The sequence below is a fragment of the Tachypleus tridentatus genome, chromosome 7 (genome assembly GCF_004210375.1).
Source record: "Tachypleus tridentatus isolate NWPU-2018 chromosome 7, ASM421037v1, whole genome shotgun sequence".
In the NCBI taxonomy this organism is placed as follows: domain Eukaryota; kingdom Metazoa; phylum Arthropoda; class Merostomata; order Xiphosura; family Limulidae; genus Tachypleus; species Tachypleus tridentatus.
In genome coordinates, this window is record NC_134831.1 from 42,404,263 (window position 1) to 42,476,351 (window position 72,089).

General features: G+C 34.4%; 1 protein-coding gene across 5 annotated transcripts; it reads left to right on the forward strand.

The window, feature by feature from the left end:
• The first annotated feature begins 14,084 nt into the window (after positions 1 to 14,084).
• Positions 14,085 to 51,210, forward strand: LOC143255526 (uncharacterized). Of its 5 annotated transcripts, none has more exons than XM_076511331.1 (6): positions 14,085 to 14,238; positions 26,544 to 26,624; positions 30,061 to 30,207; positions 39,600 to 39,749; positions 40,874 to 41,082; positions 49,051 to 51,210. In XM_076511331.1, the coding sequence occupies exons 2-6, from the start codon at positions 26,573 to 26,575 to the stop codon at positions 50,722 to 50,724; spliced, it is 2,232 nt and encodes a 743-aa protein (XP_076367446.1). In that variant the 5' UTR covers positions 14,085 to 14,238; positions 26,544 to 26,572; the 3' UTR covers positions 50,725 to 51,210. The 5 variants fall into 5 exon arrangements, with proteins under 5 accessions (XP_076367446.1, XP_076367447.1, XP_076367449.1 ...); XM_076511332.1 differs by having other exon boundaries at positions 30,061 to 30,141; XM_076511334.1 differs by lacking the exon at positions 26,544 to 26,624 and having other exon boundaries at positions 14,139 to 14,238; positions 30,061 to 30,141.
• Positions 51,211 to 72,089: the final 20,879 nt, after the last annotated feature.

A 72,089-nucleotide genomic window follows, 5' to 3' on the forward strand; every position in this document is an offset into this window, starting at 1 on the left:
TAACATTATAACGCCCCCACGGCTGAAAGGCCGAGCATGTTTGGTGCGACCGGGATTCGAACTCGCGACCCGCGGATTACGAGTCGAACGCCTTAACACACTTGGCTATGCCGGGCCTAATATTCTTGTAAAACTCGTAAACATGCGATAATTACTTGTATTCAAAAAGTTTAGTATTACGACGATTTTTTTAGTGAGGTTGATACTTGAGATAATCATCTATCATCGTCTCTCCTAAGGTGCTGATCGTACTCAAGCTTAGGGGTGATATAGAGATTTGTACAAGTTAGTATCAGTTGGAGGTTTGTCACCTTTGAATATGTATAATAGTACTGATTGTTAACGTAAGTAAGATTGTAAGACGCAGCACCAGGATTTTGTTCATACCTAACAGCATGGTATCATGATATTTTATTGTTTTGTTTTCATATTGTGCAATCTTCTTTGATTTAGCAGCCATTTTACAAAACATCTAAGCTGGCCAGTTAAATTTCATTAAACATTTTATTATAAATAAACATTTTGCTTATTTATGGTCACTCATAATAGAATTTTCCTTTGTTTTGACTGTATGTGTTCAGTTCTCTCTTTACAAGTGATTTCTCGAATCTGCTATTTATTGTAGATTACGCATAGCCTATGATTCAAATATTAATTTAACTGAATATTATGTGCTTTGAAATTAGCTTTTTTATGCGATATGACATTCTGATTTGATTATTTTAAAATTGATAAACCATGGTCATGAAATAATACTTTCTGAGAACACATAGAATTTACAGTGAGAAGCTGTAAGCTAGTTGTGGCTTAGAATCGTGTTTTATGTCCTCAGAACCGATAGGTGGTTGGAGAAAATGTTGACTTCATCTGAACAACTCAACTTCTATTAATAAATTCACACGTGCAAGAACATAGAAGAGTAAAGAAGGGTCGTGGTAGCAGTTGTCTGTTTGTTTGTTTTTGGAATTTCGCACAAAGCTACACGAGGGCTATCTGTGCTAGTCGTCCCTAATTTAGCAGTGTAAGACTAGAGGGAAGGCAGCTAGTCATCACCACCCACCGCCAACTCTTGGGCTACTCTTTTACCAACGGCCCGGCATGGCCAAGCGCGTAAGGCGCGCGACTCGTAATCCGAGGGTCGCGGGTTCGCGCCCGCGTCGCGCCAAACATGCTCGCCCTCCCAGCCGTGGGGGCGTTATAATGTTAGGTCAATCCCACTTTTCGTTGGTAAAAGAGTAGCCCAAGAGTTGGCGGTGGGTGGTGATGACTAGCTGCCTTCCCTCTAGTCTTACACTGCTAAATTAGGGACGGCTAGCACAGATAGCCCTCGAGTAGCTTTGTGCGAAATTCCAAAAACCAAACCAAACTTTTACCAACGAAAAGTGAGATTGACCGTCACATTATAACGCCCCCAGGGCTGGGAGGGCGGGTATGTTTAGCGCGACGCGGGCGCGAACCCGCGACTCTCGGACTACGAGTCGCGTGCCTTACGCGCTTGGCCATGCCGGGCCTAGCAGTTGTCAGCCTGGATGTATTGAAACCAACTAGGGTGGTTAATACTGAAGTGAATTGGTAAGGAGCATATGATGGATAGAGTTGATCTAAAAGATGTACTGTATCTCAGCATCTTTTCACAATTTTGGAGCTGGTAGTAATTATCTACCTAGGTCATTAATTTACAATAGCAATGATAAGAAGTATATTAATCAACCACTTTTAATGATATAGCATAGAAATACCTGGATCATTTTCACAAGATTTAGTGACTTTATCACCTGGAATGGCTTGGATTACGCACAAGCAGTTATGACTGATGTCGAGTCAGGATGTTCTAGTGTTAATAATACATGCACATTGAGACGAGTAGTAAGTTGATAGCAGGGACATAATTGTTTTCACATTCAACTGTTTAGAGAATTGAGCAGCCATAAAGCAGAGTTCAAGGCTGAAAGATCTGACACATATGAAAGCCAAGCCACTAAAGTGTATGTTCTGAGAAGGCTGAAAATAAAAGCATTCCTGATCATATATCGTATTGATTACAATGTGATTTTCATCCATATGATTACAGAAATACTGTTGAGCAAGCTTTTAATATACCATATAGGCCCTCAAGGACACTGAGTCAACATGTTTGAAATGATCATATGAAGCTGGATATTGAAGCAGAAGTTAGAAGTAGTGGTAATTTAAGATGTAAATTGGGTTTAGACGCAAAGTGTTCATGATGGCTTCTAATAGCTCCACTGCCAAAAATCCTCGAGGTGTCGTGATGCAGCTGCTGGAATTCCCCTTGTGTTAGCAAGATTTCCCAGTCCAAATTATTGAATCCATTATTCCTTGTGCATCGAACGTAGGATGGTCAAAACTTGTAGCTTTTTTTTACCTACATTAAACTAGTAAAGCCAAAGCTAGTTCCATCCACCAGCTCTGTTAGATACAACATTCATTTCGCTCTCAATGTTATAGTGATTATTATGATAACAGTGAAATGATAATCGTGAGTTTTTCTTGAATATTTGCATAATAATAATCTTACTTGACCTTGCCATGTGTCAAACACTCTTAGCAAAGTCACTACATCAGTTAGTAAGAAACATTTTATTTTGGCAAATAGTGACAAAGTATAGATTAGTGCAGAGGAAATCTTCTAATTACATCTTTGCACTGTTGCTCACTGAATGAAGTTAATTGTTCCTGATCATGGTTCAGGTATTGTTACTTAGAATATTAGGTCATTCCGAGTGCATATTTGTAACTCAACTTTGAACATTGAATACAGAGTATAATTTGAACACTTTTTCAACAGTTATTTTATTCAAATAATTAGTAGAATTGATATTTTAGCTTTATTTAATGATTATTGAGTTTATTTCATAAATAAAAGTTTAAAAAATGTTAAACTTTAATTTTTGTTCTATCGCAAGATTTCGAAACTGTAAACATCAAATCCTGAATATTTTGTTTGATTGATGTTTTTAGCTTATATTTGTTTATTCTAATCAGATTTAAACATTTCAATTTGTTTGATGTTTAAGTTATGTCTGTTCAAGTGTGAAGTTATTAGTTGAATTAATATTTATTGTACATCAATGGTTGTTGTTTAAAGTTAAGTACAAGGCTACACAATGGGTTATCTGTGCTCTGCCCACCACGGGTATACCAATCCGATTTCTTGCTTTGTAAGTTCGCAGATATACCGCTCTTTCACTGGAGTGTATACATCCAGAAAGCTCTTGGGATCGTGAGTAGTTTTTAAATTTTGAAAGCGCTACAGTGTTTGGTAGATTACCCTTAGCAAGATGATTTTGTTATTTGAAGTAAAAAAATATAGTAGTGCTATGTAGAAATTAAACACGCATATGAAATATTCGAAGTTAGTGCGAAAAAGGAACCTAAGAATAACCTTATCAGTTTAACGCCGATTTTAACAGTTTCTGGTGATATAACATTTGCACCTGACAATATTTTACTGTAGAACAGGACAGGTCTGTGATGACACAGTTCTTTTTTATGTTATATGCTTATTAGAACAAAACATTAGTTAAGGATATATTGGATCAGCGAGTATAGTAGGATAAATCTTCATGATGCAATTCGTTTTGTGTTATATTATGTTCATTAACAAGCTATAGAATAAACCGTCAGTTACGGACATGTTGGTTTATTGACTACAGTAGGGTAGTCCTCTGACAACACAATTCTCTCTTTTCATTGATTATACTGTTAAGTTTCTTTTAACGAAACAGCACACACACATTTCAAACATTTTTATCTGCAGAAAACAAACTATAACTATTATAAGTTACTTTAGACCAAAGAATATTGCTGTTAGCACATGTAGGCCGTGGGCCAGCTGGCCAAAAATGAAATCATTGATACTATGTCGGAGAAAACATTGTCATAATATTACTTGAAAAGTACACTATCATAGCTGTTAAAATTTGTATGATAGACATCTTCATTGCTCAGTGTTCACTTTTTCTGACAATTTACATTCAATGCAGTATTGAATTAAAATGAGCTTCAACCGAATTTAATGTTTCATTGTTTTCTCTTAAAACATCTAACATTAATGTATCAAATACATTTCACCTCGTCCCACTTGTCATCGTGTATTAGCTAAAAACAATTTTACACGGGTTATATCACATACGTATATTTTACAGACTAGAAAATGTAAATTACAGATCTAACTAATAATAATACAAAGTACTTTTACGTGCATATCAACAAGGTTGTAATAAGGTTGAAAAGAAAATAGCTGTGAATGCAGCTTCATATATTATTCAGAACGGAAGAATGGTGGTCAGATTGACTGACTGTGAAACCAAATAAAGTACTAACCCATTTTACTGATCCACTCTTGTTTTCGGGGGACAACCTGTTTTTAAGAAAACCTAATCCAAAAACACTTTTTCGAGTAATAATATGAAATTAAGTTTTGTATTATACACCAAACGTTGGATAGTCTTTAGAATTAGTTTAATGTGTAAAAAGAGACCAGATCATATTCTTTAATCAGTATAATACATATATATTTTACAGATCATACCATGTTTATTAAAATTGGTCTAATATACAAATTACAGACAGGTTGTGGCTTTCAAATTAGTATAATATATAAATTACAAACTGGATCACAGTTTTTAAATTAGTTTAATGTACAAGTTACAGTCCAGTTTATGTTAAATCTAATGTATAAATTACAGACGACATCAAGTTGCAGTTAGTCTAATATAAAATTACAAACCAGATCATGTTTATAAATTAATATGATATATAAATTACGGATCATGTCATAGTTTTTAAAGTAGTTTAATGTATAATTTAGAGACCAGATCATTGTTTTTGTATTAGTTTAATATATAAATTACAGACCAGATCGTGAGCTCAACGAACAGAAAAATACAATTTACAGGATATATTTGAACTTTCTTGTTAGAATAAGCCACAAGTTTCAACTCGAGAAACATGTAAGAAAATGTTGAATCGGAGGTTGTATAAATGCAAACTAACCTTTCTTGAAATATAATATATCAAGCCAAATTGTTGTCAGCCTGTTCGCACCTTTCAGCTCCAATAACAGTAGGCCTATAAAGACATGGGATCAACATACCCATATTTGATGCCAGGGCATGAGCAGGTGGGTTAAGGCGTTCGACTCGTAATCTGAGGGTCGTGAGTTCGAGTCCCCGTCGCACCAAACATGCTCGCCCTTTCAGCCTTGAGGGCGTTATAATGTGACGGTCAATCCCACTCACTATTTGTTTGTAAAAGAGTAGCCCAATAGTTGGCGGTGGGCGGTGATGACTAGCTGCCTTCTCTCTAGTTTTACACTGCTAAATTACAGACGGCTAGCGCAGATAGCCCTCGTGTAGCTTTGCGCGAAATTCAAAACAAACAAACAAACAAACAAACAAACAATTAATGCCAGTGACGTCACATTTTTAGACAGGATGTTTGGTCTAATTTAAGTAGAAATAACGTCAGAAAAAAAAACTTCTGTGTATTTTATAGAGACGTGTGCTGCCGTTGTGATGCCAGAATAAAAATTCATCAGACGTTGTCATGTCTACTGGCAAACGAGTCTAACTTTTGTATAAAATAGACAGGTTGAACCCGCAAAATTCAATAAAAATAAATTAGATTTTATTTACTTAACTTGGGAAATATGTAACTCAGAGTAAAATATAGAGAAACAGAAAAAAAAAGTTGATTGCCAGTCACAACTAGCAAAACGTATGTAACTAAAACGGCATAGTGAAACTGTACGCAAAAGGGAAACACGCCTTGGCAGCCAACGTAAAGCATAAATTGCTCATTGTCAAGCTGAGACTAAGCAAAAGCGGCAATTTTGTAGCAGCGTTGATGTCATAACGAGAGACATCAAAAACAGGAGGTTTTTGTTTGAAATTTTCTCTTTAAAAATAGCTAAACATCGACCATCTGTTCAGATAATACCCGGGCAATGCTTGGTAAAAATAGCAAGTGTTTTATAATTTTGTCTTTTCTTCCTATAGGTATGTAAAATACAAATAATCTTACCAAAATATGCAATACCAAGCTTTTCCAAGCGCGATAAAAGATATACTTAGATTACACATTGTAGAACTGACAATGTGTTACACCTAGCTGTCTTTAGTCATTGTCTGTAGCAGAAAGTTAGAATCACGTACCATTGTTGGATGTTGCAAAAATAGAAGAAGCTCAATACAGATGAAACATCTGATATACATTTTGTTTTGTTATTTTAATTTCTCGCAAAGCTACACGAAGGCTATCTGTACTAGCTGTCCCTAATTTAACAGTGTAAAACTAGAGAGAAGGCAGCTAGTCATCAGCACCCACCGCTAACTCTTTTACCAACGAATAGTAGGATTGAGCGTCATATTATAACGCCCCCACGGTTGAAAGGGCGATAATGTTTGGTTCGACGGGGATTCGAACCCGCGACCCTCAGATTACGAGTCGAACGCGTTAACCCACCTAGCCATGCCGGGTCTTTGACACACAGCTCCTTCAACAATGCCGAGATACAATTACCATGAAGAAAGGTTTAAAAATAACAATGACACTGCTGTTGACAATCAAGGTAAGTCATGTAAAATCTGTAAATAATTTATTAACTGTCTAGTTATCTGATATTTCATTTCATATTCTCTCTCTAACGATTTTGTGAAATGAATGGATTCCCAGTTACTTTGTTTTTTATAGGCCATCGCAAAAGGAAACGATTTCATGAAAAAAGTACACAACAAGTGGCCAGTTGTTTCTCTTAGACAGCATACTTATGTCGAAATTCCGATAGTGCAAATATCTTCCTCCCCATAACACGCATAAAGATGCGAATGAAAATAGGTATGAAGAATAATAACCCTATTAACTTAAGTAGACAGTTGTTATGAATGTTTATGTAATATTTTAGTTCATTTTTGTTTTGCTTTATTCAGCTGACGTTTTTACTTATCGTGTTTTTACTTTAAGAGGTTTTGTGCAGAATTTCAGTTTTTAAGTTTCTGGATATAACCGCCTATACTGTAAACGTATTTTAGTTCTAGAGTTTGTTGCAATTAAGTAGCTTTTGCCAAAATGCTTCAGCATAAAGAGGCAAAAAAAAGTTTGTTTGTTTTGGAATTACGAGCAAAGCTACACGAGGGCCATCTGGGCTAGCCGTCCCTAATTCAGCAGTGTAAGACTAGAGGGAAGGCAGCTAGTCATCACCACCCACCGCCAACTCTTGGGCTACTCTTTTACCAACGAATAGTGGGATTGACTATCACATTATAACGCCCCAATGGCTGAAAGGGCGAGCATGTTTGGTATGACGGGGATTCGAACCCGCAACCCTCAGATTACAAGTCTAGCATCTTAACAACCGGGCCATACTGGGCCCAGTAAAAAGGAATGTACCTGTTAATTCAGTTTACATGACAATACAAAATACTAAATGTACATTTATGACATTCTCTTTCTCTCTTTCTTAAGATTCTGTGGTCCTATAAAGGGTCTTTAATTATAAATCAAGTGATTATTCAAAATCAAAATCTTCGGATGAGGGATATTCATCTTCTGGAGAGATCTTCATTTTAAAACATGATTCTGTTTCTTCAGAAAACCAGCAGCCCAAAGGAGCAAAAATTGTGGAATACCAATGTGTTGAAACCTGTGATTGGTCAGATAATACAAGTTCCCATAAAGAAAATGTATAAGACATTTGCCATAGTGATGTGGTCTAGAATGTTCATTGTTCGTCTCTTCACTTGGAAAATCTCCAGAACACCTAACACACTTGAATTACACAAGTAAAGCGACAAATGTAAATTATTATTATTTATTTCATAACATAAAACAAAGGTAACCTTACTTGTTCAACGTGATTAGACAGATCGACAAGATAGTCTTACTCGTTCTACGTGACTGGAAAAATTGACCATGTGTTTACGTGACGAGTAGTTTATGACTAATAATTAAATACACGTGTATTATACTAACCAACGTATGATCCTATCACCCTGTCTCCCAACATTTACGTTCTAGATGAAAGGTTATTGATATGTTCAATGTATCCGGTGGTGTGAATGTCTTATGGCGCCAAGCTAGGACTTTCAAACTTAAGGATATAGTACACGGATCATCAAATCGTTAAAGATTATAGTAAGGGGAAAAAATATATTTCTTGAGTAAAAAATAGGGACGATTAAAACTTTTAGGGATAGATAATTGTAAGATATAACAATCAAAGAAGAAACACTTCAGAACGCATGAATTAACGAAACGTTTTATACATAAAGTGACGGATAATTGTAAAAGTATACAAATACATTATTGGCTATAATACAATATCTGCCTCGTCCAAATAATGGATAAGCTTAGATAGTATATGATACAACATTTTTATATGATATATGTAATATTGCCAGGTTGTTACAATAGTTGTCTCGTTAAATTATCGTTTTATTTGTAAAATATTCAAAACCTTTAAGGCACGTGCAAATTAATTATTTACTGAATTACGTGTTTAAATATTGATTACAATGCTGATAACGGATGTTAAAATTATCATCAATATTTAAAAATACAGATGACTTATAAACGTGAAACAGTAAATGTGATAAATATGGTAATTAAATATTGAGACACGTTTAGACACCCTATGATAAACCTATCATCCTACTAAACCTTCCGTCTATAGTAGTACTATCCGCCCTAGCAGCACTAAACATAATAATATAATCCGACTATAGAAACATTATTCTTAGTAAGACCATCTGTCTACAGCACGTTAGTAAAATCGTCCAACCTTAGCAACACGCCTTCTGGTACCACTTTGTGGAACTATGACATCACCATCTCTGTTATCTCTCTAGTGTTATCATCCTATGTATATTAGTAACCTTTATATGTAAGTAGCATTTGCATACTACGTAATAGTTATGCAACTTTCTGGCGGTATTCTCTGATTTCTAATTACCTGGTGACCCCATTGAGGCGGCAATCTTTGATCGGAGGAATGCTGGGATACTTACTATCAACACGCTCAACAGTCCGTCTGTAATTGTATTTATAACGTCCCTTAGAAGCAAGAAGGATTGTACTGTTAAGGTACAAATAAGAAAAACGACCGATGTTCTGTCGGAAAATATGGCATATTTCCTTACCATGCACTCCAGAAATAAAACATTTCATTACACTTACAAGTCGTTGTTCAATTTTTTTGTTGTTGTTATATTAGCTGCCTACTGTGCTTCCATGTACAAGGACCTTGTCTTATTTTCATTTCCTTTACTATTCGAGTTCAGTACCACACTAGTCATGGAACCTGTGTTTTCAAGACAAGTTCCAAGTTTGACTGTGTGGGTATTTGGGTATTGATGTTGTTAAATACCCAGAAGGGGTCAGGTACATTTGACCTCTTCCTCCCTCCCGAACGATTATAGCGTCTGTCTTTAGGGTTTTTTTTTGTTTTTTTTTAAGCTTTGGGCCAGAGTAAAAGTATAACATCATACTCAGGTCCATTTCAGGGCTCAGTCCATGCATGGACGAACAAGAAGTTTTTTTTTTTTCCCATTTAATTTTTTTTTTTTTTTGTATTTTCATATATATATATATTTTTTGTATTTTTTCTCCTTTTTCTCGATTGAGAGAATGCTACTACTACTTGTAGTAAGACAAACACTCACACAGAAAAGAAAGTAATAATAATAATTATTATTCAATACTTGAATAATAATTCAAAAAGAGAAGAGAAAAAAAAATAATAATAATGATTAAAAAAGAAAATAATAATTATAAAAATAAAAAGAAACAAGGACTAAGTGTCTAGTGGATAGTGGCCAGCTTGTGTTACATTTCTTAAATATATGTTAAAAGGGGAGAGGTATTTAGGACCATTTACATCATGTACGTGATATCTGTCGAGATCACACATTAAGTCATTTTTGTGCCAATTCTTATTGAAATATTTTAGAGAATTATGCAAGAGTCTTTCAGCTATTGTATCTATGTTTGCATACTTGTGCATGAATGTGGTTGAGGTGCTACGTGGTACTTTGTATGCTGAAGTTAGTACAGAATTTTGTATACGTTGAAGTTTCTGTACATGTGTGGGTGCTATGTTAATCCAGGCAGGCGATGCATATTCTATTGTTGGTCTAATGTACGTTTTGTAGATTTTAAGTATGTTGTCTGGTGATGTTCCTTGGATTTTACCTGAAAGACTTCTTGCATAGTTTGCTCTTTTCCAGATTCTTATCAGTACATTTTAATATGTGGTAGCCACGTTAATTTTGAGTCATAGGTTAGACCTAGAAATTTAGCAGAAGTAGCAGTCAGTAAAAGTGATCCATTCATATAGAGTTTTGGTGGATCTTTTTCAGCTTATTCAGTCTGCTGAATACTATGACTTGGGTTTTGGAATATTAATTTTGATTCTGTATTTCTGGCAGTATTCTTCGATGTTATTTAGGACTGGTTGTAGGTTCGTTGCTGCTATTGACGGAGTGGGGCACTTTTCCAGACTGCTACATCGTCAGCGAACTGTGATGCATAACCTAAATTTAGGTCCGACAGAGGCATATTACTCACGTACATGATAAATAATATAGGGCTAACAACCCCTCCTGCGGGACTCCTGCTTCGGGTGAAAAGGACCCTGAGTGGGCCCCATTTACATTTACTTTACACATTCTGTTATCCAGGAAGTTGGACAGCCAGCGAATAGTTTCCTGGGTAATGCCATTTCAAGCAATCTATGTCTTAAGCCGTTATGCCACACTGTGTCAAATGCTTTCTCAATGTCGAGAAAGCAAGCTACAGTGCATTCTTTTTTGTTGAAGCTGTCGGTAATTGATTCTGTAAGTCGAATCAGGTGGTCTGTAGTTTGGCGGTTTTTTCGAAATCCGTTTTGAATTTCTGGTAATTTTGAATTTTCTTCTAAGTAAACTGACAGACGATTACTAATTATCCTCTCTAATACTTTGCAAATACAACTGGTTAAGCTAATCGGGCGGTAGTTGTTTGGTTTATTCGCTGGCTTTCCTTCTTTCTGGAACATTAATACTATTGCTTCCTTCCAAGAAACGGGGATATATCCAGCTGATAGTGAGGGATTAAATAACGCTGTTAGGTGTTCATATAATCTCTGAGTGCCTTGTTTTAGGAGGATAGCTTGAATACCATCTTCTCCAGGAGCTTTGTTTTTTGTGTTTTTAATAGCAGTTACTACTTCTGTAACAGTGATATGTTTTACCAGTTGATGAGTGCTCCAGTCTTTTGTTTTTTCTTGGTGTGTAATGGTGTTGACTGGAAATTTAGGTGTAAAAATACTTCTATTTTGGTCAATAAAGTTTGTGACTGTATTATAAAAGTATCTGTTCATGTCTGGTTCATGATGTGTTTTGAACGTGTTTTCTAGGTGTTTTTTAAATATCTCGGCTTTTTCTGTGTTAGTGTATGCTGTTTCTCCATCCAGTTCCAGTGGTGGATATACTGTGTTTGTTGTTCCTGTGTTTGTAAATCTTTTCAAATGTGTCCAGAATTGTTTAGGATCAGTTTTATGATTTAGATCGGAACAGAAGGTGTCCCAGTTTTCTTGTTTCTGTTGTCTGATTAAGTTTAGTATTTTATTCCTTATTGTGTTTATCTGAGTTTTAAGTGTGGGGTTGCGATTTTGAATGTACTGTCTGCGGAGTATACGTCTGTTTTTAATTAAGTGTATTATATCTTTATGTGGTTGCCATGAATGAGTTGTTGTGAAGTGTTTTTTGTTTCGGTATTGAACTGTTGGCTGCATGTTTTAGACACTCAGAGATGATATGACAGTATGCATCTATATCTGATGCGTCCGCGGCAATATGTAGTACTTCTGGAGGTAAGGTTTCATTTAATATAGTTTGGAAAACTGGCCAATTAGCTTTTTTGTAGTTCAGTTGGTCTCTCACTATGATTTTATTTAAGTGGGGGGTGAGATTGAAGATACACCAAACTGGAAGGTGGTCACTATCTATATCGTGACCAACATGAAAATTTACGAATTTGCGACTCATATTTAACGAACACAGGCATAGGTCCAGTATTTCACTGGTGCCATGTGCGTACGAGATATGTGTCGGTGTTGCATCGTTTAATAAAGTCATGTTTGATTCGTCCAGAAATTGATAAAGTAATTTGCCATTTGCGTTTGAGCAACGACAGTTGAATGCTATATGTTTACTGTTTAGGTCGCCGATAATAATAAGATTACAGTTGCTATTATACAATATATTCAATAGATTTACATCTAACACGGTACTAGGCGAGCAGTAGATGCCCGCCACAGTAACGTCTGTCTGATTTTGCGTTTTTACATTAATAACTATAGATTCATTACTGGAAGGGATAGTAAGTTCCTGAACTATAAGTTCAGTCTTATACAATAATAAAAGACCTCTGTTTGGGTCTCTATTATCCTTCCTGTCATGTCTAATAGTAGAGTAGCCGTTTAATTTAAATCTATGGTAGTTATATAGAAGAGTTTCACTAATTATTATTACATCAGGTTTTATGGAGCTTGTTGTATCTTCAATCTCATGTTTCTTGGAAGCAAGAGCACCCTGGATATTGATGTGTAGAACTGTGAAGTTATCCATGTCTAGTAGAGTTTATGATGGAGGTTAAAATTTGCGGCAAGAACTTGTGTATGTTTTTCAATATGATTTTAACAATTATGTCTGTGAGACTGTTGGTGTTTGTGGGATTTGTATATTCTGCCATTATTTCCGAGAAGGTGGAAGTTATGGCAGATGTCAATGTTGTTTCAATTGTTGTTGGTTGTGTATTTTGAGGTGGTTTTGGTATTTCCTCGTCACTTGGTAATGGTTTTTCCTGTCGGGATGATGAATTTTTAACCACTGCAGCGTATGTGTTTGTCTGTGTAGTTGTACTTTGTGGTGCTGGAGTGGTAGGTGTGGGTTCCTTAATTGTTCGTGGTGGTGGCGGCTTGTTCATGTTGGGATTTTTTAATTTCGTATAAGTGTGTTTTTATGGATTTATATTTCTGGCAACCTTTATAATTTGCCGTGTGTTCTTCCCCACAATTGCAGCATTTGGGTTTGGGGTTCTGTTTTGTACAATGTGTAATGTGGTGATTCTCCCCACAGCCCACACAACGCGCATTTGCTTGGCATGCTTTTTCAAGACACTAATACTATACTTGGCAAACTCGAATACAGCTTTTATTCCCCGCTTTGTGCTGTTTAAAACTTACATGACTCCAGTAACACCCTGCGAGACATCAATAATATCTTGGATGACACCTAGTGACACTCGACATTACCCTAGTAACACCTTTCGACACCCCAGTACCATCGTGCGTGACTCCAGTAACATCGTCCACCCTGCATTGCCACAGTAACCCCCTAAGAAAGCCAAGGAACACTGTTGAAACGACAATAACAAACTGCACGACCCTGGTAATACCCCATGAGACTCATGCACTATCCTCTAAGACCGCAGTAACATCTTGTTTGACAACAGTAACACCATGCATATCTCCCATTAACACCCTGCGAGACCTCATTTATTCGATTTACGTAACAATAGTTAACCAATATTTGTTATAACGAATAAAGGTTGTTGGTTTTATTCAATCAATTGTGCTCTCTTGTTTTTCACTGACAGTCTGTGTTCGAGTCTGGAGCCGCTATATTCCGGATACCTAATATGTTTCTGATAAACATAAAAAGAGTCCCCAAATAACACAACGTGATCAGCAGGTTCATGCTATTTTTATATTATTTTTGATATATACTCCGTTGATGCATAACTTACCGCCCACCAGTACGAACTCACACTGCTAAAAAATCGAGTTTCGATACCCGTTGTAGGCAGAGCATAGATAGCCCATTGTGTAGCTCTGTGCTTAATTCTAAACAAACAAGCATAGCTTGTTAAGAAAACAAGAACAGAGGCAGTATAATAAAATTCGAATATGTTTAATAATTTATGACATGAAATGTAGTGTTTTACAGGACGTTATTTCCATATCAAAGTGTAGAACTTTTGCGAATAATAACACACATGCACATTCCAACACGTGAATGACCACATATAGCGCCCTCACTCGGTCTTTTCGTTCATCTCTGGACTTCCAAACGTCCCAACTACATGGAGGACACACTATTGCACTACACGCGTATTTCTTCAATTTCTTGAAATTGTAGGAATCAGAATACAGGAAAAGAAAAACAAAATTAACTGGTAAGTGCACTTTCTTTTCGTCAATTATTACAAGTTTGCAAAACTAAAATTTGTAATTTAATGAGAGTAAGTGCACGCAGTTTTGAAATTACTGAACGAAAGCATGTTAGCTTAAGTTTCTCGGAAATAATATTCCGCGATCAAGATAAGAACGTCTTTCCACGAGGACACATGCGAACATATAGAATACCATTTACTAAATTGCCCTTATTCACATTTAATAATTCTTATAACTGTCATTTTAATTGCAAAAATCATGTGATATATTTCGCATATTAAATAGTAAGTATTAAGCAGTTAGGTTTCGTTCAAATGGGAGGTATCACACATACGCGTTTGAACGAGGCTATGAAGGGCGTGTTACCCGCCATATTGAAGATTAGCGTTGCCTGCGGGACGACACGCGTGCAAAGTTACTTCAAAACATTATATTCTCGAAAGTTGTACGAACTTGTTCGCACTGTAATTAGTGTTCTTAGGTATAAGAACGTTTATCTCAGTTTTCTTTTACTAGATTCTTACATATCAGTAAGTATTGTATAAGGCCCAATTATTAACGTAGTAACTTTTAAGTGAGTTTGGGGATTAAATATTGGGTTAAAATTATAACTTTTGTGCTTGTTTTTAGTAGAAGTTACTCCACATCGCGTCAGAATTTGATGAATGTAGTGAAAACTGTAAATCAAGGTGTATATCTTTCTAATTTTCACCCCATAATAGTATAGACTTACGATTAAAACACTATAAAAATACCTGATTAATATTTGTACAGTTACGATTATAAAGCAATTTCTCAAAATACTTGAACATTTTGACGACAAAATGAATTGTGTAAAACGTAATTCTTATACTTAGCCTTCTAAAGTGGGAATGAAATGCTTGTAGAAATGATGGTAAAATATTCATAGATAATTATAAACAATGAAAATAACCAGTGATTAAAGTAATTAATTTCTTACTGGTACAGTGGCAGTGTTTGCCCTCTCCCCTTCCCACTCACATAATTTAATACTAATATATACTACAGTTAATGTAAAAAAAAAAAGAGTTAATTTAAGTTTGCTTTGAAAACATATTTTAGGTTGAAATGGACTCAAAATTAGAATTTAGAGAACGTGTTTTCGTTCGATCTGACTAGGAATACAACTTGAAGCGCTATATATATATATCCTTACAACAATATAACATGATATTTAGTAATGTCGGTAAAACAGTTATGATAAGTAGAAAAGTAAAATAATCTTGATGAAATTATCTGTCGGTACTGAAAATAATAACTTCCGATTAGAGTGACCTATATAGTTAGAGCAAAACTCAAAATCAACCTGATCATCAATATAACAAGTCAAGTAAGTTTCTACTTACTTACGAAGATTAAAATGTATTGTTTCATCAGTTGGATACCCTCGCTATCTATTAGGTTGAGGAATAATTCGTGAGCGTTTTTAAATAATTTCATTCAAGCATTACATGCAAGACTATACAATACTTCAATGCATGAATACATTACACCCAAAACATTTATTATGATACTTTATTTCATGTAATACCTAGGTATATAGTATGCATTGTTTTAAACGAAATTGCAAAAAATTAAATGCGAAAAGCAGATGGTGTCGAAAATGCTCGATTTTATCCACTTTACATTCCATTTAATGAGCTGAAAATGAAAGCAAAAATTAAAGACATATGAAAATCAAACACACCATCTATTAGAGCAAAAAATTATCTACCAAATGACATGAAATATTTTGTGAAAGCGTTTCATTTATGAATATATTTTTTAACTTGAAAAAACGCTCACGAATTATTCCTCAACCCAATACTATATTGTTTTATTTTAATTTTATGAAGTATGACCACATTATGAGATTTAGGTTAGTTCTAATTGCATATTTTAAGTGAATAATACAAAACCGCCGTTACTATAAAGATATTATAATGAACGACAGGAAAAATGAAAACTAATAAAAGTAACAATAAGTAAACAATAAAGTATACCTTACATAGGGAACACACAACACTAGCAGTTGTCTTGAACTGTCGTTGTAGAAATGAATAATCTTTGTAAATTGTAACGTTACTCTACAAGCACTGTTCTTAATCAAATAAATCTTATTACACCGAATCCTGGATAATTAGACACTTAAAAATGACGAAATAGGACATTTAGATATCACTTGTTTGTTATAAAATAGAACAATAATTACAATACTTTTTTCCCATTATACGACCTCTATATAAATCTAGGCCTACTACATTACTTCATTGTATGAATTATGTAGGTCTAGGCCTATTTATTAAAATGTTAAATTACTCCATTATTTGAACTAGATAGATCTAGGTTTATTATATTACCAGTTTAATGTACTCCATTATATTAAAGCATGTCGAGATAGTAGCAGCAACCTTTCCAAAAATCAGTGTTTATGAAGATAGAAAACAGTTAACAAAAACGAAATAATACCTGAATCGATTATAATAATATAAAAACGTTAAATGCAATAAGAATGAAACGGTGCAACGAATGTATGTAAAAACTTTCCCCACCAGTCTTATTTAACCACCCTTCTAACAAATTCGTATAGCTAGCTAGAGGAAGGAACAGTTAACATTAAATCTGCAATAAAAGCCAAAAACGAAACACAATAGAAATACGAAAGTTCTGTAAAAATAATAATGCTTGGTATGTAGGGATACGAGAAGCCTATTAACGTTAGTAGGACAAAGAAACTAATCATGAAAATTATGTTTCTAAACTAATAAATACACCTAAATAATAAAATCGGAGTAAGTTTGAAAGTGATAGTCATCAGAATATGTTAAGAGTGACTGTAATCAAGGTACCATAAGAGTCACTGAACAAATGGGTAAATTACATTAAGCCTAAAGGCCTACGAATATCTTATCAAGCTGTGACGCAATCGTTCACGTCTCTTGTCTGCTCTACAGCTCATGGACAGAAACAGATAACTTTTCAATTTGAGAGTATCCTTTGGAGTGCTTTATTCATGAAGTACAAAATTCGTTATATGTATATATATTTTCACTTATAAAGCAAAACTTATTTGTTTCAAATAGAAGCCATGAAAAATAAAAGAGTAAAGGTGAGATTGCTTTCATACAACCAGCAGAGAACGTGCTAGGGAAGCGTTTTTTTCACAAGATAAAGAATATCACATGCTAAGAAATGCTATAAAAGGCCGCGTTCAATCAACCTGTTTTCGATTTGTTCTGAAGTGCCAAGTTTTACAGTAATCAGTCAACTGCTTATAATTTAGTGTAAAGTGCGCTGACTGTATGTATCATAACCAAAACAGTGTAATATTATGAATTAATAAAGCCAGTTTATAAGAAATGAACTAGAAGCTCATAATTTCGTAAATCAAAACATAATACAAATGACAAATTTAATGATAATAGTTTGTTGAAACATTGGTTGGAGTTCTTTTTTCTCATTCACTGCCAACATTTTCGGTCGTAATTCCAATATTATCTTATAAGGCTCATCCAGCTTATGAACTTTGTGTCAATTTTAGATCTATATATTAAAATAAAAGTGTAAAACAATGACATTAAAATTGTTTATTAATAAATATTATAACCAACAATGTTACTCAAATCACGAAAAAAAATGAAGTTGTTTATAGCTTACATAATACCAGGCATTTTGCAACGCATTGGGCCAAAGCTTTCATATCTTTACAGGATGGTGGTGTTTTTTATAATAGGTTCTTTAAACAGTTTGCTGATAGAAATAGTGTTTCAACTGCTACTCGGACATTGAATACAGCACTGGTGAACTCTGGATACAGCAGATATGGCGTGGTTAACGCCATTCTTAAATTTCACTCAGAATTTCCTGTGACCATTAATATTTTTATAGTTGGTTAAAAAATAACAGAAACAATATAACGTTTTTGAACCTGGCGTAAGGTTTTGAATATGTGTTATCATTATGACATGACCTTATTGTGTTGGAGGACTTACGTGCACAGTGTAACACGTGTGTGACACAATGTAGCATCCTAAACTGGTGTTTTTCCTTTGTCCTTGAGCTTTCTGGCGTCCTACTACAAGTACGTTGTCTTCAAGCTCGTGCATTGCAGACGCGTCTCTACAGTTTGTCGAATGTGTATGAAGATAAACTTATCGAATTAATTAACTGGCAAGTTGTTCGCTACCTTATCCTAGTTAGTGCTTTTGTATACTTATATACGTTGTTATAACGAGCAGTTACCAGGTTTAAACTTTCAGAACTTTAACCTGTTAGACGAACCACATCAGAATAATCTTGTCGCAAAGTGTATGTGGCGCCTGCGTCATGACGCGTTTCTCCACGTTAATACGCTGAAATTAGCGCAGAGAAGGTATTTGTTAGGCTGGCTGCATTTATGTTTGATATTTCTCACAGATGTGGCTACATGTTTTAATTGCAATAGTGTATGATAAATTTTCAATTACGTATACAGGTTCAGGCAGTAATTTTTTTTGTCAGACATTTGGATATCACAAATGTACGTCCAAAGGAGAAGGGAGTTATAACTGTTCATATAATAGCAATTTTGAAAATGTTGACGCTGAAATGGTTTATTCCAATTTAATCTGCCCTAATATAACCGTATACCAAAATAATTGTTATATATTTTCTGTATATTTGGTATGCAACTTTACTGTAAATGAAAAAAAAAACTAACTTTAAAGCAGTATTATAATTTCTTTAGAACAAGCTAGGTTTTTTGTGATTGATTTTAATGTGTATGTGCATGCACCTAAAAATATCAGTGTGTAAATATTTCGAAGTCTATTTCATCCTATTGCAAATAGTAGAAACACAAAAATGCTTTGTTTCCAAAACTGTGCCGAAGTGCCTTTTGTATCTAAACCTTATTCTATATTTAACAACCTGATGACTGTATTTTTTAAAATTTATTCCCATTTAATGTATTATCAGTGGAAGTAGACAAATTGGGATGTTATTAGTGAAATATGCTAGCAAATTTACGTCGCAAATCCATGATATTCACTTAAAAGGTGTAGGAACTTGAATTTAAGTTCGCACATAATCAGTAAATACTATGTTCATAAATTGTTACCGGTACCGATCAGACTGAAAAATGTTGTTTTAACTATATTGATGTTTACTTAATTATTACTAATGTATGTGTACCAGTAATTATGGAATTTATTCTAATGGTTGATATTATCTGTTTCATTTGTTTGAAAGGTTAAATAGAAGTAGTTAAATCTATTGTTAGAATTTGATGGATGTTGAAAACGTAAAAAAAAAAGAAAGATATACATACCTGTGATATTTTCAAATGTAATAAGTATAACCTGCTTGATGTAATAAAAATCAACAAACAAACGAAGGGATAAAAGTTTTCACTGAAACTGATTAGACGGTGTAAAATGTTTCAATAAATTGTTACACATGTAGATTGCTGAGAAAAAAGAACAAAAACAGTGAAATTGTCATATGTAGCTGTCATGAATTGTTTAATAGATCACTAATAAGGACCAATTCGAACTCGAATATCTTTGTATGAATCTAATGTTATAGATGTAAATGAACAGACACTGATTACACTTGCAGATACTGCCGCTACGGCCAGTATCTCTTGTTTGTGATGTAGTTAAGTCAGGGATGTGTGTACTCTTCATGGTGTTAAAGTGTTATTTCAAATCTTTCACAGATGTAAAACAACAACAACAAAATAAAGAAAACATTCAAATATTTGTAAACTACACCGTGATGACGAGAAAACTCACTTGTAGAGAAAAATATATACGTAAAAAATGTAGAGAAAGCTCTATGTAGAGGAGAGAACAACGTTTCGACCTTCTTCAGTCATCCTGATTGCACATAGAGGAGGGATTCTCAAACGTTTCGCTCCGGGGGTGGGTTGGGTGAAGTGAACATTTAACACCACATTTATCAGATAATTAAAACTCAACAGAGAGTAAGTCGGTCTAAAAAATAAAAATGAAAAGATAGTACAATAATACAGCTTATTTACAGTAAAGTCCGTGTGGCTTGTTGATTCTTCATCTTAGATTGTGGATTACGAATTAGGAGTGCTTACTGTGAAGAATTTTTTATCATAAATTAATTTTAATATCGGTGTTTGTTTCAGCTAAATGTATATTTAGAATTGCATGAAAGTTTTACTGTTAAATGTGTATTTCGAAATTCCCACCTACTCCCTAAATTTGTAGAAGATTCTAGAGTGTAAAAATCAAACTATTTACTGTGTGTGTGTGTGTATGTGTATGTAAGTATCAGTGATTGCCAGTATTCTTGCTAACTGGCCATGCCGGGCCTCGTCGATATTTTTTGATGTCTTTCTAGAAACACTAACTTTGTATGGTAATCCGCTGAAGTTAAACGGTTTGTACTGTTCGAAATATATAAACGTTCCCTTTCAAATATCTGTAGTTTCCCGATTAATAAGCGTTAACCGCATTTATAGCTTCCGAGGTTTATAGTATACCAAAAACAATAGCCTGGTTTGTTGGTAACAACCTTATGGACGTTAGGAACAGCTAAAAGATAAGTAATCGACTAGTTCACTTAACGGCTAGCGAAGAAGCTCACACTGATCGCACGTGAGTTTTTTCACCGCCGGAGTTTGGTTCGGTTTGAATTTCGCGCAAAACTATACGAGGGCTATCTGCGCTAGCTGTTCCTAATTTTTCAGTGTAAGACTAGAAGGAAGGCAGCTAGTTATCACTACCCACCGTCAACTCTTTGACTACTCTTTTATCAACGAATAATTGTCACATTGTAACGCCCTCACGGATGAAAGAACGAGCATATTTTGTGTGAAGGAGATTCGAACCCGCAATTATCAGATTACGAGTCGAGCGCCATAACCACCTGGCCATGCCGGACCTATATACGACCCCGAATATCGCTTTTGCAAGTCAGCTAATATGAGAAGACATTACAGTTTTTTTTGTTATAGGAAAATACTTAATTTATTTCATTGAGTACTCTATTCTTTACATAGTTTACACTGCGCGAAGTAAATATTAATAATTCTAGAGAGGTTCGGTTGGACAACAATTAAAAAATTTATTTTTGGTCGTGAGAAGTTAAACTAAGTTATTTTTGATATATTCTTTATTTTATCCTGAAATAATAAATAATATGTGAAATATGATTTTTGATACAATCACCGAATTATTGACTCGGCCAGTCTTTGTAACTCGCTTGTGTGTTCAGTTCAGAGCATGTGCATTAGTTCCTTTTAGCGTTAGTAAGCGCAACTGTTTTAGTTACGAGTTTTCTTGCTACTAAATGTTGCCAAATTTAGAGAAGCTACTTGCTTGTTGGACTTGCATCTTGTATTGTAGTGGAAATAAGAAACTTCATTACATTTTATGTGCACGAAAATTAAGATTTTAGTAACATATTCTAGTTTGACAAAAAGAAACAAAAACTATTGTTTAGTTTGTTTTGAATTTCGCTCAAAGTTACACGAGGGCTATCTGCGTTAGCCGTTCCTAATTTAGCAGTGATAGACTAAAAGGAATGCAACTCGTTAACACCACCCACTGCCAACTCTTGGGCTGTTCTTTTACCAACAAATAGTAGGATTGACCATCACAGTAAAATGCCCTCATGGCTGAAAGGGGTACACTTGGTGACGGAGATTCGATCCCTATCCGGAATATTGCGAATCAAGCGCTCTGACAAAAAACAAGTGTCGATTTTTTAAAATATAAAATAATTGATGTTATTCTTACTTTCGGTCGTCCAGTGGCTTTGTAAACTTATAACGCTTAAACGCAAATAAACATGTTAATTATTAATTTCTAATTTGATCGGTATATGACTCTTTTGTATTGTTTTGATTAAGGGAATGGAATTGCGATTCAACGACTGCGGCAATAGGGGATCGTATAATTAAAATACATACCTCAAAGACACATTTCAAGTTATCGTTTGTTTTGTTTAAAATTGTGTCGCAATGTTTAACTTAAACACATAATTTTATAATAGTTTAATATTATATAAAAATTAAGTTATTATTTTATTATTTCTTAATACATATCAGGCTTAGCATTAATTGTGAAATAATTCAATTTACATTTGATACATAACACAGTGGTTAAGACACTCGACTCGTAATGCCAGGGTCGCGGGTTCGAACCCCCGTCGCACCAAACATGTTCACTCTTTCAACCGTGGGGCATTATAAAGTTACGGTCAATCCCACTATTCGTTGGTAAAAAGAGTAGCCCAAGAGTTGGCGGTGGGTGGTGATGACTAGCTGCTTTCCTTCTAGTCTTACACTGCTAAATTAGGGACTGTTAGCCCAGATAGCCCTTGTGTAGCTTTGCACAAATTGAAAAAAACAAACATTACATAACACAGCTTTGGAGCACAAAATGTGGACGTATGCGCCCTCTGTTATATGTTAAGTTAGTTTTAGGTAATTTACTGGGACAAATGAGCCATATTTTTTGTGTACGTATGCTTCTAGCCTTTTGATTTGGGGCATGTGTCAAATCCAGTAAGCTACATAATACTGTACTCAGTAATCAACCTACTGCTTTTGTCGAAAACCCAAAGGAAGGAAAAGGAGAAAGGTGGCTTAGAGTGCTCCCGTGTGGCTGCAGAGAAAAAATTGAAAATATCACGGGATTTTATAAAATGGTTGATATAGGTGGAAAATTTCTCTTATGATCCATTTTTTATTTGTAACATACTTAGAATATACAGAGACAACCCCATAAAGTTTTACGCATTGATGACAAATTTTTGCATTGGCTTGTAGCTTTAAAGCTCTTATATTGTTTGATTGGCATTGTTGTTGTTATTCTTTTCAAACCGTGGACCAGGAATTTGATTTACGACCATTTAGAGACTGGGGAAAAATTATAAAGCTTTGAGGAAGGTTTATAACACTGAAAACTGTGTTTCAATACCCGTATTTGGTACAGCACAGGTGGCCCATTGTTCTTTTTAAAACAAATAAAAACTTTCGTGATGACGAGATGTTAATCAAATATCAACAGAGAAACAAGAGCATAGGGAATCATATTCAGAAATAAATTGAGCAAAAACTTGAATAACTGATGTTTAATCGACCAATTAAACATGAGGAAAGTTTTTCAACTAATGGATGACGCATCATATCAAAGTCTTCCAGCAACAGTGTTTACAACACGAATTATATCAAAACATTAAATATACATAAATTAGAATAAATAAAATTGGATACACTCTATTTCTATTAATTACGAAACTAAACTAAAAGAAGAAACTAAGGGAAATTTCAGTTTTGAAAAATAACAAATGAAAACCAAATTTACCGTAACATATGAAAATAAAGATAAAATACTTATAAACTGTAAAACAAAATAAACAATATCAAGAATAAAATGTGATAATTTAAAATCTCAAAATTCAAACAAGCATAACGAAATTTTTATAATTAAATTAAAACCGAGAAAAAATGAAAAATTTGAATATGAAATTACAAGATTTTAGTTGTTGTTGTTGAATTAAGCACAAAACTACACAATGGACTGTCTGTGCTATGCCCACCACGGGTATCGAAACTCGGGTTTTAGAGATGTTAGTCCGCAGACATATCGCTGAGTTACTGGGGGCGAAGATTTTAGTAATTATTAACCAAACGAGTGAGAAGTCTTTTGTTTTTTACTTTTGTTCTAATTTTTATTTCCCTTAAAATGAAAGGATTTTTATTTTTCCATTCAGTAATATTTAAGGGATTTGATAAGTTGTTTTAGTTACTAATTTGGTAAACGCATTAAGTATTACTTGTACAGAGGTTAACGTGTACACTATATTATCTATAATTAAGAATAATAAGTCAAGGTTAGTCATTACTGATGTAATATACATAAGAATCATAAACATTTAAGTTTTGGGGAATTAATTCAGTATTTAACTTCAAAGTTTAACATATCTATACCGTTACCATCTCACTTTTGTGAGGTAACGGTAAAGACACCATTAAAGATATATTTAAATGACATTTTGCCATGAGGCAACTACGTTTCTCTTCTGATTGAGGAATAACAAATAATCATTTTAACAATATGTTGCAATGATTTTATATGTTTTCATACATGTTTTGGCAGTAACAGTGAAGACATTGTATTCATGAGCCAACTTTAGTTTTACAACTTACAGCTACGGCAGAAAGTGTTCGTACCCCTACGTGTCGAGTGGTTTTTTGCTCATAACTTAAAAGATCAAGATTAGGCTAATAGAAGTATGATATATTATAAATATTATAGTAACACACATATACATAAATTTGTATGTAAATTAAACGACAAATAAACTGTTTACAAACAAGTAACCAAAAATAGGAGCAGAAAGTGTTCATACATTTCAAACCGTGTGATAAAACTGATATTCCCGTAAAAATTTTGTTTTGTTTGGCGAATAATCTACATTATATTATTCCAGAACTAGACACTAGGTTTATAATTATTGGAATTTAGCCAGCAAAAAATGTACTTCCGGTAATTTAGCGCCGTCTCCGTCATTATCTGCTTGGTCATCATGGCGAACAGGAAACAACTGTCCAGTGATTTAAAAAACCCAATTATTGTAAAATACAAGTCTCGTGTGTCTCTTTCCTGTATTGCTACACAACTTAATGTGCCGAAATCTACTGTTCGAAGCATAATTTCGAAGTTTAAGCTTACAAAATCAACTGCTAACCTCCCTCGTTCCAGATGCCCCACCAAAATTCCAGAGAGAACCAAGAGGAAGGTTTTTAGAGAACTTAGTAGGAACCCTCGTTTAACACGTAATGACATACAGAAACTGGTAAGGGAAACTGGGGTTGAAGTGAGCACCTCTACAATTACGAACATGTTATGCTCTTCTGGGTTCAAAGCATGCCGTTCTCGTAGAACTCCATATTTAAACCCTGTTAATTTAGAAGCACGATTGAGGTGTGCAAGAAAGCATGTAGATAAACCCTTTACCTATTGGAAGAGTATTCTTTGGTCAAACGAGACTAAAATCGAGCTTTTCGGTTACAGTGATGTTCGCTATATTTTACGTAAGAAGGGGGAACGAAATCTTCCAAAGAACACCGTCCTTACAGTTAAACACGGAGGTGGCTCGATCATGCTATGGGGTTCCTTCAGTTCTTCTGGTGTAGGCAGCTTTCACCGCGTCAACGGAATCATGAAAAAAGAAGAGTGCGTTGATATATTAGGCACTTATATCAAGAATGATGCTCGGAACTTATGGCTTGGGCGTCGATGGATCTTCCAGCACGACAGTTACCCTTAGCACACATCGAAATATGTGCAATCCTGGTTGCAGAGGAACCATATAAGCGTTCTGGAGTGGCCCTCGCAGTCACCCTATCTCAACCCAATTGAAAACGTTTGGCATGAGTTGGAGACCAGGATTCATCAGCGTCATCCGAAAAATGTGCAAGAGTTGGAGGCCTTCTGTAAAGAAGAATGGAAGAAAATACCAATCGAGTACTGTCAAACGATCATGGAGGGCTATGAGGAGAAATTGCGCCAAGTAATTTACCTGAAAGGCTACACAACTGACCATTAAAGTAGACGCACGAACACTTTCTGCCCCTCCTATGTTTGGTTATTTGTTTATAAACAATTTATTTGTCGTTCAATTTACATAAAAGTTTATGTAGATGTGTGTTAGTATAATATTTATAATACACTGTACTTTCTTTATCCTAATCATGATACGTTTTAAGTTATGAGGAAAAAACTACTCACGACGCAGGGTTACAAGCAACTTGCTTGTTGGAAAACATATTTTATAAAAAAAAAGTATTATAACTTTTAATTTTTTTTTTAAAGATTATGCTTTTATAAACGATACTATTATCACCACTAAATATCATTGAGTGTCTTAAATTCCAATATGCTATCTTCATACATGTGTATCTTTCAGTACTTAAGATAAACACTTGCTTCAGGACTATAATATTCTGAAAGACAACTTTTAACTTTAGCAAAATTTGTTGAATTTGAAAATAACTTATTATTTTAAATGATGTGATGCAGAACTTTGCTTGAGGCTTTTTCAAAATGTCAGGAGTGTTAAAGCTCCCTTTCAGGGTTGCACTTAGTTGCTAATTGGAACATTCCTTGTCGGTTTTATCAAAACCCCACAGAAATTACTGTCATCTTGTTGTATACACAAAGAACCTTTACGTGTCGTATCCCATGAATCAGTTGGAAATTCTGGTGGTGGCCTTAAAGCAATGACCATTTCAGCTTAAGGTATAAATAGATGACGAGTTAATGTTATATTTTCTCCTCAGGCACGACAGTTGAGATCTAGCAGTGACGTATGCCTGCATCAGCGTCTACAAGTTCTGATGGACTACGTGTTCGGATGCGAAGTAAGTTTGTCAACAGTTAGTGTCAGTTGTTGTACACACATACCCACGTTTAGAATACTTATACACACACACAGGGTTGGAGGATGTGTTACACTGTGTTAGATACATAAGATTGTTCAGCGTAATAATTAATATTTAGCTTATTTAGTGTTTTAATATTTAATGATTATTTAGTTTCATAGCAAGAGTTTTAAAATTAATTATTTTAAAAGTGATAATTATGACACTTTAGTTACGTAACTTGGTAAGAGTCGTACGTTGTGTGTGTGTAATTCAATTATTGTAATATTATTGATGCCATCTTTCTCGTGACAGCTGTGTGACTATTGTTATATCATAGTGTTTCCTAGTTTATAGAACATTCTAAGCCTCAGTTGTAATGTATATAAATATAGGCAACCAACTGAAGTTTAGTCAAAAAAAGTTAGACAACGTGAAGTTAGCCGGCGTGTGAGTGATTAACCTCAACGAGTGATACATGTATATTAAGCTGAGTACCACAGCTTAACAGAGATAAAGAGAGTAATAATTTTCTTGTCAGAGTGTGTTATAAAGTAACTGAACTCGTCTGTGTGGACTTTGACGAAAATGAGGTAATTATTTAAAGTTCAGGAAACAACTGAGATAAATCAAGGGGTAACGTAAGTAAATTATGCACTGATAATATTTTAATAAAGGTAGAGAAAAATAATTTGTCTTGTCAAGTGAATTCTAAAGCACTTGTATGAGCCTGAGTGAACTTTTGACAGGAAAGATAATTATTTAGAGCATTACCAATAACTGTGATATACTATAGTGTAAAAATGTCTTTTTCATATCTTTGACTTGTTATGAATATATTATTTTAAAACAAGTGGATTCTATGCTGTCCGTTTATTGTTCAGCTTTATTGCCAACAAGTCACAGATACATGTTGTAGAAGAATCCCTGTTTCTATTCATGTTAAAACATGAATAGGTGTCGAAACCTTATTTTTAGCCTTATAAGTCTTCAGACTTACTGCTTTGTCACCGCGGGGAACGGAGTTAGGGAGGTTAGGTTTTCACTACTTATTACGCGCTTTGGTTATCCCAAGTTATATTTTGAATGCAGGCAAATAAAATCTTGTGACGTGCACAGAAAAGGGTTTGTTTGTTTTTTATTTTTTGTTTACTTTCGCGCAAAGCTACATGGAGGCTATCTGCGCCAGCTGTCCCTAATTTAGCAATGTAAGATTAGAGAGAAGGTAGTAGGTCATCATCACCCACTGCCAACTCTTGGGCTACTCCTTTACCAGTGAATAATGGGATTGAGCGTAACATTATAATGCCGTCATGGCTTAAAGGACGAACAAGTTTGGTGTTACTGGAATTCGAACCCGTGACTCTCAAATTACGAGTCGGGCGCCCTATCCACCTGGTCAAGCTGGGTCGTTTGTAGTTAAGCACGAAGCTATACTATAGATAATCTACGTTCTGTCCACCACGAATATCGAAACCCGCCTTATAACGTAGTACACAGAAAGTGATGTCCGTGAATATAGGGTTACTGTATATTCGCTGTTGGAATAATCTTACTAAAATTTTCAACTGCTCTATTGTAGTTTAACCAGTTATTACTCGTCTAGTGTAGTTGCTCATGTAAAATGCACTTGGAATCGCTAATAATGTTTTTAGCTTGAATTTTCAAGTTACAGTTGCACGCTCGAGTACCTTGTTTACCAGGAAGAACCAAGACATTGTTTGTTTGGAAATTTCGCACAAAGCTACTCGAGGGCTATCTGTGCTAGCCGTCCCTAATTTAGCAGTGTAAGACTAGAGGGAAGGCAGCTAGTCATCACCACCCACCGCCAACTCTTGGGCTACTCTTTACCAACGAATAGTGGGATTGACCGTCATATTATACACCCCCACGGTTGGGAGGGCGAGCATGTTTAGCGCGACGCGGGCGCGAACCCGCGACCCTCGGATTACGAGTCGCACGCCTTACGCGCTAGGCCATTCCGGGCCGAACCAAGACATACTTGTAGCTTTGAAGTGATTTCACATCGCATTGAAACACACACAGAAATATAATGTTGTTGTTTGTAATGAAGCACAAATCTACACAATCGGGTATCTGTAGTTTGCTCGCCAGGGGTATTGAAACCCAGATTTTAGTGTTGTAAGTCTGTAGACATACTGCTATGCCACTAGGGGGCGCGTAAGTAGATGGCATTTTTGTTTCTGTTGCAAAAATCTGCTAAATAATAACAATTATAGAGATAGATTTAAAAAAGGCCTAATAGAACTTAATGTTTTTAATCATTGTTAAGAGAAATATTTATGATAAGATCTGAAGTTAATACGTGTCTTATTAACCTCAAATCAGCATGGGCTAATTATAACGTGCAAGGCATAGCCAGGGATTGAGAATTCGAACTGCCACCGCACTATTCTAAAAGTCTAAAAGGTCCACTTTTTTTTATTACACTCCAGATGTGTTTTGAAAAATTGAGCTATCACATCACGTTCAACTTCTTGCAACGTTTGTGGTAATTTCAGATAATCGAGAATTTCACTTGAAAAACACTTTTATATTATATGCATTTCATATTACATATAATATTACATTAAGTAAACTTCTTTTGCAGACGACTATTACATCTTAAAATTTATTTACGTCTACATCGTTTTAATTGTGGATGGGTAAATATACCAAAGCTAAACGTACAGGTCAGGAGTTCTCCAGGAAAGCAGTCATCCAGTAGCACCTCCCTGAATATAATAAAAAGATATATATTTTTTAAATTTTGCAATACGTCCCAACTAAGAGTGCCGTGTTAACTGATATCTTGTCTTGCACACCGGAATCTACGTTACGAAGCCGGACACGCTAACCACTAGGCCTTGCTCGGATCAATTTGCCTTAGGAAAAATACTCAGTTATATTTTTCAATAGTTATTCCTGTAGAAAATACATATACTTTTATCATGAAGCGATCTGTTTGAACTTTATAGACGCTTTGGTAGTGTTGGAGCACACATTCCTGACATAACTACAACGAGAATTAGTATATTTCATGTTAAATTACAGGTGCTTTGGGTTAAACCCTAAAAGTTGAAGAAATACAATACTTCACGTCTAGTATTGTTGAATCTAATGCTATCCAAGTGAGATGTGTCATCACGTGACTTACGTACGATGCTATTGTGATTGGTGTATCTTTCATTTCAGTTTTTTCAGCTCACTTTATCCAGTTAGATAGCAAAATATTTATATTATCTTACAAATGATGTATGAAACATTTGACATAAGTCAATTTTATCAGGTATTTCATAATCATGATATCGAAGATCACTCGTAGATTAAAAACGATTTTCATTTTACCCCTGCCACAATTTTAATTCCAATAAGTTTTTGTGAAAGACAATGACGTTAATACCAGATCACATATTTTGACATGCTCTTTATACAGGCGGAGATCGGCTTCCAAGACCACTTTCAGGCAGACCAAAAACAAGAAAGTCCATTGGAGCTACATCGGAGGACTTGGCAGGTACGTGGGATTACTGTAATTCCAGCTTCTTCGGTTATCTTTTTGAGGAAAACAACCACTTTGAAGGTGTGGCTATTAGCTTATGAGCAAGAAATGTATCAGTTTCACTGCAAGAGTATTTTGGGTCAGAGGGTTCTTCTTCATGACCGTAATATTTGCTTTATGAATGAAATCATTGTTTCTGATCGGCTTGGCATGTGGTTTGGAGTTTTTTATTTTGCTCTTCTAAACATTCGTCGTGTGAGTGGTTTGCTTTCAAGGAAAAATAATCTTTACTTTAGTTCAAAATCATTTGAAAATCTCCCTATATAAATGCCCTTTTTCAGAAAGAGCTTAGGCTTAGTCACAAATCAACCAAAAATATCACTATTGAATGATTATGAATTCTCCTTGAATCAAATTTACAGGTACTAATTATGTTGTGTGTAATGCCACGAATAATATCTTTGGTGACAGGGCAATGCAATAAGTCATGTTAATTGTTTTTGTAAAGTGTAACTAATCCTGTGCAATGATTTATCTTTATTTTTGTATGCTAGACACGATTATTTTGTTGTCTATTACTCACATAGAATAAGTAGCATTTTCAACATTACGTGTAACGCCACTGATTAAGCATGAATCGAAAGCTGATGTAAAATGTCTAAGATGGTGAAGCAATGACAATTTTTAGGCTTAACAAATTATAATCAAATCACGTTTTTTATAGATCCTTTCTTTTTCTTTACGTCCCTCCTAACTAGACCTTTGTGATTTTTAAATTAAAGACATGTAAATAAAAAGCACCAGTTGGGCTGAATCTAGGAAAAACATAGATCCAAAATATTAGTTTTTACTTAACTCTTACTCAAAATCGTAAAGAAATGTCATAGGCTATGTTTTTAGTATTTTTATTGAAAAAAATTGTTTGGATTGTTAGGTAGAGGGAGTTTTGACATGATGTACTGATGACTTTTGACTCCTATTAATTTTCTGAATATCTATCAGAATTTGACATGAAGTCTCGAATATTCGGGAGATTAGGAGAGAAACTGATATTGGGTAGATACACCAGAGAGACTTATTGCTTTATAAATACGTTAGAAAGTTCATGAGAGTTTTGTGTGTGTGTGTGTGTTTTCTTATATCAAAGCCACATCGGGCTATCTCCTGAGTCCGCCGAGGAGAATCGAACCCCTGATTTTAGCGTTGTAAATCCGTAGACTTACCGCTGTGCTAGCGGGGGCGTTCATGAGAGAGACAGTTAACTATTTAAGGAATTTAAGAAAGAGATACAAATAAAATTAAGGTCAAGAATAAACTTTATCAAAGATAAAATTAAAAGCGCTTTTGAAGATGCACAAAAGGGTTGTAAGAACAAAACTGAAGTTAAGAAAAGGTGTAATTACACAACTGAAGAAAAGCTGTAATTACACAATTGAAAAAAGGCAAAAAAAAAAACGTCAGTAAAGTACAGAAGGATTGTAACAGAAAATAACACCAATGGCAGAATGAAAACATTGGGAAATGAATTTATAAGTAAAAAGTTAAAGCAAGCCAAATACCTGTGTTTGCATCAATCCAAGAATTTCGTTCTAAAACACAGTTAATAATAACCCTTTCACTACTTCGTGCGTCATATGATGTTGTAGTTTCCCCCCACTGTTTCATATCCCAGCTGATCCGTATATGTCATTCCCTATGCCTACATAAAGCGGAGAAATGTATATAGTATAAATATTGCGCATTTACATAGTAGTTTTAGTATTTTTATATCAGTGTGTTTAAGTAAAATATTTGTACAATATAATCGGGTTATTCACAACCAACGATGCACCAGCCTTATCTCGCGGTCAGTTAGGTTGATTACCCACTCTGTCTACCAACAGGCTTACACAGAGGTCATTACATGATTTTATGGTATTTATTTTACGCATGGGGTGGGAGGGTGAGAAACTGTGAAGGAAAAGTACCATATGAGAATACTAGGGTCAGTTAGAAGTAATTTACATGCTTAACATAGGAAATAAAGAAAAAGAAGCTATTAATCTTGCTGTCAGTTTAAAATAACCATTTTCAAGAGTTTTAAGCGATCTTCCAACTAGAGCTGTAACAACTGTCAGGCAGTGGCGGCTCTCTTATTGTACAGGTTTAGAGTCATGTAAGAGAATGGTATTTCCAAAGAAAAGTTTAGAAGACGAGTAAAGTGGAAGATCTTAACACGTTGAAAATCTTGACCTTGGCTTCATGTGAAATGATGGATTCAGTGGTGCATGACCATTTGATAGGTGTTATAATGGGTGAGAATATGTGAACCAAACTAAAGCAAAGTGGGTGTAAATTGTTATAAAAGTAGCTGTTCACTTGATGACTGAGCTTGAGTTAATTAAAGATGGGAAATTTATGTGGCCATCAATCAGGTCATGAGTGTGCAAACGTTAGTGTGGTAAAGTCTAGTGGAGCTCAGATGTTTCATTGGCCAACTGGCAACTCAAAGTGGAAGAAGTAAACAAGAGAGCAGGAGGTGTTTCAACTGTAACATAAGTTGACTAATTGTCTGTAACTGTAGACCAAAGAATTAAGAAAAATTGGACTGTTAAAAATGGAATAATTATATCCATCATAGCCGTGCTGTTAGAAGTCAACAGATGGTAATTGTAAAGGAGATAATATACCCTAAGGTTGAGTCCTAGAGCTTATTGAGACCAAGCCAAAGAGATAACAAAGAGCTAACTAGAAACCATAAAACAGATATCATCTGGACCAAAGTTTAGATGAGAAGATTCCATCTGCTTCGGATAGATAAGATTTTTATTATTTAGAAAAACTATTAAATTAGTTAATAGATTCATTGACTGGTAACTTTGTAACATGTTTGACACTAGTTTTATGGCTAAAGTTATGTGACCTGATCTGGTAAAGAAAAGTGATAAATTGCCTACAGAGATGAAGAAAGATGATTTAATGATGCAAAACAGCAAGAGAAGAGTTAGAAGCCACTTTTAACGTTGTAAATGTCTTTACATATCATAGCATATTGGAATTTAATATGGAGGATAAATGCATATTACGAACTGACTTCACGCAGGTACACGGATGTAGATTATAATAATTTATGACCAGGAAATATTTATACACTACATGACAGTTACACCATTAAAGATTGGACTTGAAGTAACAAAAAACATGGGTGCACATGTAACTAAGGCAGTCGACCTGGACTGCAACACAGCAGAATCAAGTTGAATAGGAATAGGTGGTCCAAGCCAAACCTTATCTGTTGTTATCATCTTTGGAAAAATGGACAGGAGAACAGCCAATTGTCCAGCTTCAGTAAATAATTTGCTTGATATGAAACCCAAGGTTTTTATTTAGATCATTTTCAAAGCGTTACCAATGATAGAGCTACCAGTGGGTTCCTGGTATTAAGGAATTAAGAATGTAAGGTTTAAAAATGTAATAGGCCTATTGATAATTCTTATGACAAGTAAGACAAAGGTGAAATATAAGAAATTAAGCGTAGTTTTATATACGTCAGAAGTTGTTGATACAAGTAATGTTTCATAAATAAAAATATTTGTTAATGAAAGTTGTTGAAAAAATATTGTCACACGTTATAAGGGGTAAAATGGAGAACAATTATTACAGCTTGACAAGAAGTAGCTGCTTCAATGCATTCATATTATAATATAAATATACTTCATGTTTGTTTTAACATTACTTGTGAAATGTTTTGTTTAATATACTAAATGTATCACAAAATTGTGCAAACTGTTTAACGTAGGCTGTATTAGAGTTTCTAGTAGGGTATGGAATTCGTTTTGTTTAATCGGCTCTGACTAGTTAAGAGGCTCATGGACACAACTAGTATTGCGAAAAAAATAAAAAAGAAGTGTCTTATTCTAATTGTAAACATTTTCCATATTTTATTTTACAATCAAAGTGCATTTCTATAGGTTTTTGTTCTTCTAAACCTATACTTTTATTTTCATCGAAATTATTTCATTTATTTCGACATCCCAAATGGAGCCTCTGGCATTTTGCGGATCTTTGCCTATTTTGAAAACTCCCCATGACATCTGACTTGAAAAAGTGAGAATGGAGAGGTTTATCCAAACAAAATGTGAAGAATATTAACATTTCAATTGAGAAAAACAACTCTAGTGGACAACACTTCTTTTAGTTGTTGTTAAGATAATAATCTATATACACATTATTTTTCTTTATGTGTTTATGTGGATTTATTTAAAGATTCCATGAGTAGTACATTAAAAACTGTTGATTTTAGTTAGAGAGTTCTGTTTAATGTTGCACATAAAAGTACATACATATATTTGCAATTGCCTTTTTTTTTAAATGACCCCGCTAGTAAAGCGGTATATCTACGGATTTCCAACGCTAAAATCAGAGGTTCGATTCACCACGGTGGGCTCAGCAGATAGCCCCATGTGACTTTTCTATAAGAGATAACACAAACCTTTCTTTTAAAAAAAATCACTCTAGTGGCTCAGTTATAAGTCTCAAACTTATGATGTAAAAAAAGCAAGATTCGGTACTCTTGGTAGAACACTGAAAGCCAATTGTTTTTGGAGCGAAACAGTTAAACCTGAAAAGAAGCACAATTATAAATCCTAGGGGGCCAACTTAGAATCTTTTGAAAGATGGATTAGAAATTTTGCGAATTTCATATCCTGGTTTGAATATACCGATACTGTGTATATGACATAAAAAAACCAGTGGTATGGAAATTGAACTGCTATGTTTTTTTTTTTCTTTTGGAACTTGACTGCAGATATCTAAACATGCAAGTACTAGGTTTGAAAACAAAATTATATTCTCACTAGAGCGACATCTATTGCGAATTAATTTATCGTAACGTGAACCATTTCCATATATTCTCAAACAGTGTTCATTAGTTAAAGAAATTTTTTTTGCATTAATCGATGTGAGATGTTTCACTTCCTCTTTTCTTTAGAGGTATTCGAATTCTTAACAGAAACTGAATTGGTAAGCGTATAAATTCACATGTTTTTAAGACATTTTTTTTAGTATTTAGTAAAATTTATGTGCCAGCGTGAATTGTGGTTGGATGATTGCTAATTATTGCTTGTAACTGCAAAAGGACCATTCGTATTTAAAAGTTTTATGTTAAGTTATTAAACAGTTTATTGTAATATGTATATTTTTATTTATGTTATTAGATATAAATGCAATGAAAGTAAGTCTTAAATATTCGCGTACTATCCCTTTCTCATCTGTTATCCGAAAACACGTGCGACACGCAATAAATTGATAATTTCGTTTTAAAAGGCAAACAACTCTTGAACAAAACACTGAATGTTGTCTTTATTCGCTAAGTGGTACAGTATGATCTATCCAACAATGTTAGTATATAGTATTAAGTTGTAAGAACTACGTGTTTACATGTTCGTTTATTTTTATTTTCATGTCGAATTAGTTTTTATAATAAAGTAAAGAATACTATGTTTACAGATACAAGCATAAATGTATTCTAACTTTTGTTAAATTTCACTTTTCGACTACCACGTTTTGAACTGTGAACATCCGATAGTTATCAATAACACTACACAACAATGTTTTTGTAAAGTTTTGCTTCCTGAAAAGTTTTTGCTGATTGTGATGCACGAATATAGTTTTGGTTTTGCTTCATAACGTAGGAACTCTGAGAAATAGACAGTTAACTGTTTACTGGCAATAACGTATTTAATTGCGTTTATGTTTTTAATACGCTATTAAGTTCAACATAATTAAAATTGTTTTGCTCCTGATTTTCGTTTGTATTCAATGTCCTGGTGAAACCTTTCACTGTGTTCGTCACTGACAGCACCGAGATTTGCGGGGAAGAAGTCCAAGTGTGAGTGGAGGAAATGAATCTTGAGTGACATGTTGCACTTCATTGTTTTGTATCCTTTGAGAAGTTTGTCCACCAGCTGAATGTAATGTGGGGCTCTGTAATTGCCAAGAAAATTGTCAACAACGTCTTTGAAGGCTTTCCAGGCAATCTTTTCCGGCGCAACTGACAGATCTTTGAACCGTTTGTCACTCATAACATATCTGATCTGAGGGTCAATAAAAATGCCCTCTTTGATTTTGGCCTCAGTTATTCTTGGGAACATCTGTCTTAGATAACGAAAACCTTCGCCTTCTTTGTTCTTTGCTTTTAAGAAATTCTTCATAAGTCCCAATTTTATGTGAAGAGAAGGCAAAATAAACCTTTGCCGGGTCGACAAGCGGTTCATGCGCCACATTTTTCTGTCCTGGAACTAACTTTTTACGGGGTGGCCAGCTCTGTCTAGAATATTATGACTCTTTGGCACGACTGTCCCATTCACAGATGAAAAAACAGTACTTTGTATAGCCGAGCTGCAGTCCCAGTAACAGAGCAACGACTCTGAAGGATAAACGTTGTCATTGTGTAACAGAACAGCTTTCAGGCTTAACATTGATGAATCAATAAAGAGACGCCACTCTTGCGGGTCTTGGTCACAACCCAAAGCAGAGAACAATCCTTCGATGTCAACACAGAAACAGAGACTGTCAACTTGTGCAAAGAATTTGGTTATATCATCTTGGCGGCTTCTAAAAACATAAATTTTCATACCTGGTGACAGCAAACACCATTCCGCAGTCTTGAACCTAGCAATTTGGCATTTGCTTTTGACAGAACCAAATCTCTGACCAGATCGTTTAATTCTGACTGTGTTATGAGATGTGGTTCGCCTGAGGAACACGGTTCAAAATTCGGATCAATGTCACTGCCAGTTCCCTGCTTTGCAGTTTCTTCATCTGGTTCGTCTAAGGTCCATTCCTCTGGTGGTTTCGGAATTGGAAGACTGTCATCATGTGGCACGGGTTTCATTGCTGAAGGCAGATTAGGGTATTCAACTGACTTCTTATTTTTGGTAGAGAAAGCAGACACATGAGTCAAACAGAAGTAACAGTCCGTCACATGGTCTTTTTGTTCTCGCCATATCATCGGGACAGCAAACGGCATTATCTTTTGAGTGCCTCTGAGACAAGCTCTCAGACAGACAGCACATGTCGCCCAACAAATGTTAGGCGCCTATTTCTGGTCTTGATCACCAATTTTACAGCCGAAGTACAGATGATATGCTTTCTTCACAAGAGCAGTCATTGAGCGTCTCTGATGAACAAGCGTACACTCGCCACAAATATAGCAGAATGTATCGCAGCTGTTACGACATTGACGAGACATATTGACCAACACCAATCGTCCTGTAAAACGTCTATAACATCTAACTTGCTTGTTACAGTGCTACTAAGTCAATGCTATATTCTGAAACAATACGTACACACTATAAGGTCTATATTAATTCAGTAAGCAGCACCTGTGTATGCAAGCCACTTTTATAGCCTGCTGAGACAGTGTCAAGCTGGCTCCGGCCTGCCCAGGCATGCCCGGGCTGCATACTTCCATAGAACAACTTCCAACCTGGCCTTATTTCATGCCTGGACATGCCCAGACTGCACAAAATATTGTTCATAGGTCTCTTACAGAAAGGAAAATTTTGGACACAAATATAAGAAAAAACATGAAAAAACTGAAGATTTCGATGAAACAGTACGTGATGGGCAAATTTGGATGTGATTTTAGTGATCAGCAGCCAAAATTCTATAAGGAACACCCAACAGTGTTCAAGAAGCAAAAACTTTGTTGTGCAGTGCAATCTTAGCTTACCTAAGATTGCCAATTAAAAACGTCAGTGGGATGTAAAATTATGACATAACTCATATAGAAAGCGGGTTTAGTAGACAAAACTAGTAACTAGTGAAGGAGTTTCATATTAAATGTCAAAAAGTATAAAATTATATACTATAAATATTATAAACTTAAAATTATATCAGGATTTCTTGTAAATATAATTGTATACCGACTCATCTGTTATGGTGATAAACATTTCTTAAAATTATGCAGAAGGGAAGAGCGTTGGCAAGACTTCCTATTAGTAACATTTATTTATTTTACTTACATAATATCATACATGCAAGAACGTCAAAGAAGGTTGCATGTAATGATGTATCACGCTTTGAGTAAACATAAATATAGGCATAACGTAACTCGTTAAGCCTACTTTGCATATGTTGGAAGGATTTGTGTCAAACTCGCAAGCCGATAGTTAATATTACTCTATTAGTACACTGCTAATGTCAGCGTTGGTGATGGGTAAGGCTTTACATTCATGGATATTTAGGTAATGTATTTTGCAAACATTAATTAAGATGGTGACTTTCTGTTAAAAAAAACACAGTATAATTTTAATGGTTTTGCGTTCATAATATTAATAATTAAGATTATATAAATTATATAACTTACACATTATCAGTTTTTATCAATGAATTTAATATATCACGTACGTATTCATATATATTTGAGTTGATATCATAAAATTATAATTCAATGTGTCAAGTTTGTTGAAGTTATGAATTATTTAGTGATACAAATGTTAAGTTATATTGTTTATATAACATTTTACATAAATGTATATTGTGATTTTCTGTTGTTTATTGTATTGAGCGACATTAAGTTAAGATTTACATATATTCTACTTTCTCTATTGAATAATAATAAAGCTAAGGTATTTCTATGCATGAGTAAAATGTGTTTCTAACAAGTGCAATTTTTTCTAGTGAATGTTATTGATGTTTCGCTTTTAATCTGTATGGTTTTTTTTATTTGCTGTTTACTTATAACTGTTTTAAATTACTTGAATGGTATTTTGTTTGAAGTATAGCTATATTATTATTAAGAATTTTGGGAAACAAATACAAGGTGTATAGCTTTTAAAGGCACATTTTTAAAAATGTGTTTATTTTTTACGTCGATTAGGGCTTTGTTTTTGGAAATTTTCTTCAAGTTTATGTAATAGAGAACTTTTCTTATCCGTAAAAATAGAAATAAGAAATTGAAATATTGTTTGAATAATACACCATAAAGTAATTGATATTATTATTAATACAACTAATTGTATAGATAATATTGTCACAATATTCGAATGTATTAATAACGAATTGAGAGTCGCAGACATAAGAACGTTTTTTTGTTGTTTTTTTTCCCAACTCAAGCCTCAGCTTCAAATTACTTTAATGGAATTTTGTTTGAAGTATAGCTATATTATTATTAAGAATTCTGGGAAACAGAGACAAGGTAGATAGCTTTTAAAGGCACATTTTTAAAAATGCGTTTACTTTTTACGTCGATTATGGCTTTGTTTTTGGAAATTTTTTTCAAGTTTATGCTATAGAGAACTTTTCTTACCCGTAAAAACAGAAATAAAAATTGAAATATTTTGTTATTTTGAATAATACATCATAAAGTAATTATTATTAATACAACTAATCATATACGTAATATTGTCACAGTATTCGAATGTATTAATAACGAATGGTGAATTGGAGACTTAAGAACGTTTTTTTTTTTGTTTTTTGTCCAACTCAAGCCTCAGCTTTTGTCCTTGTCTACTTCCCTCAAGACAAGACAACTACTATTGTTCCAAAGAGAAAAGTAGAAGGATGGATTACGCCAGGGAAGAACGTAGGAATTAGGGCAGGAAAGAACAGGTTTCAAGGCACTGTCATCGCGGCAGATGGTAAACTAGAATACAGTTATATTGAAAATTCTTAAATTAAAAATCGGTCTTTCGCTACATTCCTTTAGGTAATATGTTTTTTTACCTTTTTTTTAGCTATCATTTAACCTGCTTTAGAAATTATCAGTAGAGTTAATGAGCAACGTAATCATACAGTTTTAGTTATGAAAGTTTGAAAGAACAGTATTAGGCATTTTTTAGGTACTGTTGATGTTGTCATAAAGATGGTTATAAACATAACAACGATGTTAAATAGTTATAGAGTGTGTATTGAGAGAGATAGGAGAAAGTAATAAGTTAAAATACATAGTAAGTTCTGTATAACTAAATAATAATTAGTTATAACGTAGTGATTTAATATAAATTTAAGTATTGCATAGGAATTTAATGTTGTCTATATTATGATGGGGTGATTCTTAGAATATAAATACATGGGTATTTTATAAATCTAAATTATTTCTATTTTAAAATTCTTTCTTTTTATAAATAATAGGCCTGGTGCTTGACTCATAATCTAAGTATTGCTGGTTGCCCTTTCAGCCATGGGGTATTGTAATGTTACAGTCAGTTCCACTGTTCCTTCGTAAAAGAGTAACAGAAGAGTTGGTGAAGGGTGGTGATGACTAGCCACCTTCCCTCTAGCCTTTCACTACTAAATTAAGGATGACTAGAGCCAATAGCCCTCATGTAGTTTTGCACAAAATTCAAAATGTACAAACAAACATAAACAACACTAAGGGTACACAATGCTTCATTTTTGAGACTTGGAAAGTTTGCAAAACTTGTCTTATTTTTATACAAAAATTGATCTTGTAACTAATGAATTGTTATTTTATTGTGGGTGGTCAAGTTTTCTCTCCCTTTTGCTTGCTTGGTTTCAGTTTTGAACATGACAGAAACTGGATTAATTAAATAAGTGTTGTAAACCTGCAAAAAGTTGTTAAAATCAATATTTATTCGAAATTACAGTATCAAGAGTCGTAGTGAGGCAAAGAAGAAGTGGGTTTGTTATTTAATGCTTATATTTGATATTTTAATATTTGAAAATTTCTTGCACATATTAATTTTTCAAGATGTAACTATGAACTGATAAATTAGTATGTTATTGAATGTTGTATATACAGATAGCAATGAACCATTGGAATTATGTAGAGCAGAATTTGAAAAGGAATGTTTTAAAGGAAATAAGCAAGTAGATGAAGAAGCAGCTGTGAAAAGGTTCATCACAAAAAGAGGGGCTATTATGGATGAAATGGCAAAGTTAATAGGTACTGAAACAGATCCTGCAGTTGACATCAAAAGAAGAAAAATTATTTGTCAATCAAAAGGAAAGGTAAGAAACTTTGAATTAGACATGTTTTGAGTAGGAAACACACATGATTTATTTTAAGCTGATTTGAACAAGTACAGTGACCTTGAGCTGTATGAAGTATCCTGATGTGCAGTTATGAGAGTGTACCAATGATCACTGTTTTTATATTATGTAGCACTTACCCTTCATTTGAATGACATGTTTTAAACTAAATTCCAACACATATCTAATATAAATTATTCCTTTTACTCTTCTTCAAGTTTGGCTGATTGATGAAGGTTGGAAGACAATTGTCTAATCTTTTCCCAGATTCTCTTAAATAGAGTTTCAAGTTAAGATTTGTACTCCCATTAGGCCATTCCAAGTTTTTCAAACACAAGGGGTGGGCTTAAAGTTTTACTTTTTTTTTTTTTTTTTACAAGAGTAGATGAAATTAGTGAGCATTTAGTTGTACAAGGATTTAATAGATGGGTTCCACCCCTAATTTGCAGAAATGCATCAAACACCATCATGCCACCACTAGTTTTTTTTTACAGCTGGCACACACCCACAAAAATTGTTATGTTATTCATCTCCTTGCAGAGAGATCCATATTCAGCCATTGCTTCAGAATAAAGGAGCTTATTCCTTACTTCTATAAAATTGACAAACATTAATCAAACATTAGTGCTATGACTTGTGTAATTTTACTATTCAAAAGGAATCTACATCCAAAAAGGAATTTTTTGACAGATCTGACAGATGACTATTTTGAATACAAGATGACATTGAACACTATAAAGTTACTGTGAAGTGTGTGCAAATGTGGTTTCTGTCATTATTATTCTGTCACTATTATGTAATTTCTTTTATCATTTGATGATTTAGTTTTATGCTTTGTTCCAATCCATTAATCACAAGAAGGCAGCTTGTTAGTAGCAACCAATCTAGATTTTAAATTTTCATCATTCATTATTGTTTATCTATTATTTTGTATTGTTAACACTATGTATTAAATGTAAGATTATTTCTATATCTTTACTTCTATGACTATGGTACACTTACGTCTTGCACAGGATCCCCTTCCACCAGTAATCTTCTCAAGGTTCTTCTAATAACAATGCCCAGTCCAGTTTGGTTTAAATGGTGCTTGTAATTATAACATTTGTCACATTTAAGTAAAACTTCTGGCCAGTGAGAACATTTTTTAGTCTTTTGTGTTAAGTTCCTGATGATATTGAATCGTTTTGTAAAGAGAATAGCCACTGTGACCAAGTACTGAAACATAACTTTCCATAATTCTGAAAGTCTGTAATATATCTTGTTGCGACTTCATGTAATTCTTATTATTACAGTCCTTTTTAAGATGCTTCTGCACCATCGATAGACATGTCTAATATGTTTGCATTCTAGAGTTTCCTTGTAGGTCAATCTTCATAGTTCAAGTGTCACAGAAATGTCTGGATACTTGTGACAGGAGAACACGTTTGCAATTCACAACCATTTTTATATTGAGTCTGAATACTAGATATATTGAATATCTGAGGCCCAACTCAAAAATCCAAAAGAGATTTCTTAGAAAAGTAAAAGTTTTGGCTTATTAGTTAACCCTTTTGCTACAGGCTTGATATGATATACAAGGGTTTGTCTACACATTTGTACACATTAAGTATTTATTCTATAATTTTTTATACAGCATGTGTATCTTCACAAAATTTGGTAGACTTTTAGTAAAGGTTACAAGTATTTTGTACACAAAAAATTAGTTTTTTAATTCAATGTTACTAAAGATTTGTTTGTGAATATAGTCTTTTTCATTACTAGTCTGATGCAAAGTAATTTCATGTTATGATTAAAAAAAACTGGTCTTTGTCCCAAAAATCTCAAATATTATTTGTGTAATTTCTAGAACCTTCTTAATACATTTCAAACATTTGTTTTCAGTTAAAACTTTATATTTTATATTATTTTCTGTACTTTAATTGTGTGGGGTCTGTCACTTAACCAACCTTACAACCATCATAAAAGAATTAGGAAATAAGTATAAGGTATGCTTTTTTTCCTGTTAGAATACTACATATTATAACATGAAAATACAAGTGTTTAGTCTAAGTAGCTTAAGTCTTATAATGCTATTTACTTACATATGCATTTATTAATTTTTATCATATTAACACTCCTACGAAAAGTGGGGCCTAATAGGCCCCAGAGCAACTTGAAAGGTTATTAATATTAGGCTAATAATTTTGTATTTAAATCAAATTGCTATTTAAATCCATTAATGAATGGATTAACGAGATTCCCACTGTCCCTATCTACGATCTAGCGAAACCACAGCCAGGGGAACGGGCTTGGAGAAATCAGGACTAGAAACGTCTTTTCGTAGGAGTGTTAACCTTCCAGTCAAGTTTAACTAACATTACATAACTTGCATTGATGCTGTGCTTGTGCACTCATGTTATGTATTCTGTAATATAAAACTGACCTTTAGTCTTTCCTGTCTTGGCTGTGTTTTAATGGACTAGTGTTTTATAATATACAGTAACATTTTAATTATTATACATTATATATGTAAATAGATTATTACTATTTAGAAATAAATTATTAAACTTTTTTTAAATATAGAACAACAAATCAAGAAGTGAAGCTAACAATTATCTCTTCTTGCTGTAATTTTTGTACTCTGTTGTTGCTGGATATAGGTTACTGAGCCTTTTAAAATTTTGCACATGGAAGATGTCAAAGAAAATTTTTTTTTAGGTTTTATATATACAGTAAAATAACCAAACAAAATCATAATTAACTGTACTGATACCATAGAATTCCACAATAATTTATTAAGATTAGTAACTACAATGTATTTCGATTTTAAAAAAATATGAAACTCTGAACAGACTAAAGACACAACCTACCTCCTTGAAATTTTGGACCAAAAGAATGTGGTAGTCTTTTCACAGATTAAAACAGCTGAGAAAGCTACTCTAAAGGCATTCTAAGTTGTTGATTAGCTATTCACATGTCATATATTGAAGTAAGTATATACAATGAACCATTTTCAAAAATGGAAAGGGGTGAATGTTTTTGATTCAGTATATAAACCATATTTCAGCCAAATAAAATGATTTGAGGTTCTTATATATTCTAGCTTGATAATGTTAATAATCTGGGTTCCTGATTTGTATGATACTATAGACCTTGTATTTTGACAATATAAACGTCTAATTTTAAATAGTGCTGCATTCAACATACCATGTGACTCTCACTAAAATCTATATTTAGATCTGTTCTTTAAATATTTAAATTTAAATTAAAAGATTAACTCATATATTAAAGTTTGAATTAGGATCTACAATTTTATTCCAAACTTATTGACATGAATTCATAAATAGTAGCTCAATAAATTTTGAATGCAAGTCAACAAACGTGATGATATGGCCTGTAACCTGTAGCAAAAGGGTTAATGGAGCACTTTGCTTGGTGTTGCATAATTTTAGAGTAGAAACTGATATCTAACTTACTGATTAAACATATTTTTGTAATTAATATTTGATCTGGTATTAAGTATTTCAGTATTCAGTAAAATATCAAGTGTTATATTTTCGAGGCCTTTCCTTGAGTTGTGGGTATCCTAGATGTCAGTTTGATTCTTAATTGCAAAGCACAGAGATATTTTATGGATACCTATCTTTATGTCTGTGTTGCTCATCATCATAATGTTAAATGGTATTTTAATAAAATAAAGCTAACTCAAGTTTGGCACTAACTACATTAAGTAATGTTTATAACTTTATGCAGTGCTTGAAACTGAATTATTTTGTCCATAAATATTAGAAACTTTCCCAGTGCCTCAGATGTTTGAATGAAGAATCTAATAATGCTAAATGTAAGTAAATACAAGTGTGAGCCCAACAACAATAAAATTTAAGCAAATTGACAGTTTAAAAAGAAACTTAATTAAGGCCAAATGTGAGGTATCTGAGTTGACTGTAGTGTGAAATATGATGTGTTTTATTGTATAGGGTGCTTAATGGTTAGATAATTTTTGGTGATATCTGTAACCCTGAATGCAGGTAATTTTGATGGTGAAGCCAGTACTATATGTTATTTAGCATCTTTAAACTTGCCCATATCTTAAATTTTGTTACTGATATTACGAGGAATTGCTCTTAATTTTCAGTAAACAAGCTACAATGAGTATACTAAAAGATATATGATATATTCACTGTCTCTGTTGTGGAATATTCAAGTAAAATTTGAATACAGGTAGTTGGTATTTACTTGTAAAATTTCATTGTTTATTTGAACTCCACACAAGTTAAAGCAATAAGAAATTATTCTCTTTATTCAAATTAAACATGTTTAAATTTATCAGGGTTTTGTGTTTGAGAAATGCTGTTGTTTATAATTGCACAAAAAATGATACACACTTACCTAAATAATATCATCCTGTGATGAACCTTGAAATATTTAATTCTTGGAGCATACCAGGTGTGGTTCTGTGGTTAATATTCTGGACTGTGAATCTGAGGGTCCATGGTTCAAGTCTCTTTGCCACAGAAAATGTACTCTGCACTTTGTGGCTGTGAGGTGTGTTTTCAGAGTAGTAGTCTGATATTTACTATTTTATTAGATATTTCCAGTAATCCACCTTGGATGCTATTAAACAGCTGCTTACTCTCTAGTACATTTGTTAATGATGGACAACGAGTCCTTATGTTGTTTTGTGTGAATTTCTAAAAGTAGTAGTTTTTATGGAAAAAAAATTGGCTGATATTTTGTTTTTAAATAATGTAAATAAGTAACTTGTATAAATAACAAGTTTAATGCTTTAGTTGTTTGTTTTTTTTCTGCAAAGATAGAATTAAGCAAGGAAGTGTATGGCTAACTGAAGGTTTGAACTTTCTCACTGGATGCTTGTGATAAAAAGCTATTTGTTTAGGTATCAGAGTTTTAGTCATTTCCTCCATACACATGGGACAACACATCTTCTCTCAAAAAATGTCACATTAAGTTAGATGCCTTATTTTTTGTTAATAGAGTTATAGAGGAATGTTTTAATTTCACCTTTTTATTTGTTTGTTACATAAATAGTTATCAATTTTTTATATATAACACTTTTTGTTCCTGTTGATATTAGTGAATATAATCTAAAAATTATTTGTATAATTTATGAATTATTATTTTTTATTCATTAACTCTATCCCTGTTTTCGGTCATGTAACACTTTTTTTTATTGGTACTCTTACTAGACTAATCACCCATGTATGTATAGGTATGAGTGAAGCATATCCTACTAGTATTATTGAAGAAGAATTGAGTTGCGAGTCTTAGCAACTAAAAATCCTGGGTTTACATGTTCTTTTAGCATGACACATGATTGTCATGGGAAGCTCTCTTCTAACCTCCTACATTGAACCCAAACAACCAGTTCCTGTTTCACCTGCATATCAAATAAATGTAGGTGTGTGCAACATACAACACACAGGTATTTTAACATTATGTTCTGTGAACCAGATGTGATGGACAGGGATATGGTTAGCTGATGGTAAAACTAAAAAAAAGTAAATCATTGAATCATAAAACAAACTGCAAACTTATTAAAGAGAAATATTAAAAACATCTTTCTCTTCTATCTCCTCTGACACCCACCTACACACAGAGGGAAAGAGAGGTGTGTGTGTGTAATTTATGTAATTATAGATTAATTCATCATTTTTTTTGCTTCCCTAGTTTATTCTTTGAAGGTTTATATATCTTTTAAGTATAAGAATAAATATTGCACAAACAAGTCAGTCACTTTCATAAGTTTTTATTTAGGAGTAAAATTTGTTAATTGCAGGCCTTCATGTTTATAAAATGCATGAGAGCTGTAAACAGTTCACAGGCCCTATTAGCAGGCTGAAACTGCTACTTGAGTGTCTGTTTACATTATTGGACAAGAGAAGTCAATTTGTATGGACTGAACTGTACAGTTTTACTGTTAACATAAAATGTTTTGCTGGCTAAAATATGAGACATGCTAATAGCATACCTCTAAACTGTGTTAACCCTTGCAGCCTCATATCATGTAGACAGTAGTTCATTAAGTGCAGTTTAGAATATGATCAAATTTACTTAATCTGTTCCTGTTAATGCTTTAGTCTGAATTTGCTAATGATTAATACCAAATTCTGTAATTTAAGCTTTAGAACATTGACTTAGTTTGCCATTTACAAACATTTAGTGACTATAAACAACAATATTGTTTGAAAATGCATTAATGCTTGTGTAACATCAGTAGTTTAGGCCAGTTAAAATTAAGGAATCAGAGTTACAGCAGCTAACAGGGGCACATGAAGTTACCTATGAGCTTGTTTGTATATGTAAACCAGTGGCTGATTAAATGGCCAGTGCCATGCCAACTAATAACAGGATCTGTATATAAAAAAAAAAATTATATCTTGGTAAGAATAAACGAAATAGTAGCAGTTCTGAACCAGTGGGCATCATGACAGACTTGATGGGGGAGCTCTAACATGCTCTTGCAGAACTCATTTTATAGGCACTTACAATTGTCATTGTAATAACACCAATCAAATGTTACAGACTGTAATCAGATGTATATATTTAATATAACATGTACTGTCTGTTAATATGGTTCATCATATCCATAACACAAATTATAATCTCCTTTTTTCTGATCTGTGAAATTGTTCATTTGGTGAAAAATATTGGAAGGAAAGCTTGCTCCCAAAAGGGCTTTGACTGTTAATTGTTTATAATTGGGATTTATCTACTTCTTTGCTATTCACTTTAGATATCATAAGTGAGCATCTTTTTATTTTAAAATGTAAATAATTGGACAGTTTTATGGGTAAAATGTTTTGAAGAAGCAGTAACTTAAACTGGACCAAGATTGAACTTGCAATTTTTCCTGTTGGTTTTGAATGTTTTATACATAGGACACAGATAATGCTTCACAGCCTCATATTTCATTATTACTTCTTGTTGTTTTATGGTTATATACATATAACTGTTTCTTGTTAACAAGTATGGAACATCCATTGAGAATTCTGAGAGTGTGTTGTTACTAAAGCTTTGTTTTCATTCTGTTTCATATTTTGAAATTTCATTTGTTCCTTCTTTATTTATTTTCACTTGTTTATGTATATCCATTTATTTATTGATAACATACATAGTGTGAAAGTTCTGGTCATAAGTTATTGCCCAAATTTTGATTTTATTTAAGATTACCATATCTATAAATGTAGATTTACATGAAGACAAAATGGAGTGATTAAACATAATGAAATATGCTTTTTAATAACTAAGAAACTGACAACACTATGAAAGTCCTCTAATACTCATGACTATTCACTTAGGTGGCAAACAAGGTTACATGTTTGTTCCAATTTTCTTGGTAAAGGGCACTTATCCTGTGTCAAACCCAGGTGTAAAATACCATAGGAAATTGTGAAAAATTGAGTGGTGAATTATGATGTTTAACTGTAAAAGTTCTTCCACTGCTTGAACATATCTAACAAATGAACTTGTAACAAGATTGTCCACTTTATTAGTTTAGATAGTAAATGGATCACATAAATAAATGTAAAACAAGTAACACTGTAAATCATTCAAATTGGACAAATGTTTAAACTATATACTGAGTAACTTAATTGTTCCTGCAAGAATAAAAAGAGACGGAACTAGTATTTTTATTGAGGTGTTTGTTATAGCTCACTCTATACTTCAGAATTTTAAAAGAATGTTATTAATAATTGTTTGAGATTAGTTACTCGTGTATGGGAAGAAATTCCTGATGATGATGTTTTAATTCTACAAAAAGTACAGTTGAAGTTATTGATAATCAACTGGATCATAAATGAGTTTTGGATGGTAGTCTCTGTACAAAGGTAGTAAATCAAATGAATTTTCATCATTTACATTCATCAGCTATTTATATACAGTGTTCTGGTGAGTGTATGTAAATTTTATCAATATATAGTTATTTTTAATTTCTCTACTTTTCAGAAAAATATTTTGGATAAATGGGATATTGATAGTGAAACTGAAGAATTACAGGAACCTTCTTCTACCAGTCACCAGACAATACAACAAGGTTTGGAAGATGCTTTGGATGATGGAACAATACATGAACAGCAAAAAGATGCTAGCCTACAGAAAAGTAGTCCAGCAAAGAAATCTTTAACAGAAACATCTGTGGTAGAAATAGCAAAGAAAAACAGATCTCAAAGCTCTCAAGTTACTCGTAGCAACCAGAACACCAGTCCATTAGCTAGTGGTAACTTAAAAGAGAGTAGAGCTTCTAGTAACATTGGCCCAGGTAATGTTGAAGGTAATGACCAGAGAAATGTTTCAATGCAAATTCGACGCAAGAAACGGCATTTTATGAAACACATTCCTGTTCGTCAACAGTATCGGCACCTGTTATCATCATCAGTTTCTACCGAATCCGTCAGGTCACCTTGTGTAGCAAGTCATGTACCTGTTTCTTGCCAAGATATAAATCACCTTGCTAAAAAAAACCAAAATGTACATAATCAAAGTCCTGCTCAAGACTTGATCAATTTTTCCTCTTCACATGGTCTACCAGCAAATTTCAGAGCAGAAAGTATGAATGTCCAAGAAAATCATGCAAGTGTTCTTAGTCCTACATCCACTACCCAAGGTAGGACATCCTTTTCTTCTTTCAAAGAAGTTCCATCTTCAAGCTCACCATATCAGGTTACTAATTCTTGTCATGCAGTGGGGCCATCTATTTCTTTTTCTCCGTCCACGTCTCAAGGATCAGCCGCAGCTGCTGTGCATTTACATTGCAACTGTGGCTCACAGCTTGGTGAAGTAATACAAGAACTAAGATGTATTCGAAGGTTTTTGGAAAGTATCATGAATGATCTGAAGAAATCAAACAATCAGTCTTTGTTAGTTGTAGATGGTCAACCCTCTTGTGTTACTTTCAACCATCCACAGTCTCTGAAGAGATTCCAAAGATCAAACACTCCTCTATCAGAACCACACTATCAGACAAGTGAATTAGAAAAAAAACACCTTTATATGAAAGACCACTGTCCTCTTTCTACCAATTCAACTCTAGAGGAAGAACCTCTAGAGTTTCATGAAGCTGAAGAACATCTTACTGCCCTTATAGAGCCATCAGATCATTATGACCAAGAAGAGATCAGTGTAGAAGAAACTGCAGATTTACCAATTGCTAGACATCAGTTAAAAGAATTTGAGGATGCAAATGAAGATTACAGTATATCCCAGAGACCTCTTCAACAAAATGAAAAGGGGGAAACTGGAAGTGAGTTTCCTCAAAATGCTGGAATATTTCCTCTTGAGAATCAACGTGATCTGAGTAATAGAGAACTTGAAGAAATCCTTTCTAACTGTAATTCACCTCAGCAATTTGCAGTTTGCATTATGAGGAAAATATTTACTGAGAAAGAGAGGTTATCTGGGAATGTAAATGGATGTGGAAAACCTCGTTTAAATCCTTTAAAAATAAAGTATATTAAGGAATGTGTTGAAAAGTTTTATGAATTTGATAAGAATGATCAGGCTGTGTGGAAGGTTTGTGTGAAAGCTATTGATTCTGCGAATAGAAGTTTTCGAAACAGGAATGAAGTGATGAAGAAGAGAGCTGCTGAGGCAGTAGCAAGTGCAATACAGAATACTTTGTAATCAGAAACTTTATACTTTTGTGTTTTTTTTATTTTGTTGCAGTTGGAGTACCCAGACCTGTTTTGTTCTTGTAGTTAGACAGTTTTCTGTTAGTGTTTACTGAAAGACTCAATATGAACAATATTTTTGAATCTTGAAAGATTGAGATTATTTTATTAAATATTAGATTTCTATCAAATAAAATTAGAGGGATTGGTACAGATTGTGAATTGTCAATATGTCTAAAGAATTACTTTTCTTATGAACTCGCATATATGGGTTTTTTTAAGTATTTCTTTTGTGATTATCTTCTCAGAATATATGATGAACTTTTATATTATTCACATGCTAAAAAACTAGATTTTGCTTCATATTTATCAAGTAACATTGAATCGTATTGACTGCTGAAAAATGAAAGAATGAAAATACTTACCTATTATATAACCACTATATACTGTACATATTAAAATATAATTGAAAATTTCAATAAATCTTTGATAATGCTAATTTAATTAATATCCTTAAATATTACATATGTTCACATCTTTTCCTTTTTCCACTTGCTCGTATTTTTAATATAGAGAACGTAATAGCTCATGTGCTACACGTTATTTTACAAAGACAATTCTAATAGCCATAAAAAGGGTTAAGAATGCACTTTTTTAAATTAGAGAAAAAAAAGTATAAAAGAACATTTTGGAAATTTATTATCACAAATAACTTTGTTTTTTAATTACGTGGAAAGAAACATGAGAGATATCTATGTTAGCTGTTCCTAATTTAGCAGTGTAAGACTAGAAGGAATGCAGCTTGTCACCACTCTTGGGCTACTTTTTTACCAATTAATAGTGGGATTGACCAACTCATTATAATGTCTCCATGTTTGAAAGGACAGGCATGTTTGGTGTGATGGAGATTCGAACCCATTACCCTCAGATTACGAGTTGAGCACCCTAACTACCTGACCATACTGGGCCCCAATAGCTATGATAGAATATGATTAATAATTAAATTATTATATGATTGTGGTGTTGTGTAAAGTGTTTAACTTCTTTTGTCCGTTTTCTTGTGATAAATATTTCAGCATGTAGAAAAATTTAGTTTTCATAATTATTTATTATTTCTGTCAGTGGCCAAGTTTATAGGTAAACAATTTCTACAGATTTATTTATTGACAGTAAATTATTATTTTTTTTTTAATACAAAGGGTTAATCATGCTATATTAAAATGTAGTTTGAGCCTCACCAATCACAGTGCTACCAACAAATTACAATGTTGGAACATGAACAGCAGAAAAATCTTAATTTGCAAAAAAGACAAAAAAAAAAAGACCAGGTCTTTAATTTGTCATGAATGAGGTTTACTTCCTCATCTCTGGACAGAACTAGTAAATCAAATGAATTTTCCACATTAGGAACGATTTATTTACATTCATCATCCATTTATATTCAGTGTTCTGGTGAGTGTATGTAAATTTTATCGTAACATAGTTATTTTTAATTGGTCTACTTTTCAGAAAACTATTTTGGATAAATGGGATATTGATAGTGAAACTGAAGAATTACAGGAACCTTCTTTTATCAGACACCACATAATACAACAAACTTTGAAAGATGCTATGATTGATGGAACAATACATGAATACAGGAAGATGTTGATCTAAAAAAAGGTAGTACAGAAAACAAGTCATTAACAGAAACATCTGCAGTAGAAATAGCAAAGAAAAACAGATCTCAAAACTCTCAAGTTACTCGTAGCAAACAGAACACTAGTCCATTAGCTAGTGGTATTTTAAAAGAGAGTAGAGCTTCTAGTAACATTGACCCAGGTAATGTTGAAGGTAATGACCAGAGAAATGTTTCAATGTAGATTTAATATAGAAAACAGGATGTCATGAAACGTGCCAATTTTTCAACAGTATTGATACTTCTCCCATCATTAGTTTCTACCAAATCTTTCAGGCCACCTTGTGTAGCAAATTGCGTACTTGTTTCTTGCCAAGACATAAGCTACCGTACAAAAAAAAAACTACTACAAAATCAACATAATATCAAAGTCTTGCTCAAGACTTGGGCCAGGTGGGTAAGGCGTACGACTCGTAATCTGAGGGTCGCGGGTTTGAATCCCCATTGCACCAAACATGTCCGCCTTTTCAGCTATGAGGGCGTTATAATGTGACGGTCAATCCCAGTATTCGTTGGTAAAAGAGTAGTCTAAGAGTTGGCAGTGGGTGATGATAACTAGTTGCCTTCTCTCTAGTCTTACACTGCAAAATTAGGGACGGCTAGCGCAGACAGCCCTTGTGTAGCTTTGCGCGGAATTCAAGACAAACAAACTGCTCAATACTTGACCAATTTTTTTATTTTCACATAGTCCGTCAACAAAGTACAGAGCGTTCTTTCTTCCTGATATTGTAAGATTCTAAAGACGCGTGGCAGTGATGCAAATATAATTTTAGCTCGCAATCATCTACAATTACATTAATTAACAAACGTAAGTTGGCAAATCAAAACTGAAACAAAGAAGATTAATTTTATGTAAGCTTCAACTATTGTTTTGAGCATGGAAGACTTCAGTCTTCAATGATATTGGTACTTTTTGCTAAAAAGAGGTGCTTCGTGAAATTTGAATGTATTGACATGTGTGTGCCAGTAGCATAAGATTTTAATATGTGTGAAGACGTTTACTGAATTTAAACAAGTTAAGTACAAGTTGGAGAGGTTATCTACAGTGTAAAAAAATTAAGATGATGGTTATTGTAATTACAGAAGGGATTTGAGTCTCTCGCATATAATATCATATCATAGTGAGGGTTGTCTGAAAAGTTTGTGGCCCAATGTAAAAAAGAAACTAGAACATGCGATTTTTTTTTTATTGAGAAACAGTATGTTCGAATCGTTTTAAGAGTAAACAACATGTAATATATAACTTAGTGGAGCTATTTTCTATATGGTGGATTTTCGAAGGAAGGCAGTGATCTGGTGTTAAATGTCATGAATAAGATCGAATTTCGTTAAAAAGATGATGCAACCAAAAGAAATCCACCAGGACATGGCAAAAACATTGGGAGAAAACGTGATATGCTGAGTTTAAATGAGGTAGACAGTCATGTGAAGATGATCCTAGGTCAAGTTGGCTATCAACCTCAACCATAACGGAAATTGTTGATACATTTTCTTGATTTTGTTATATATGAAAGAAAGATTACATTAGGAAGGGGGAATCGCTAAAGGTACTGTAAAACATTTTCAATGACAGTTTGGGCATAAGTAGGGTTATTGTCAGATGGGTTCCGAAAACTCTGTCAGCTGATCAGAAACGGACACTAGTTGTTGAAAGCCAATGCCTTCTCAAAGTAGATTTATAACCATGGATGAATCGTCGGTACACCTCTACGACCTTCTGACAAAAATGCGAAATTTTCAATGAAAACACTCATCTTAAAGAAGTTCAAGTCATAACCCTTTACTGGAAAGGTCATAACATCAATTCCTTGGGTAATCCCATTACAGGAAATTACTATATAACCTCAATCAACAATTTACATCAAGAAATCATAAATGAAAAGAGATTGTTCAAAAAGAAGGCGTAATCTTCCATCAGGACAATGACCCAACTCACAAGTTACATATTTTTGAAGACTATCTATGATGCTGGCTTTGAATTAGTTTGTCACTCTTTTTACTCACTGGATTTAGTTCCAAGTTACTTTTTTCTCTTCCACAATTTTAAAATATTTTTGAAAAGTTGAAGATTTCATCGAGATGATGATCTTAAACATATTGTCCAGTTATGGATTGAAAACCAAAAAAAGAATTGTTTTATACTGTCATAAAGGTATTACAGCACAGCTGGAGGAGAATGCGTAGAGAAATAAATCATTGTTGAGCCGGTCTCTCCCTCTATACGTCGATCCAGAAAATATTCTGGAAAATATCCAGAAAAGAGTAGCCCAAGAGTTGGCGGCGGTGGTGATAGACTAGAGTTGCCTTCCCTCTTGGGGCGGCTAGGGCAGATAGCCATCGTTTAGCTTTGCGCGAAATTCAAACCGTGTCTAAAATATTAACATATTTTCTGAGACAAATTGTTGGGAAATACTATTCCTTTATCCAAATATATTTTTATCACATTATTCGTTTTGAAGTTTCGCTTCTTACCATTCCAGTTGAGGATCATTTATTTATATACTGTCGATATTAACGCTTACACACTTTCCTTTTTTAGTTGGACAGGATTGTGGCTGATGACAAACCATCCAAAACTATTTACATATACAGCATAGTAAATCACAGTTGAAGTTTTAATGTCTAAGAACAAAAATACAAGTCTGTTTTTGTGAGACAAAAATCACACAGACAGCGTATTTTACATCATACTCCTAATTTTTTATATTGAATTTCAAATCGATGGTGGTAATAATGGTTTCGAATCAGTTTTGCTTTTCTCAAGTTACCGTTGAGAAGATCAACACTAGAACAGAAGTCTTAAGTGATTTTTTATCTGAAATATTGATTACGTTATATTCTATCTCTACGACGTTCAGAATTCACACCTTTTGAAAATTTTATACTGCACATACACTGCTGGCCAAAATCATAAAGACAATAAACATAAAGAAAAAAATATGCATTTTGCGTTGTTAGACTCAACAACTTATTTGAGTGGAGCTTCAAAAGATGAAAATAAGAAAAGGGAAAATAAAAATAAAATTAAACTTTTTTAGCATTTAATAGGAAAATGTGAACACTATAAAATTAGCCTAAATACTAGCTAGTCAAACGTTTAAGACCATACTGAAACGAAGCGTTAATCGGTAAACACGTAACGAAATTTAGTCATTTGTGTTCAAGCATTCGTGTTGTCAACATCTCCCACTAACATCTCCTCTGTTATATTGGGTACAAACATGCCAAAGGCTAAAAAGTTGACAGAGCTTGAACGTGACAGAATTGTCGAGCTGCAAAAGCAAGGTCTCTCTCATCGTGCCATTGCTGGTGAGATTGGGCGTAGTAAAACTGCTGCTGCAAATTTGTTCCTGGGGGATATGGAACGAGAATTTCAAGTGATCGGCCCAAGAAAACTTCGCCGGCGTTGAGCAGGAGGATTCAACAGGTTGTTCGACAAGACACCAGTCGATCGTCGAATCAGATTAAGGCCCTTACGGACGCAGAATGCAGCTCAAGAACAATAAGACGGCATATACGAGAGAAAGGCTTTAAAAACCGTAAACGTCTTCAAAGGCCACGCCTCCTTCCACACCACGAAACAACTCTGTTAAATTTTTCTGAGAAGCACCAAACATGAGACGTAGAAAAGTGGATGAAGGTTTTGTTCTCTGATGAGAAAAAAATTAACCTGGATGGTCCAGATGGTTTCCAACGTTACTGGCACGATAAGGATACCGCACCAGAGACATTTTCTACACGACACAGTGGAGGAGGTTCCATCATGATCTGGGGTGCTTTCTCCTTCCATGGAACAATGGAGCTTCAGGTTATACACGAGCGTCAAACAGCAGCTGGCTACATTGGAATGTTGGAGAAAGCATCCTTATTGACTGTAGGCCCTCGCTTGTGTGGAAATGACTGGATCTTTCAGCAGAACAACGCTGCAATCCACAATGCCCGCAAGACAAAGGACTTTTTGATGGCGAATAACGTGATTCTTTTGGACCATTCAGCGTGTTCGCCCGAACTGATCCTTATTGAAAATGTTTGGGGTGGATGGCAAGAGAAGTCTATAGAAATGGATGTCAGTTCCAAACAGTGCATGATCTTCGTGAAGCTATCTATACCATTTGGAATAACATTCCAGCCAGCCTTCTGCAAACGCTTATATCGACCATGCCAAAGCGAATGTTTGCAGTTATTCGCAATGACGGCCGTGCAACTCACTACTGAGACCTCTTGTTGGGCATTTCCTACCCTGTTTAGGACTTCTTTTTGGTATGGTCTTAATTTTTGACCAGCTAGTATTTAGGCTAATTTCATAGTGTTCACATTTTCCCTATTAAATGCTAAAAAAGTTTTTTATTTTCATTTTCCTTTTCTTATTTTCATCTTTTGAAGCTCTACTTAAATAAGTGGTTGAGTCTAACAACGCAAAATGCATATTTTTCCTTTATGTTCATTGGGCTTAAGATTTTGATCAGCAGTTTATAAATTACATTTTAGACGGGCTTTTGTCTTGTGGTATTTTAGGTACACTGATGTCAGAATAAATGTCCAAAATTCCAATAAAACTTTAGTTCAGGACCATTCGTTGTGAAAAAATAGACAACTACTTGGTGGTTGGTAGTGATGATCTTTCTTCTAGTCTTTCATTGCTAAATTATGGATGGAGAGTGCAGATGGTACTCGTGTAGCTAGGCGCAAAATTTAAACCAAACCAAATTCAAATAATAATGTTGGTACCATATATGAGTTAATGGGATTCCTATAAGGATAATGTTATGATTCTACTGCTATACATGTGTTACTGCTGATAACATTTAACATTTCACATTAATACGATTTCTTGAAAGACATTGCTGTGATGTCAAGCCATCGCATTTCGTATAAATTTATATCTGTTTTGCTCATGATAATTATAAAGCTAATAAACGTATAAAATTCGTATTCCGATAAAAACTTAAACTAGAGAAATGAACATCGCCAACTGAGAGAATCATAGTTTGTTGTGGACATTTTGTAAAAGTAAAAGCATACCATATTGGAAAAAGCAACATCTGTCTCACGCTGAGAAAAGGTCAATTGAATAATGAATTTAATGGCAGTTACGCTTGTTTTGTCATATAAAATGTTCAACCTCGATACACATGATAAAAGTAGATTTATAATGACAAAGTCATGAATCAGAATAAATTTAAATATAGTGCTACAAGTTACTCTGAAATATTCATATTTACTTATGTCACTATGAAATGTGACGTAACATCTTCCAAGATGTCATGTTCAGTCTTGTAAATTGTATTTTAGGTGTATACATTCAGTGTGCGTGTGATATAAACAAAGTTAGGCCTAATTAACATTGAAAACTAGACGCCATATATGAACGCTGTGAGAATCAATGCTAATTAAACTGATTTTTTATTATTCAATACATATATCAGAAATGAATGAGTCTTTAGGATAAACGATAACATTGTTAGTGTTAGATGCTGTGTATTGATAAAGTTTTCTATTCCAGCTAAACGTTTGAATTCGAACAAAGTATTGGCGCATCTGTTGAGATCCATGGCGAGTTTTCTTTCTAAAGATTGAGAATGCAAGCATTCATATTCATGGAAGAAGTACATTTGACAATATATACATATATATATATATTGAATGAGAAGTGACGTAGAGACATCTTGTCTTTAAACATTGTTTAAGAGATAAATCAATGATCAATACATGCCAGTATATCGGATAAAAGAGACCCTAAAAATGATGTTGATATGGTAGACGGAAATACAGATTCAACAAAGGAGAATGCTTAGATGTTAAGCCTGTTCATTTGGTAGTTCATTTAGTTATCTTAACATCTTTATTTCAGGAAATATTTGGATTCGATATGAAAAGATAAAAACAAAGCCGTTGATGCTATAGATAGAATTATACGCAATTTTTTCACTTCTGCGATTCACCAATATAACAGTAGTAAAATTTTATAAGTAGAATATTAACACCAACCAACATCAGCTGTAGTTCAGCTAGAAAAAAAATGGTTACTGTTCAAACCAAAAGTGATAAGAAGCATGAGCCGTGCGTGGCCTAGTGTTAGCGTGCCTGTGCTGTAAATCTAAGGATTCATGGTTAGCATTCTGATGACACAAAACACGAACCTCACTTTGAGATGTGGACGTATTTTACGAGTGATTGTCGAGCCACTCCATTTGGCCAGGTAATAGTAGGATCCAAGACTTGGTGATGGGCCTTTTTGAACAGTTGCCTTTCCCGAGTCTAACAGATCAAAATTAAGGTCGGCAGATTGTCCTTTGAAATAATTTGTACAGAAGTTCTAAAGACAAATAAAAATAATGTAGAAACACTCAAATGGGTAGATATTTATAACTGACGAAGTCTACTTGTAAGGTATTATCATAGTCTGGATAAGTGGTAAAGAGATAATATACACGTTCACGACATCAGAAATATATGTGATTGAATCGATGGTGTACTGTTTAAATTCGTTCCTCAGAACACGTGTTTTGCACAAATGCTGCGTGTTTGGTTATTATAGAATATATGTCTTATATATTTACTCTCATTTCATAAGCTTATGTAACTTCACGATTAAAGTCAATACGTAATGCAAATCTTGACAGTTCTGGTTGGGTGCAAATGTAATGGATACAGTGACAATATCCTTTATATAAACACGACAACTCTATGAAAACATTTGAATTTTAAAAATCTCTATCACTTAGAATGCTCATATTACGAAATTTGCCTGGATATAGTACAAGTTGATGAAAGGAAGTAAAGAAATGGAACAGTATCGTAATTTCGGTTTTTACTTTTAAGGTGTATTCTTTGATGAACAAGAACAATAAAATATTAATATGCAGCGTGGGTGTGTAATGCACGAGACATTAATATATAGTTTGGATGTGTTATGTACAAGATATCAATGTACAGTTTCTGTGTGTTATGTATAAGATATTAATATATATAGTTTGGGTTTGTTATGTACAAGATACTAATGTACAGTTTGTGTGTGTTCTGTAGAATGGGCAGCAATATTAATTGTATGGTAAATTAAAACGTAAAGCATGTTGGAGTACAAAATATTGACAAATCATTTAACTTCCGCTGACAGTAAACAGAATGGAACTGTCAGTGATGTCGAGAAAACCCACTTGTAGAGAAATATATATGCAAAAAAAAGTTGATTTCGAACAACCCGTATAACGCACACTTTAAGTTGGATGAATTAACGTTTAATGACAGTACCTTCAGCAAGTAAATTGAAATTGTCTAGCTAACTGTATAATCTTGAAAAACAATATGGATTTGAAGATGCGGTTGCTATGGTGAAATCTATATCGATTGACGTCATCAAATAATATATTAACCTTGTTACACGACAGATAAATAAACATGTCGCACAGTTTTCGAGAACTGTAGTTTAAATTATGAACAACAGATGTCACATTAAACTGTGAAGGACAACTTCTTAAGTGGCAGTAGCAATTTTAAATTTAAAATACCCTTTGGCTTTGTTCGTTTGTTTTGGAATTCCATGCCAAGCTACACAAGGGCTATCTGTGCTAGCCGTCCCTAATTTAGCAGTGTAAGACTAGAGGAAAGGCAGCGAGTTATCACCACCCACCGCCAACTCTTGGGCTACTCTTTTACCAACGAATAGTGGGATTAACCGTCACATTATAACGCCCCCATGGCTGAAAGGGCGAGCATGTTTGGCGCGACCGGGATGCGAACCCGCGACCCTCAATTTACGAGTCGCACGCCTTAACACGCATGGACATGCCTGGCCACCCTTTGGCAATTGAAAACTATGGTTATAATAGCCTGTTAATAACAACTGTTTAAATCGCGCACCATCATTTAATATCTTGGCAAATACGGATATCTGTTAATGTTTTGGATTTAAAAGATTCAACTGATTAAAAATATTGGACTGTCTTCGTGGACCAAAGATTTTTTTAACTTGAATAATTGAAATTTTATTATTATCGAATAATTCCTAATGCTGTTTTGTTCCTCCCTGGACTTGCTCAAAATCAAGATTAATTCACTGGTTCGCCAGGTCTTTTGAGCAATTTAAGAAAATAATAAATAGTAATGTGTGGTGTTAAAATCAAGAACTAATATAATATGGTGTTGAATAATATTAGCTCTACTGCTGATACACTGCTGGCCAAAATCTCAAGGCTAATGAACATAAAGAAAAAATATACATTTGCGTTGTTAGACTCAACCACTTATTTGAGTAGAGCTTTAAAAGATGAAAATAAGAAAAGAGAAAATAAAAAAACAAACTTTTCTAGCATTTAATAGGAAAATGTGAACACTATGAAATTAGCCTACATACTACACTGGTCAAAAGTTTAAGACCATACCAAAAAGAAGTCCTAAACAGGGAAGGAAATGATCAACAAGAGGTCTCAGTAGTAAGTTGCGCGGCTGTCATTGCGAATGACTTCAAACATTTGCTTTGGCATGGTCGATATAAACGTTTGCAGAAGACTGGCTGGAATATTATTCCAAGTGGTGAAGATGGCTTCACGAAGATTATGCACTGTTTGGAATTGACGTTAATTTCCATAGACTTCCCTTGCCATCTACCCCCAAACATTTTCAATGGGGTTCAGTTCGGGCGAACACGCTGGATGGTCCAAAAGAATCACGTTATTCGCCATGAAAACGTCCTTTGTCCTGCGGGCATTGTGGATTGCAGCGTTGTTCTGCTGAAAGATCCAGTCATTTCCACACAAGCGAGGGCTTGTTAATAAGGAAGCTCTCTCCAACATGCTAATATAGTCACCTGCTGTTTGATGCCGCTGTATAACCTGAAGTTCCACTGTTCCATGGAAGGAGAAAGCACCCCAAATCATGATGGAACCTCCTCCATTGTGTCGTTATAAAATGTCTCTGGTGGAATATTCATATCGTGCCAGTAACGTTGGAAGCCATCTGGACCATCCAGATCATTTTTTTTCTCATCAGAGAACAAAACCTTCGTTCACGTTTCTACGTCCCATGTTTGGTACTTCTCAGCAAAGTTTAACAGAGCTGTTTCGTGGTGTGGAAGGAGGCGTGGCCTTTGAAGACGTTTACGGTTTTTAAAGCCTTTCTCTCGTAAATGCTGTCTTATTGCTCTTGAGCTGCATTCTGCGTCCGTAAGGGGCTTAATCTGGTTCGACGATCGGCTAGTGTCTTGATGGACAACCCGTCGATTCCTCCTGCTCAACGCCGGCCAAATTTTCTTGGGCCGACCACTTGAAATTCTCGTTCCATATCCCCCAGGAAGAAATTTGCAGTTGCAGTTTTACTACGCCCAATCTTACCAACGATGGCACGTTGAGAAAGACCTTGCTTTTGTAGCTCGACAATTCTGTCACGTTCAAGCTCTGTCAACTTTTTAGCCTTTGGCATGTTTGTACCCAATATAACACAGGAGATGTTAGTGGGAGATGTTGACAACACGAATGCTTGAACACAAATGACTAAATTTCGTCACATATTTACCGATGAACGCTTCGTTTCAGTATGGTCTTAAACATTTGACCAGCTCGTATTTAGGCTAATTTCATAGTGTTCACATTTTCCCTATTAAATGCCAAAAAAAGTGTTTTGTTTTTATTATTCTCTTTTCTTATTTTCATCTTTCGAAGCTCTACTCAAATAAGTGGTTGAGTCTAACAACGCAAAATGCATATTTTTTCTTTATGTTCATGGGCCTTAAAGTTTTGGCCAGCAGTGTATGTTGTTACATACATATATTAATGAAGAATTAATCCTACACCACTTTAATCCAGTTCACTCCACACTCCACTCGTAATCCTAGGGTCGCAGATTCGAATCCCTGTCACACTAAGGATGCTCGCCCTTTTAGCCGTGGAGGCGTTATAATGTGACGGTTAATCCCACTATTTGGTAGTAAAAGAGTTGGCGATGGGTGGTATGACTAACTGCCTCCAACTAATCTTACACTGCTAAATTAGGGACAGCTAGCTCAGATAACCTCGCGTAGCTTTGCGCAAAATTCCAAACAAACCAAATCACTCCGTACCAGTTGTTGTCAATCAGTTTGATAGTAGAAACAATGCCTCAACCTCTATATCACCTTTTGCATCCCCACTGGCATGAAGAACCTTGGTATTGTGCGAGATGTTTTGTCGGCGCTGGATATAGTAGATATAGCGTAATTGACATATTATTGGTACACTTTATCTTCACTCAGAAGTTCTAATTCATAATAATTGTTGTTTTAATATGTCGATCATCACACAGCCTGTTGTACTTTTGTGAGCGATTACGAAGTCGTTTTATTTTAAAACGCTATTTGAGCTCACCATACCCCTAAAGATGGAAAGTTTCAACTATTCAAGGCCCGGCATGGCCAGGTGGTTAGGGGGCGCTCGACTCGAAATCTGAGGGTTACAGTTACGAATCCCGATTCCACAAAAGCTGCTCGCCTTTTTATGAGTGTAGATGTAATTATGTGATGGTCAATTCTTCTATTCATTGGTAAAGAGTATCCGAGGAGTTAGCAGTGGATGATGATGACTGTTTTCCCTCTGATCTTAGGGATGGCTAGCGCAGACAGCCTTCGTGTAACTTTGCACGAACTTCCAGAAAAACTCAAGCATTCACTTATATTATGAATGTTTTACACTTTTCGCCACTGAGTAACTTTTGTTGATATCTCCCTCCACTCCAATCGTCCCTCTTGGACAAAGAGGTCTGCTGGCTTAAAACAATAGAAACCGGTTTCGATAACCGTGGCGAGTAAAGGGCAGATAGGCCTTTTTGCTTAACTAGAAACACTCTATCCGTTATTGGCCATCTGCTTTTGGATTAGAATTCCGAAGGCTCACTGTTTGTTACCCGCTGATGGAAACATGAGTTTTTCACTTTTTGGGACGTTGGCGATTTATAAGCGATGTAGGTCAAGGTGTCTTCCACACAGTTTATCAGTTTAGAATCATGAACGACTAGGGTACGTAGGTGGATCTTCGTTTTGTGGGAAATAAATCTTCCATTATTACTGCTAATATGTGATTGGTTTCTTTCCATTACTGTTCCTCCAGTGGTCCAAAGTTAAGATTAAAGACTAAAAAAATTCTGATCCCTGAAATGGAACAGCAGAAAAAGTGCAATGTTTCGTCTGAGGGCTTATGACACCAAATATCTAGTTCCGATACTGGCGGCACAAATAAACCATTACATAATTTTACACTTTTTCTCATTTTCTCAGTGGCAAGAGGTACATCTGTAACCACCGTTGTTTACTGCTAAATTTTATGTGTAAGGTTAAGCCTAATATCATTAAATGTTTTAGCGACACAGAACAAACTAGAAAATGATTATTATTTTGTTACTCAGTGAACATATAATTTTTTATGTGAATAACGTCTACGAAAAACACGTGAGGGGTTAATAGTTCAAGACCTAACTCTCTAAATACAGTCACTGTAGGATTAAAATTATTACATTGTAAGGATCAAATAGATCATTACCGACTAAACACGTGTTTAAAACCACGCTGCACCTGGTTTGACCACGTGCTTTAAGAACATTCTGTTCGTGTTGTAATCAGCTATTAATCAGTGGAACGTTCCTTAGACATCAACGAAAAAAATAATAAAACTCAGCAGGATGCTGATTAGAGCTCCCTAACACAAGCGTGGGCGAGTGAAACAGGTGTATAGTTGTTTAGATTTAGCTCACTTACTGCGTTTTATATGGGCTAATATTCTGTGAGAGGAATGAGGGACATACGACTCACAAAAGGGAAAGACTGAAGCGAAATATTATAGTTTATCGCACACAAAAAGAAAAGCAGTTTAGACGCCAACTGATAGACCTGTGTACACACACAAAAACAACTGCTAAACCGAACAAAATACCTTAAAAAGCTCCTTGTTTTGAAAATAATGTCTTCCATGTAAAATGTCAAGAAAAAAGATTTAAAATAATAATTAAAAGGTTTGAAACAACAGTTACCTTGATTACATTATTTTTTTGCTTGAAATCAAGCACAGAGCTGTCTGTGTTCTGCTCACCATGGATATCGAAACCTGGTTTTTAGCACTGAAAGTCCGCTAAGAATAGGATGCTAATTAAAATTAACGTTTCTCTCAATTTAGAAATGTTAGAATGAATACCGTGACCAACTGATTAGTATGCCCAAACGTTAGCTGTGAGTATTATTGGGCAGATGCCTTCCCCTATAGTGAGTTTGCCCTTTCAAAATCGGCCCGGCATGACCAGGTGGGTTGAGGCTTTCGACTCGTAATCTGAGGGTCGCGGTTTTGAATCCGCGTCGCACCAAACATGCTCGCCCTTTCAGCTGTGGGAGCATTATAATGTGAAGGTCAATCCTACTATTCGTTGGTAAAAGAGTAGTCCAAGAGTTGGAGGTGGGTGGTGATGACTAGCTGCCTTCCCTATAGTCTTACACTGCTAAATTAGGGACGACTAGCACATATAGCCCTCGTGTAGATTTGCGCAAAATTAAAAAAACAAACAAACATTTCAAAATTAGACAATATGTCTAGCTTTGTGCGAATATGAAAACAAAACTATTTCGATGCTTTATCAGCCTACAATTGGCGATGGGCACTGTTGGCTAGCGCCCCGATCCTTTCCTTTAGTTCAACAGCTCAAATTATGCGAAATCTATGCTCAGGTAGGCTATGTATTGCTTTGAGTAAAATTATGAACACGCACAAAAAAAAATGTGTAATTTTATTCATTTTCCATAAGTTAAATATATTTTAAGCTGTAAACCATTTAACGATATATTTTTTAGACTAATAAAGCTATATCTAAACCTTTTTTAACATAATTAAATAACAGCTATTATTCATCCTCGACTCGTAATCTGAGGGTCGCGGGTTCGTATCCCCGTCACACCAAACATGCTCGCCCTTTCAACCGTGGGGGCGTTATATTGTGACGGTCTTTTTACCAAAATTGTTTGGTAAAAAGAGTAGCCTAAGAGTTGACGGTGGCTGGTGATGACTAGCTGCCTTTTCTCTAGTCTTACACTGCTAAATTAGGGGCGACTAGCCCAGATAGCCCTCGAGTAGCTTTGTGCCAAATTCAAAACAAACAAAGAAGCTAGCGCAGATAGCCCTTGTGTAGCATTGGACGAAACTCAAAACAAACAAATAAACTGAAAAGCTAAGATACGAAAAAAAAAGACAATTTTATTTAGTTTTGCAAGCAGAAGTGATATTGAGATCTTCGCCAAACTTTTGTTATAAAATGGTCGAGAAAAGTGAAATTTGAGTCGATATAAGAGTGGCGAAAGGTAATCAGGTGACGTGAGACAAGTAAACACCAGGAATGACATTGTCAGTAGCACTCCAACTGTTACGTCTGTTCTGATGACCTGAATATCTATGGCTTACGTCTAGTTAGTCATAAGATTAAGTCTAGATAAAACTTGCGCACGTGTAAGTGCTTATTATTTCATTATAACAGAGAATTAGACCTTTTACACGTGACAGTATAAAATCATCATGGAGGTCTAAAACTGAGACAAAAGAAGAGGGGTGTACAGTGTTTGATAATCATGGTCAATTTAGCTTGGTAAAATCGATTATGGGTGAGTCATAAAACTTGCGTGTTTTTTTTTTTTTCTCAATGCTTGGGTAGCATCCACCTCCCCCCTGATGGAGTTAAGTAAAACAAATACAAGAGTTGACAAAATGGAACTATTTCAATTTTATGGAGACAAGCACTTTCTATAATTGATGAGGAAAAGCATAGCATTGTACAACTACGACCATTTAAATAACTTAATTAACTGAATCTTATTGAAGACAACTTAAAATCCTAAATTATTCACTAGTTCAACCCAGGAACAAAGGTCAAATAGATGTTGAGAAACTAAAATGACGAACCACGTGCAAAATATAATATAATAACTGTTTCGATTTCTATATAGGTGAAAATGGACGTAAATTAAACATATGAAAAAAATCACAAAAAAACACGAAAACTCTTCCCGCCAGCAATCTAATCAGAAAACACTTTCAGAATAGAATGTAACTGTATTAAAACACGAACGCAATAAAAACAAAAAGGAAAATGGCCGAAGTTTTGCTAATTAAAAGCCATGATTTCAGAATCAATAAATACCAATAACATCTACTTATTTTCTTCTTCTGCAAACTGTTCATCTAATCACATATTTGGTACAAATAACCAGGTCCCTCATATCCCTCCACAGTTTGAGCCGTTTAACTTTAAATTATCTCAACACAGTTTGAGTTGTCTAGTTTCCAACTACCTCATCACAGTTTGAGTCGTTTACCTTCTTAGTACATCAACACAATTTGAGTGGTCTAGTTTCCAACTGCTTCAATACAGTTTGAGTCGTTTAGCATCCAACTACTTTAACACAGTTTGAGTGGTCTAGTTTCCAATTACCTCAACACTGTTTCAGTTGTTTAGTTTCTAACTACTTCAACACGGTTTGAGTCATTCAGCTTCCAACTACTTCAACACAGTTAGACTCGTTTAGCTTACAAGTACGTGGTCAAAGCTTAACTCGTTGACACCAGCCAAGATAGACTTAATGTTACTGTAACCTTGTTCACCTTCTTAATTTATCTATACAAGTGGGTACATCGAAGCAAAAGAATAAAGAAACACTAAACATTTTGAAAACAGTTTTTCGAGCTTTTATTTTTAAAAACATATTAAAAAATGCGTTATTGTTGTTGTTTGTTTCGAAATTTTACCAAAACAAAGGTAAGAAACAATTATAAATTTTGACAGGGAAGGAGTGATCTTCAGCTAAGACAGTTTTACTTTTATAGCAAAATGGTTGGCTTTTGGAATGGGTTGCCTTCAGATGTAGTAGATGCAGTAAATTAAAGGGAGTTTAAGAGAATATTTGATAAATATTTAATTTATAAAGACTGGTTTTGAGTGTTAAATTCTTATTTTAGAGCTTAGTATAGTGGATAGGATGGCCAAGCTTTACCAACAGGTTCTTTGTTCTCGTTAAATTATATGTATGTATTGCTTAGTGCTCACCTTACATGTATATTAATTAAATCTAATGTATTTATGAATTATTCATTGCTTCATTATTTCACATCCCCCACTGGTACAGCGGCAAGTCTACGGATTTACAACGGTGAAATCAGGGGATTCGATTCCCCTTGGTGGACTCAACAGACAGCCCAATGTAGCTTTGCTGTATGAAAACACACACATTCGTTATTTCACTGTCAGTTAGAGCTTACGTTTCCTTCTACAAAAACTTTTAGATGTCGGTTAACTAGATTCAAGTGTTTGATATGGCGCAGTAGATATTTAATAAACGTTAAGAGTTGAAAGAAAGAGGCCTAGCTTTAAAAGATGGTCATTGGACTTATTTGTGACTACAAAATCAAATCACACTATTGTCACATTTTATTAATCTTTATTTAGGTTTTACACAAACGTGGACGCTTGTAAACAATATCCGGTTCCTTCAGAACTAAAAATAGTTCTCGCTTTCCTGCCAGATTTTCTCGGCTCATACTTTTAAAAGTTAGAAATTTTTAGTCTTCCGTTTTATGAGAACAGAAATGCATGAAAATTCACTACAGCATACTTCGAGTTACTAATAAAGCTTAACAGAAACTTGTTTGCTGTTTAAAGTGTTTTTGTTTTTACTTCAATGCGAAGAGTTCCTTTAATTTTTAACGCCATCTCAATTTTAGCCTTTTCAACGATGTGGCCATTTTTACACACTGAAATGTCGCATTTGTGAGCACGTGTTGAATAATTGATCTGTTGGAAATGCTAGCATTAATTTTTATTATTATTATTGTAGTCTTCGTTAGTCTTCTTGCTGTAAAACCGATGTAATCGCCCTCACACGTCGTGTAACTAAATCCATAAACTAAATAACTTCTGTGTTGAAGTCTAATCTCATCTTTATATGGGCAGGTCTTTTTAGTATCATGGAAGATTTGATTGTAGCTTTAGTTATAAAAATACTCTTCTTTCAGCCTTGTACTTTTTTGTGTGTGTTAGCAGCAGTTTAAGTGAAATATCTAAACATTTATGTTTTAGGGACGTCAAAAATTCATAACTGTAGGACTAGAATGGCGTTGCATCGTATTCTCAATAGTGAGATTAACAAATCGTCTTGGAAAACAATTAATTTTCGACTTACACCATTTTTATAAGAAAATCCCAGACGTATTGTTTACTCTATGAACAAGGCCTCCAAAGATATTTGTTAGGTTTTTGAAATGGTACAATTCTTTCAGAGTTTGAGGATAGTAGGAATATTTGTGGTAAACCCCAAAGTCAAATATTCTATTATACAGGGTGGCCCATAAGTCCCATATATATCTTATATATCCAGTGTATCTGTGTGCTGTCCCTCATTCTCGCTGCATAATATTATGCGACGCCATGTTCTGTGAGATATTTTCCTCAACATGGGCTTACATCGGCCATATTTCTCTGAAAAAAAAAGAAACAAATTTATAATACATGCGTAATTGAATATAACATAATAACATATGGATGGGTAGGGACTTACGGGCCACCCTGTACATCATGGTGCTCATTAAAGGTAACGCAGGTAAAATTTACGTTTAAATTAATCTAATTGACAAATTACACCAGTTCTTGTTATTGTTTGAACACCACAAAAATGCCACGACGTTTGTAAACCAGTGGAACACAGTCATTCATTTAAATCAAATAAATACATTAGTCATGATTGGATCCAGGCTCGAATCCATGTTAACGCTGTTTGTTTTCACATGAGAGTGAATATTAAACTGAATGTTTCTTTAGCAGCAACAACCTCCACCAATCTTTGGTTTATTTAACCTCGATGTTTTTTTCTAAACATTGAACCAATAGTCTTATTTTGTTTAACATTTATAACCAAAGGGTCAGTATAGAAAAATCAATGCTATCGTAAGCCTAGTATCAGTTACTTCATCAGAAAATCAAAACTATCTTTTAAGGTGTGACTGTTATAAGTAAAATCACTTAGGAAAAGACACTTTGGACTAGAAACGATAGTTCGAGTAGGACAATTTATGATAACCCATACACACAACCTGAATCAGAACATACAATGCCAAAACCAACTGGTCCAATATCGTTATAGGTTCTATCATGAATAACACTACGTAACAAAATTTTCACTTTTTATTGTTCCTTGGCAGAAAGTTACTTCCCAATTGCTTATGCCTAAAGTAAATGGTAAATACCTATTTTTCTCTTCAAACTTTGCTTTTGTGACCTGGGAGCGTATAACGAAAACATGATGGGAGACTATATTTGGAGGCCGATACGTGAAAGTGATTTACATTACAGTCGCAAATGTTGAAAAACTACTCACTTCTAAACATTTTGTTCGTTTTTGTATTACTTTAGGATAAATACATGTAAATCTTGGTTTATATGTTGTTTTATTCAGATCTTATGTAAATGAAAATGTGCAAATTTGCCCATTTTTATATAGAAAATAGGTTAATTTCTAAATTTCATTATCCAGGTCACAAAAGCAAAGTTTGAAGGGAATAATGGCCATTTTCTGTACTTTTACAACATAAGCAATTAAGAAATAACACATACTTTCCAGGAACAAAATTTGTGTTACATAATGTAATACTGTAATTCTTTGAGTTAAACAAATAAGTAGTAACCCGTTTTCTCGGGTAACAAGTGGATTGATGGTCATAACAGAGAATTTAGTAGCGTTACTATAACGTATTTGATCCATATTCACGACTATTCACGTATTTTTCAGCGCGTAATCAGGAACTGTAGCGTAGTGTCTAAAAATATGTTTAATATTGAAGTACATATAATGAGATGCTATTACGGATTTAAGAGATTCTTCTAATATTGACAAAACTCTGAACCTTTATTTATCTCTCCTTTACTATGAATTTAGAAATATCTAAAATTATGTTTTATTGTGACCGACGTTTCAAGAAACTGCGTTACGTTTGGTAAGTAAGACCTCGCTTAGCGACGAAGAATAGGAAGCACTTCAATCATATACAGTCGTATCTCGGTTCTCGAACTTAATCCGTTCCAGAAGGCTGTTCAAAACCGAATCAATTTTTCCCATAAGAAATACTGTAAATTTAATTAATCCGTTACAGACCTCCAAAAATTACGCATTATCAAGCATTTTAAGTAAAAATATTGCTTATTTATACCTGTATAATAATACTTACATGTATAAAGTCAACCACAAAAACTATAAACACAATAAAAAACAATAAATGAAAATTTAACTGCACTTTACCTGTGCTGAGGAGAGCTGATGGCGTAAGTGAAAGGTGGTGAGGAACGTGGAGAGTAGGATGGTTATTATTGTTTAGAAGGGGAGTCACCTTCCATAAAAACGTCAGGTTACTCTCCTTCTGGGGTTCTATTTTCTGTCTCTTTGCACCGCTACTACCTGCTTGAGACTCACTGGACCTATTTCTCACTAAAAAGTTGTCTAATGTGGTTTGTTTCTGTCTGCATTTTCAAATTTTTCTGAAGTAAGACATGACATTGTCATTGAAACGGTTTATGCTGCAGTTTGCTACAGCTTTGTCAGGATGTAATTTTTCCATAAAACTTTGTAACTCTTCCCATTTTCCACACATTTCCTTGATTAGTGAACCAGGAACATCCTCTCTTCCTTCCTCATCTGAAGACATTTCCTCAGTTGCCTTCTGTTGCTGCTCCTTATGAAGGTCTTGGAGTTCTTCCGTGGTGAGCTCAGTGTTGTGGTCTTTCAGTAACTCCTCCACATCATCACCACTCACATTCAAGCCCATACACTTGCCTAGTGAGACAATATCCTTGATAATAAATAGGCTCAGTCTCAAAGCCTTCAAAGTCTCTATCTGCTACTGAGTCTGCCCACAATTTCTTCCAGGCTGAGTTCATGGTCCTCAAAGACACTTCCCTCCACGCTTTGTCTATGATCCTCAAGCAATGGAGGATATTAAAGTGATTTTTCCAGAACTCTCTTAGGTTAACTCTGTGTCATAGGTCACTTCAAAGCACCTTTGAAACAGTGCTTTGGTGTAGAGTTTCTTCAAGTTTGATATGACCTGCTGATCCATGGAATGAATTAGAGGAGTCGTGTTAGGGGGCAAGATCTTCACCGTAATGAAACTGTACTCCTCCACCAACCCGTCCTCCAAGCCTGGTGGGTGAGCAGGTGCATTGTCCATCACAAGAAGGGCCTTGAGTAGCAACTGTTTTTCCGTGAGGTAATTCTTTACACTTGGGGCAAACACTTCATTCACCACTCCATAAAAAATTGCCTGGTTACCCTTGCTTTACTATTAGCCCTCCACATGACATTTAGTTTACTTTTCAGGACATTATTTTTCTTAAAAACCCTCGAGTTCTCAGAATGGTACACAAGCAAAGGCTTAAGTTTTAAGTCCCCACTTGCATTACTACATAACAATAGAGTTAGCCTGTCCTTCATTGGCTTGTGCCCTAGCAGTGACTTTTCTTTGGTGATGTAGGTCCTCTTTGACATTTTCTCCCAAAAGAGGCCTGTCTCATCACAGCTGAACACTTGTTGGGAAATAAAACCCTCAGCTTCTACATAGTCCTTAAATTCCCTAACAAATTTATCAGCAGCGTCTTTGTTAGAACTGGCACCCTTCCCATGTTTCACCACACTATGTATGCCACTTCTCTTCTTAAATTTTTCA

Coding starts and splice junctions, on each gene's coding strand:
- LOC143255526 (XM_076511331.1), top strand. CDS start 26,573: ATGCCTGCATCAGCGTCTACAAGTTCTGATGGACTACGTGTTCGGATG. Junction 39,750..40,873: donor CACTGTCATCGCGGCAGATG/GTAAACTAGAAT, acceptor TTGTATATACAG/ATAGCAATGAACCATTGGAA. Junction 41,083..49,050: donor TTTGTCAATCAAAAGGAAAG/GTAAGAAACTTT, acceptor TCTACTTTTCAG/AAAAATATTTTGGATAAATG.